Source organism: Dasypus novemcinctus, chromosome 18 (genome assembly GCF_030445035.2).
Source record: "Dasypus novemcinctus isolate mDasNov1 chromosome 18, mDasNov1.1.hap2, whole genome shotgun sequence".
Classification (NCBI taxonomy): Eukaryota; Metazoa; Chordata; class Mammalia; order Cingulata; family Dasypodidae; genus Dasypus; species Dasypus novemcinctus.
Window position 1 is genome coordinate 16,065 of NC_080690.1, and position 72,089 is coordinate 88,153.

A 72,089-nucleotide genomic window follows, 5' to 3' on the forward strand; every position below is an offset into this window, starting at 1 on the left:
CCTGATGTTCTGGGGGCAGGGCTGAAGTGTCCCCACTGAAATTAGGCCCCAAGCGTGCTGGTTTGCTTAAATTACAGAACTTTACTGGCTCAGGGGTTTAGAGGCTAGGAGTCCAAAATCAAGGTATTGGCAGTCTCTCTCTCTCTCTCTCTCTCTCTCTCTCTCTCTCTCTCTCTCTCTCTTGTCTCTCTCTCTCTCTCTCTCTCTATCTATCTATCTATCTCTGGCTTTTTCTGGTTTTAGGCTTCTGGTCCTATGTCCAAGATCCTTGCTCTCTAAAGACTTCAGCCTCTGGATGAGGAGGGGGATGATGAAGAGGAGGGAGAGGAGCTCAAGCCATTGGACAGGAATGAAATCGAGATGGAAGTGGACATGCTTGACTCTGTGGACTGAAGGCTGGGGCTGCCCCAACCAGCAGGAGCTTGTGCGAGGTCAAATGAAGAGCTCAGGACAAGCCCTGACCCCTGCTGTCAGCGCAGTAGCCAGAAAAACCCTGACAGGGCCTTCTCCAAGAGCTGGGATCTCAACGCTGGGAGCAACTCGGTCTGGCCCTGACTGACATTTTGCTTGATGCTGTCCTCCAAGCCCTGGGTGGAGGGGATATTCCTTGAAGGAAGGATGCCCTGGTTTGGTGCATCCACAAACCAGGCCACTGTCCAGCAGGCAGAACCAGTTCTCACCATCACTCTCTGGCTAAGACAGGAAGAGCTCAAGTTGAAGATGCAGCAGCTAGGAAAGGGGCAGCTCTTGGTTTGCATCTCCTTACACATGGGGCAGGGACACACAAAGTGGCCTGGTCCATGACCATTGATGGTCAAAGACTGACCTTTGTTTGAATAACATCTCTTTGGGCTTGCTTTGGCAAAGACCAGTGCTCAGCTGGAATTGTCCTTCTTCAGTCCATTTTGCCAAAAGTCTTGAGGTCTTGGTGGGGGACTTGGAGCCAAGGGAGAGTGTCCTGTTGCCTTGGGGTCAAGGGATCTTGTGGCACCATCATTTGACTATCCACTCCTCAGTGCTCCTCAATGGAAACGCTGGCGTGGTTGTAAGCAGCCTGATGCACTCACCTTCTGTCAAGTGGGAGAGAGCACCGATTGGCCCAAAGCAGTGATCCCAAGGAAACTGCAGCCCTGGAGTTCATTCTCTTCTCAGATAGAGAAGTTCCTGAAGGTCCCTTGGGACCTGGAGCAGGAAGGGGAGGAACAGAAGCTCCTGCTTCTAGGAGAAGCCCTGGCCCAGGAATCTTCCCAGACTGCGCTCCACCAGGGAAGTGGTCCGAGGCTGCCCTTGGCTCTCGGCCCTAGGACAACCCCTGGAGGTTTCTGCCAGGGTAGGGAATCCTGTTCAGGGGGTGGAGCCCTGGCTTGGAGGCCACAACCCTTCCTTACACTCGGGACTCTGCCCAGCCCTGTGCCCCGGGCCAATCGCTCCCTCTCTCTCCATGTCAGTTTCCCAGTTTTATACCAAAGAATTGGACATAAACTGTGTGAGCATGCGCTCAGAGAGGATCACCAGCTTGCCTCCCATGGACAGGGTGTGGGCGTATGACTGGCACACCTCTTGCCCACACCCCAGGAGAGTACAGGACAGGGCTCTCATCTGGGAAACTGCCCTCAGCCTCAGGCTTGGCCACTCCTCTCCTGCCCACGGCTCTCCAGGCGGCTCCCGACTGCTGGCCTGCTGCTGGGCTCCAGGCAGGGACGTCCTCCCCCAGCTGCCCCAGGGTCGGGGATTGTCACACCAGCTGCTGCCTGGCAGCCTCCCCAGCCAACACACCTCCCATCAGCAGGGCAGCACCACACTGCTGAGTGTTCACTCCTTGCTGTCCGGTTCAACTTCTGTTCTGGTGCTTGGGTAGGAGTGGCCGGGGAGGGTCTCTGGCAAGACCAAGCTCCACCCAGGGACCCACAGGTGTGAGCGGTGGGCTCCAGAGCTCTGCTCCAGCTGCAGGATCGGGGAGCGCGTGTGCCCACAGGCCCTGGCCAGCTCGGTCGACCAGGGGGACTCTGCAGACAGGGCAGTGATGCCCGTTGGTCGCTGCAGGGCACACATGGGAGATGCATCCACGGCTCTGCTCGCAGGCACCGGCCAATGCCGTGTGCCACCAGCCTTCCCCGTGCTTCCCTGGTCCCGTGGACCTTGGGGGCACCTGGAACACTGCCAGGTGGGGGGGGTCATGCTGCTAATGGGCTTGGCAGGCTTGGAGAGCCTGAAGAAGCTGGGGGTGAAGAGGGCTGGGGGGGTCTACCTGATATCTGGCCACCTCCCCATGGTCAAGGTGCCCAGGTGCTGCCCACAGAAGACAGCCAGGAGCAAGGCACCTGGAGGCAGGCAAGTGAGTGTGGCTGACGACAAGGCCAGGTGGCCCCCTCCTCTTCCTCTTCGGCCTTCTGGCCCTGTGTTTGCAGACAGGATCCCTGAACTGGATGTCCAGCCTGTCCCCAGCTGGTGTATGAGAGGACATGAGGGAGCCTAGGGAAGCAAGCCCCACTACCAGGGTGGAACGAGTATTGGAGGACAATGACTGGTTTCACAGCAACCCCCCAACAATCAGTGAATCTTTCCCTTTCAGAGGTGAGCATCCAGCACCAACAGCTCACGGTGACTGCTGGAACTAGAGCCTCTCTTATTGACAGAGAAAATGCATTCGAGACCAATATTTCCTCATGAACATGGATGATGAGAGTGTTGGACTTCCCCGATCACCCAGATGGAAGGGGGCTCTCGGCCCTCACCTAGGGCAGGCGGGAGGCTGGTGCAGGCTCCTGGGCCCTGTGCTGAGCCAGGGCTTCAACCTTTAGCTCCCGGTCATGGGGAAGCCTGGCTAGAGCCGACGGGGAGCTCAGGACAGGGCCTGTCACCCCCCAGACAGGGAGCCACTCAGCAACTGAACAGGCCATGTGGGGAATCGGGGCAAGATTATGGTCATTGGTCCCATCAGGCCGTGACTTGCACCCCCTCCCGACAGGAACTGTCCACACCCCCGTGACATCAGCAAAGCCCGAGTTGTGAACCTGTGGACGCGGCCCTCCCAGGGTCACATGAGCTCGAAGCGCTCAGAGCCAAACTCCTCCTGAGGCCAGTCAGCAGCCACACGGTGGGAAGTGTGGACCTCAGACCACACGGCCTAACTTCCCCTCGACCCGCAGACAAGGGTGCGTGGGGTCTCTGGCTGACAGGAAGGAGTGCTCTTGTCTTGGCATCGAGAGCTCCCGTGTGCTGCCGCAGGCCCCGGGCAGCAAGGAGAGCCCACGGGGAGCCCGCGCAGAGGCCGGGCCTGCAGGGATTTTCCGGGGGAAGGACGTGCACAGGGAATGGCACGGCAGTGGGAAGCACTCGTTCACAGGCAGCAGTGGTGTGGACACCGAGGAGGCCCAGCTGGAGCCGGGACGCTGCAGCTCAAACCCCCATCCCCGCCTCAGGAAAAGGAATTCTGGTGCCAGGGATGAGGATCGCAAAGCAGGAACTCCAAGGTCAAGCGTGGACCATGAGGCCCTGCGGGGCACTGAGGAGGCCGGGTCTGCCTGCCCTTGGACTGGTGCCAAGAATCCTCCTCTTTTGCTCCTCTGTCCCTTTCCATTCCACATTCTCAGCTATGTTCTCATTCTTGCTCTACCTACTGCTGCTGTCACCCTATTGTTTGCCCTTGAAAACTACAAGTTCCTATTTGGTGCACAAGCAAAGCCTCAGGCAAGAAGTGGGAAAGGTTCCTTCTTCCTCCAAAGTGGTAGAAAGGCGGCCACTGCCCTGTCCGGGGTCAGGAAATGGTCTTTGTGAATGGTCTAAAGCCCGACAGTCCTCCTGGGTGCTCTCAGCTCCCGCCAGGTGGAACACTGAAATGCACTGAAATGCTCTCTGGTGTGGATTCCTGTGTTTGCTTCAGGAACCCAGGGAAGAGCAGCTGGCTCTTTTCACTTCTCCCTTCTAAAATAAATGGATGACTCTGCAGGATTTCTCCTTTGATTGAGCACTGCGAGAGCCTGTATCTCATTTTGATTAACATAGGAAATGCAAGAACAAAATTCAACTCCCAGGCTATAGTGGAAACAAGAATTTAATAATAAAACCTTCCCATTGAACATCTACTAAGGACAAAGGTAGATACTGCCCCTCCCCTTTAGAGAGATAGTCTTTGTTGCTGTTGATTCTCAATTCAGTTCTTTGACAATCTCTCGCAGATCCTCCCTCTGACTAGCCATGTTTTGAGTGGCAGGACAGGCCCAGGGGTATGCGTGGAGTCTGGGGGTGGCCCAGACTGGCTGCTGGGGAGGGAAGTGCCTGCCTGGCCTGGCCCACGGTGGTTGGGGTCAGCAGAATGACTTGGCCAGATGGACCTGGAAGGGAAGGGGGCCCTGAGGCTGGGGGGCAGCTGGGACCAGTTACAGTTACCCCGTTCAGAACCTGGGTCCCTTCTGCCAACTCCCCCGAAGGGCTGGGAGAGCTCTCTCCTTGACCTCGGCATCCAGAGGCCTGGTCTTCCTCAGGAGAAGAAACCAATAATCGGGCAAGGGCGCCATAGCATAATACACGTTGGCACCGTCCGGAATCTGCAGCACTGGGGGGTGGGGCAGAGGGGTGGTCAGCCATGTTCTAGGGCACGGACGAACACCCACCAGAGCCGGCCTCGGCTGGGCACCCGACTTCCCCAGTCCAACTCCAGGACCACAGAGGAGCCACCTGAACGACACCCTGAGCGACCAGGGAAGACTCTGCAGAGGCACAGCTGAAAGCGGGGGACCCTTGTTCCAAAAGCGACTCTGACTCCCACCTGCCAGCCTCAAAGTGGAGCTGCTACAAGGTCATCTCCTCCCCCAACCACCCCTGCCTCCTTCCCTGCTGGGGATCGTGGCACTGAAACTGGCCTTCTCCAACCCAGCACACGCCCCTGAGCCCAGCGCTCCCTGGGCCAGACTGCCGAGCCCGCCAAGGGCAGCCCCGCACCGGGGCTCCTGAATGGGGCCTCGCACCTTCGGGCCAGGGCCATGCTGCCCCTGCCCACCCCTGCGCCCCCATCCTCTCCACTCGCCCCCGACTCACTGCCATCTCCTGAGATGATCTGTACCAGCTGCTAGTCCGTGGGCTGCTCCCCAGTCAGCACGTGCTCTTCCAGGGCCTTGCAGATCACAGCTGGAGCCCTGTCTTGGTCGGTCACCTGCGATGGGTCAACAACAGGCCTCAGGGCATGGGTCCTGGAGCCGGCTACCCACGGCGCAGCTGCCAGAGACCCCAAGGAGGCCCCTCTGCTCAGGGCTGGGTCTACAGGGGCCTCCCTGTCTTCTCTTGCTCCCCCGGGGACACTCCAGGCAGTGAGGGCTCTCTTCCAGTCAATCCTCACCCCATCTCCTACAAGAACCTGCACCTCTATCTTGAGGGTGTTTCCAAGTGAGGGTCCAAATCCCCTGCCCTGCAGGCTGAACCCCGCCCCCTGGCTCCTTGGCCTGCACGACTGCTAGGGACTCCCAGAGCCCTGGGACAAAGGGTGGCCTTGCAGCAGAGGGTGGGGACTGTGGAGTGACCTCGGGGCCTCTGTCCCTCCTCCCTCCCCATCACAGGAGACGGCTCACCTTCGGGGAGGGTCCCCGCCCTGCCCCTGACCCTCCAGGAGGCCTCCATGTAGCAGTGAACCCCCAGGCAGAACACACACATCCAGTCCAAGCCCAGATGTTTGTCCGAGAGGAGGCTAGAAGACAGCCTAGGGCCCCGCAGGATGCTCTGGGCTCCAGGAGGCAGCTGTGCTCAGCAAGGTCTAGACCACAGCTGCCTTGAGCACGAGGGCCCGGGTGCAGGCAGGGCTCAGGCCAAGGGCCACTCAGTGACAGCTTAGAACAAGCACGCCAGCTCCTGGCCACAAGAGAAGTGCAGCCCATTCGGCTGTGCACCACAGCAGCTCTGCAGCCTCTGGGCCGCAGGGCAGGGGTGGCTCCATCTGCATGTCCATCCGAGATCTGGGCCCTGCTCATGCCTTCACAGCCACCGACCTGGGTCCTCCCCTCTGGGTCACAGCAGCAGCCCCTTGCTGGCCGGTGTCTCCACGCACCGCCTCACTGTCCACTCTGAGGCCAAAGCCCTCATGCTGTCCCTGCTCTGCTCTGACCCTTCAGGGGCTCCTGAGAAAGTCACACTCCATCCAGCAGCTCCAGGGCCTGATGGGACCCGGCTCCCAATGCCTCTCTGACCCCAGCCCTTCCCCCAACCCCTTCTCCTTCAGCCCTGGTCTCCCAGCTGCTCCTCGGCCCATCAAGTGCACGTCTCCTCGGGCCTGCCTGTGTCCATTGTCCTGAGCCCTGACTGCCATCGCACACATGCTCTTCCTGCCCCTGGACATGGCCGTCTGTCCTTCCCCAGCCACTGGCAAGTCTGCTCCAGGGCGCCAGGCAGGGACCATGGCATTGTTCAGGTGCTTACTGCCTGAGCCTCCGCGGCCCAGGGGGCGGCCACACACCAGCTCACCAGGATGCTCTGGACCTTGTGGCCGCTGTCCTCGGCCAGGGTGACATGGACGAAGCAGCGGTCGCGCACGTGCTGTTTGTAGCACGGCCGTGAGTCATGGTGCTTTCAGCTGGTCCAGGTGGCCCTGGCTTGGATGGAGGAGGAAGAGGACATTCCTCACAATGCTGAAGTGATGGTGGAGCCAATCCGAGACGATGTGCAGGTTGCCTGCCCGGCGGGGACGGGAGGTCAGCAGAAGGCCGGGAGCCTCGGGGCAGCCCAGGCTGCTCGAGTGCGACGGTTTGCTCGGTCGGTAGAGGTGGGGTCTGGCTGCGGACGAGGGGTTGGTCCAGCTCTGGATGAGGGGTCTGTCCCACTTGGGACGAGGGGTCGGTCCGGCAGCAGACGAGGGATCGGTCTCACAAGGGGTTGCGCGGTTCGGCTGACGGGGTCGCCCGGCGAAGCCGGCGACGAAGGGGTTGCCCGGAGAAGCAGGTGACGAACTGGGGACAAGGGAGGCCAGGCCCTTGTCGGGGGCTCTCAGGACTGGAGGGCGCATGGCAGAAGAACTACCGCGGAGACAAGGTAAACACGCAAGTCCACTTTACTGAGGGAGAGGCAAGTTTTATAGGGGCTGGGGAAGGCTGATTGGTCGAAGCCACGCCCTGTTCTGATTGGTTGCCGGCGAAAGGTCAGTGGGCGGTACTGGACGGGGGAGGGGTGGTGGTTAGGGATTGGCTGTCGCTGTTGCTGGGGGAAGGGGCAGGGTTTAGGGATTGGTGGCTGCTGTTGCTGGGGTGGAGGGCAGACTTGAGTTTCCCGCCCACGCCTGGCTGTTGCTGCTGTTGGGGGAAGGGAAAAGGGCGGGCTGCATTTTTCCGCCCACGCCTGGCTGTTGCTGCTGTTGGGGGAGGGGAAAAGGGCAGACTGGAATTTTCCGCCCTGCGCCTGCACAGGGAGAAGGAAGAAGAAGGGTGCCGCCCCACAGGCATCGTGTGGCGCCATCCGGGAGGAGGGGCAGCCGCGGAAGCATGGCTGCCGAGAAGGGGAGACCCGAGGGCACTCTGCACCCATGCCAAGCTTCCTTCAGGGGTGGCGGTGAGTCCAACCAGCCACCCTATTATGGGGGCAGCGGCTTGGCCTGCCGCGGCTGCTCCCCTGCCAGGCCAGCAAACCACACTTCAGCCCGAGAGGTGACTGCACTCGAGAAGCTCCAGGAGGCTCTAGAAGGTCTGGATGAGTCAACGGGGCTCCACCCCTCCTGGACATGGGGAGGGTCCAGCAGGCACAGGAGGGGCGGTGGGAGGGCGAGGGCCCCAGTGAGCAGGGGTGGGCAGTCACCTTCACTTCCTGACTGTCCTGGGCCTCCGGGATGTGGTCCAGGTGGATTTCCACCACAGAGCCAGAGAAGCCAGCCACGGGCATGTGAGGAGAATCTGCTGCATCCCCGCCACTGAGGCCAGGGCCACCCTGGACCTGGACACTGGACTGGGCGGTGCTGCTGCCACTGGACTCGGCATCAGGGCCCTGGGGGCTGGATGGAAGCTCAGCTTACCTTGGGAGCCTCCCCTGGCATGCCTGCCAACCTCTGCCCTGCTAAATCTGCACACAGCTAAGTCCTAGGTCCATCAAGAGGAGCCAGTGGGCCCCAACTGCCTCTAGCTCCCGCAGCACCACCCCATTGCCCAGAGGAGGAAATGGGCCCAGGGAAGGGGGGACTCTCCCAGCCCCAGGGCTGGTTGGGAGTGGAGCTGGGATCCCGGTGCTCAGTGGCAGGCAGGCCCCCCCAGCCCACGCTCAGCCTGGACCTCCCCTGAGCCCACCCTCGCCTGCCCCGCAAGGGGAACTCACTCTCCACTCCAAGGCTCGCTGCCTTCCGGGGGCTGTTGGGCCTGGAAGCTCTCACTGGCCAACTCGGGTGGTGGCTCCCACTCACGAGACAGGAGGAGGCTACAGGACAGGTGGCGGCCGTCAGGGTCCCGGGAGCCCCAGCTCAGGCTCCCTCCCAGGGTCCGCACAGCAGTTGGCCTCCTCGGGCAGCAGGGCCTATGCGGGCCCAGGAGCCACCAGGGTGCTCCTGCCCCCAATGGAGCCTGATGTCCTCACCTGTCCTTCTGGCCGAGCTGCTCCACTGCCTCAAACCAGGCCCTGAAGTGCCCATCAGGCACAAGGCAGTCAGGAGCAGCACGCCTGCAGCTGCTGCAGCTCGGTCACCAGCTGGTATTCCTGGGGTCAGATGAAGGAGGAGGCACTGCTGAGGCCCGGGTGGGCTTGCCTGGTGGGTTTGCCCTCCCCTGCCTTCCGGGCTCTACCTGCCCTCAGGGCTGAGCTCACACAGCTCCTCCTCCAGGAAGCTGTCCTTCCACCAGGTGAACACCCACCCTCCCGAGGGGCAGGTCGGCTCTGTCTTTTCTCCTCCAACTCCCCAGCAGTCTTCCAGAAAGCTGCCTGCAGCCCGGGGGTGCCCTGCCAGGAGGCTCTCTCTTGCCCAGTCCCCCACCCCCAGCCCCACCCCTGCACTGCTGGCCGCAGCTGCTCACCTTCCTCCTTTTCTCAAAATTCACCGTGGTCCCCTGGAAGGAAGAGAGGTCACATCCGTCACAAGGGGGCTCCCAGCCATTGCCGTGCCCATCGCCCCTGAGCCCTTGTCACATGGCATGACTATGGGTTCCATGGGCACAAGGCAGCCCAGACAAGGCATGGACCCAGGTAGGCTTGTGGGCGCAGGAGTGGGGCCCGCAAGGGAAGCCCCAGAGCCTGCCCGGCCCAGCCTCTGACCACAGTGGAGAGATGCCCCCGGACCAGCCTGTGCTCACTCTGCTGCCACAAGTACACGGCACACAGCTCCAGGGTGGCCGGCAGGCTCTCAGGAGATGCAGTGTGCCCACTGCTCAGTGCTCAGGGCTCGGGCCAGCCTCTCCTCCCAAGCCTCAGGGACCCTTTCCCACGCGGCCCTGGTCCCCAGGGTCATTCACATCCTGCACGGCAAAGTCCACCATCGAAAACTGAGTGAGGAATGTCCCCAGCCATGGGACAGTGCCCTGGATGGCACCCTGTGGCATTGAGTGGGTGGGGATGAGTGCAGGAGCTTGGGTGCCCCCAACACCCCGCCCTGACCACCCCACAGGCCCAGACTCCTAGGACCACCCAACATCAGCCTGGCACATGCTCAGGCACTCAGCTGTCACCCTGAAGACCCCCGCCCAGCCTCCAAGGACCCCAGACTCCCCTGCAGTCACCTCCCAGCACCGGTGTTTCTTCCATCACAAGCCCACACCCCACCCCACCCAGTCCCCCAGCCTCGGCTCTTCCAGGCTCTTGCTCTGACTTGCTGCCACTAGTCCCCGAGGATTCCCTAGGCTCCCGGCCCTCAAGCTTCCAGGGGAACAGACATGGAAGGGAGGCTCCCCGGGCCCAGAGGCCCAGGAGGGCTGGCTGGGAGAAGGGCCCCACCCTGACTTAGAGGCCACCCACCCTGGCCCCCTGGCAGGAGCCACACCCACACCCTCTTGCTGCTGCTTCTGGGCTCTGTTGGGGTTCGCGTCCAGGGTGGCAAACTCGGGGTTCCCCTCCTGTCAGGATTGAGCAGCTCGGGGTCAGTGAGGCCCTCTGCCCTTCCCCGTTGTCCCTGGGGCCTTGGACCCCTGGACCAAGTGGGCAGGTGGAAATCAGCTGCCCCCACGTGCCGAAGGTGCCCTGGGGGCCTTGTGCAAGCGGCCTGGCCTCCCTCAGCCTGTTTGGACATCTGGGACGTGACCACAGAGATCTGACTCCTTCTCAGGAGTCCAGAGGCCTCAGGGGTGCATGCCAGTGGCACGGACGCTCTGGCCATCTCACTCCCGTCTCGGAGTCCTGGGAACACCTTTTCTCCCTTCAACCCCGCCAGCTGACCGTGAGGGCGGCACCACTGGATGCTCGTGCTTCCATTCCGCAGGAGGACACACAGGTCCAGGGAAGGATGCACTCGGGGTGCCCAGGACAGGCAGCTCCCTCTGGTCGGAGGCCTCGTCTGCTCTGACGTCGCCACACAGCCCGCCACTGCCAACAGCTGTCCGCTTCTCCCGGTCTCTGCGCGTGGATGTGCGGGGGGCCTCGTGTTGTCCCAGCCGTGGAGCTGGAGAATGGGGTGTCCCGGGAGGCCTAGTTGAGCAGATCCTGCCTGCCCCAGCCCACAGGATGGAAAATCCAAAGGCCGCCCAAGACCCGCACACAGGTGCCCCCTCCCGGGGGTCCACTCGGGATGTTCTGCCTGCAGGGGCACCCCATCCTCCAGCTGCATGGCCGGGACCACATGTCCTTGCAGTACTGGACATCAAAGTCGGGCTGCATCTTCTAGGTGGGAGCTTCTAGTTTCAGTCAGAAAGGACACACTGTGGTTTCCTGTCTCCCAAATACTTCTCCTAGCTCTCTGACACAAGCCATTTATTATGAGACGCAGTTCTGAGACCCCCACATGGATGGAGACTTCTCATCCTGCCGGTTCATCATCTCCTGGAACATCCCAGCCCCCCCCCACCATGTCCGAGCACCAACCCCGGCCTACGGCCCTGCAGCTGCCCCCCACCTGCCCACAAAACAGGCAGATCCCTCTTCATCTTCCTCCAGAAGAGACCTGACAGGATGTTTGCAAAGAAACACCCAGGGAAACACTCACAAGCCCACCTCCTGAGCCCTGGCCCCCGCCTGCTCTTCACCTGGGAGATCAGCTCGCTGCCCTGGGAGTTGTTCTCAGTGGAGAAAATTTCAGACAGTGTCTGAAAGAGGCGGAAGCTGTCCCTGGGGGAGGGCAAGAAGGAAGGAGAAAGGTGGGAGTGGGTGGGAGCATCCAGGGGACAACCCACTGTGCTGTAACCAGGTCCTGGGACCCGGACCGCCTGGGTGGGTGGTGCTGAAACTGGGCAGCTCTGAGCACTGCAGGACATGGTGGGCTTGGGAGCTGAGCTCTCAGGGGGGCAGAGCAGGGACCCCCACTCCTAGTTCATGAGCGGCTGGTGCTGACACGGGGAGCTGTCCACTGGACAGAGCGGGCTGCTGACCAGCACACCCTGGACATGCTCTCATCTGGCTCGACACTATGACTGACCATGAATGGCACCAGTGTTGATGCACAACAGCTGACCTCAGGTCCTGGCGAGACCTGGAGCAAGCCCACCCAGCCCCTGCCCGGATCCCGCTGCCTCCAGGTGCCCTGCAGGGTGATGCCCAGCCTCCCGCGGGGCCCCTGTTCCCCACCCTGGCATCCCCTGGAGAGAAGCCTGCCCACCTGGCAACTTCCACCCATGTCTTCTTCTGATGGCCAATCGCATGGCTTTCGAGAGTGGAGAGGATGGCGTGGGCTGAGGAGAAGTTGCAGAGAGTTCGGCACTCCTGGGGAGGGAGAAAGAATGGGCCGTGAGGTGTGGTCTGAGCGCCCCCTGCTCCTGCTCCAGCCCCCTTGGCTGACCTCCCCCTCTGGATGAGAGATGCCCACGGAGCCCCTGAGGGCGAGCCGGGGCCCCAGAGTGGGACCCCCATGCTCCACCTGAGGGAAGAGCCTGGGGGGGACGTGAGGAGGGAGGAGGGCTGTGCTCCAGGCAGGGCAGGGCCCGGAGGCCGAGAGCCCACCAGAGCGCAGGGGGCCCTCCAGGAGTACAGAGAGGGCCCCGGCACGCACCCTGGCCACCTCGATCCAGTGCTCTACCACCCTGGCCCTGTCTGTGGCCTTCATGCTGCGGTCCCCGAGGCAGGTGGCCATGACACAGTCGGCCACGCAGGTGACCTGGTTGATGATGGCGTGCACAGTGGGTGCCACATTCTCCTTGCCCTTTTGCTTGCGCTGCGACCAGATGGAGCCCAGGCAGTGGTAGGGCACCACCTTCTTGAACAGCTCCTGGGGAGGAGGGCAAGTCAGCCAGTCACACCCGCCCCCAGCTCAGACAGATCCCGCGGGCCCTCAGGACCCTGGCCAGGGTCGTTGTCACAGCAGTGCATGTGGAAGGGACGGCTAGCGTCCTAGGTCTCCTCTCCAGAGGCTGAAATGCGGGCATGGGCTCAAGAAACTCACCCAGGGAACAAGGCTGGCAGTGGGCCAGGGCTTGGACCCAGATCCCAGGATTTGGGATCAGGGTGGGGAAGGCTGGGGTGGCAGGTCCTGGGAGGAAGGTCCCCCCCAGCTCCACCCTGCCGAGCCCAGCTGCTCACCGCATCCATGAGCGACAGCTGCTCTGTCACCAGCTCAGGAGGGAAGGCCAGGAACTCAGGCTTCTGCTCACGCAGACCATCCCTGCAGGGCCCGAGCCAGGGGCAGGAAGGCTGTGGGGGGGCAGCCCGCCCTGCTGCTGAGCTGAGCTCTAGTCATGGCTCAGGTGCTACTGCCAGACTTGCTTACCCCTCAAGAGACGTTGCTCCTGAAGGTGCCTGAACCAGCTGGAGCTCCAGAGTGAGCACTGTAGCGACCGGTGTAGGCAGCACTGGAGGTGGCGGTGGGACTGCCTACCCTCACCAACTGGTGGTGTGGATGGTGCAGCAGGGGCTGCTCCTGCAGAAAGGGCCGGCTCTACCTCTGCAGGGGACACTGGCACTATCTCCACAGGTGGCAGTGGAGGTGGCCCCGAGGCATCTTCCAGCTCAAAAGCCGTCACGTCTGCTGCTGGAGGAGCAGGCTCTCCCTCGAGAGCAGGCAGTGCCGATCCATGGAGCGGTGGTGAGGCAGGTGGAGCTGGACGTGCCTCCAGCTCTGCAGCTCGTGCTCCTGATGGTGCTGCAGCTGCCTGCAGCTCCTGGGCAGGTGCTCCGGCTGACCGGGTCGGATGGTTTAGCTCCAGGGAGGGCATGGGCCCCATCTCTGTGGGCAGCAGCTGTGGTGGTGCTGGAGCCACCTTCAGCTCAGGAGCTGGTGCCACGGCGTGGAATGCATCAGGCTCTATTCGCACGGCAGGCACTGGTGCCACCTCGCAAGCTGGCAGTCCAGGTGGTGATGGAGCCGACTCTGGCTCTGGACCTGTGTCGGCCGCAGGGGGTGGAACTGGCGCTGGTCGCACTGGAGGCATCAGTGGCTCTGGAGCTGGCCAAGGAGCTGGACAAGAGGCAGTTTCCCCACCATGAATGGCTCCGAGTGTCATTCCAATACAGAGAAGATCCCACTACCTCGAGGGGAAGATCCTGCCCAGGAAAGTGCTCCCCACCGCAGGCTCCCAGGGGACATGCCTGGGGCTCCACCTTGCTCACAGCCCGAGGGCAGCCTCTGCTGGCTCCTGCCTCTATGGTGCAATCCCAGCCCCCAGCCCACAAGCTCATGTGCCCCCACCCCGAGGCCCCCTCACCCTCCGGCTCTGCCTCCGTGGGCTCCGCGTGTGTCATCTGCGCAAATAGAACTGCGGCACAGCACTGTAGGCCAGAGCCCAGCAGGTGTTCCTGGGCGCGAGCCACCAGCAGCTGGAGGCAGGGAGAGTCTGGAGGCTGCAGGAAGTCCTCCCAGTACTGGTCCATCCAGGTGCCCAGCAGGGAGCAGAGGGTGCTGAGGGCAGGGGGGGCCGCACGGTCAGACACCGGCCTTGCCCTCCACGTTGCCCCCAGGGATGCTCCCACTCTACACAAAGTCCATGAGGACAGCAAGGGCTCTGACTGGCCTGGCCACAGCCCAGTGCTGACACACAGTGGGCGCTTCAGCACTGGGTAAGTGCGGAGGGGGCAGGGCCCGTCTTCACACCCCGGGCCCTCGTGCCCCCCCCCAGGAGCGTCTGCCGGAGGAGCTGCCTCATCTTCCGCCTGGTGTCGTGTGTGTCTCCCCTTCCCTCGGACACTGCCGCCCCCCCGGCCCCGACGGGGATGCAGCCATCCCCACCACCCCTGCAGGAGGCAGACAGGACTGAGGTCCCCGGCAGACTGGCAGCAGGCCGCTCACCACCTCCCTTCGGGGGTCTGCGTGAGGTGGTGTTTGGGGACCTGGGGGTTGGGAAGGGGCAGAGGAGGGGTGGGCTTCTCGGGGGAATGAGCCCCCTAGCCTCCTGTGCAGACAGGGCCCCAGGACCCCACCTCAGCTTCCTTACTCCTTTGCAAGGGGAGGGGGAAGCCCTCTGGACTCAGCCTTCCAGGGGACAGAGGACGCATGGCCCCAGACCCTGCCCAGTCCTACCCCAACACCCACCACCCGACTCCCCACAATGGGGTCTGGGCACGAGAGCCCCTCGCCCTCACCCAAAGTGCACCTACGTTTTCACGTCAAGGCGTCCACGAAGCTCACCCCTCCCACCGAGGTCACCTCCATACCTAGGGGAGACCGTGAGGCTGTCACAGCTGCTTGCTGAGTGTCCCCCCTGCTGAAGATGACTCAGCCTATTGCCGGCGGCCCCCCCTCCAAAGGCACCCAGAAGGCAGCATCTTTGGTCTGCCGTGTCCACTGCATGAAGCCAGGTGCCAAAGGGAGCACGTGCACCGAGTAGACACGTGCCGGCTACCAGGGGAAGGGGGAGCCCCCAGCGGCACCTCCTCAGACCTGGGGGAGACCTGGAGCCCTCTGGCAGCCCACAGGGATCCCTGCTCTGACCACACCAAGGTCGGAGGCCCGAAAGGGCTCGCAGACCTCCATGAGAAATGAGAAAACTGGGTCCGAAGGGGGCGAGGTGGAGAGCCTCTTCTCTGGGCAGAGGGAAGTCCTGCCCAGGAGCAACACTGCACCTCCAGCCGCCCTGTCCAGGAGCCAGGCTCGGGGCGGCCCTTCCCACGGACCCTCCCAGTCTGTCCTACAATCAGCCCTGGGGGCTGGTCCTCAGGGTGCCCCCTTCCCAAGGAGGAAACTGATGCCAGTGGGTGCAGTGGCATTTCTGAAATGCCCAGCACGTGGGGGATGCAGCAGCCCAGGGGGCGGTGGGGGTGGGCACTCACCGGTGGAACAGCCGGTCCAGGACCTGCTCGGTGGAGGCAAACACGCGGTAGGTCCCCAGAAAGGTGCGGACGTAGCTGAGGTCGCCCTCCTGCAAGGCGGGCACCAGGTGCTCCACCAGGTCCTCGCAGCAGCCTGCCTTGACCGTGCGCACGATGCGGCTCTTCCCCCTTGTGAGGGCCCCCTCATTCTTCCTCTGGGGTGGGACAGAGGGGGCAGTGTGGTCAGACACAGTGCCTGGAGCCAGCTGGGTGGGGCCAGGGCCCACCTGCTACCCCGAGCCCTGAGCGACGTCCGGCCGAGGGGCTGTGTGGGCCCTTAGTGGAGAAAGGTCCTCGGCCTTCACACTGAACTGTAGGTGAGCCAACACCTGAAAGGCGAGGCCCCTGACCTGAAAGGGCAGGTGCCTGGAGGGTCCTTGGGGGAGAAAGGTCCCTGTAGGGCAGAGGGTCTGAGCAGACCCTGGGGAATTGCAGACCCTCCTGGTCAGGAGACAACCTTCTGGACTGCACTGTCCCAGGGCCAGAGGAACAAGGGGATGCCGTTGGCCACCCCGACCCCACATCAGGACAAGGAAGGGAAACGCCAGGGCCAGGGCCAGGGGCTGCATGGATGCTCCCCCCAAAGACAGCAGGTGGTCCCCTGCCGCTGCCCCTCCACGAGATCAGCTGGCCTTTCTCCAGCGAGGTCTGCATGTCCTCTGCCCGGCCGGCCCTTTCCTGGAGCCTCTGCCAGGGCCGGGAGGACCACTGCCTGGGGGCCTGCGGGTGGTGTCCAGGGCAGCAGAGCCAGCAGGGTCCCGGAACAGGACCTTCGGTTCCAGCAGGCCCGAAGACCAAAAGGCTGCTCTGAGCCACCACCCTCCTGGAAACCTGCACAGCCAAGGCAGTCCCCAGCTCCTACCCGGGAAGGTCAAGAGGGTTCTGGGAGACGGCGAGAACCCTCCTCAGCAGGAGAGCTGGACCACTCGGAGCAGATGGGCAAGGACAGTCATGGAGATACTGCCGGGGACATGGGGCCAAGGAGGGGACTCGCAAACACAGCAGCACAACGCGCATCTGTCTGCGGCATACCCACCCTCCAGCCAGCCCTAACAGGAATCCTGCACTAAAGACCCTCTCCCGCCCCTCTCCACGTGTGCAGTGACCTTCCCCCGTCTGTGGAGTGGCAGTGTGCTGGGTGACTGGTGGGGTCCCAGGTTCCTCGGGAAGCAGGATATGGGGCCACTCCGGTGGGAAAGCCCTGAAGAGCATGCAGGCAGTGGTCAGGGTGGAACACGGCCCCAGGGTGCTCCCCAGCTGCCTCGGGCCCCCCCTCAGCACCTGCTCTCACCTGGAACCAGCGCTGGCCCTTGCCAGGGCCCTGATGAACTGGCACCTTCCTCAGAGAGATGGTGTAGACCAACCCCTCCTCCAGCTCCTCGCCAACCACCTGCGTGGAGCCCAGAGGCCGGGCTGAGGGGCGTCAGCAAGGAGCCTGTCCTCCCCCGCAGAGGAAGCTAGCCCTCCATCAGACCGAGACCCAGAGCAGACTCAGGTGGGGTCTGCCATCCCCCAAGCCCGGTGGCGAGAACAGGGGAGCTCGAGGCTCAGGAAAGACACGGTCCACATGGATGTCCCCAAGCTGCCTCTTCCCACTCCCACCCCGTGACCTGGCAGGGGACAGAGAAGGCCATCCAGGTCCCCAACCCTGACAACCACTCCTGCCCTTGGTGGTCCCCTTGTCCATGCCCCCACACCCTGGGAGGAGGATGGACGTGGGGCTGCCCAGGAGGAGCACAGCAGTGGCCTGTGCTGAACCAGCTCCCCTGGACCACCCCGTGTCACTTCTGGGTGCCTCCTGGGTGCCAATGGCCAGCGGCTCCATGGCTGAGGCCTGAGCCAAAGTCGGAAGCAATGGCAAGGGGATTCATTCCCGGTTTGGTGGAGGCTGGAGCCTTGGGGTCGCGCAATGCAGCAGGGGAACATGTTGCTCTCTCGAGCATCTCCTGCCAAGTGAGCTGGGAAGGGGCTGCCTGTGGAATCTGGGTGCCTGGTTACCAGGGTTCCAAGTTCTGTCACCGAGGAAGTGAGGTCACCTCCTGAGGTCATTTCCCCTGGGCTCTTCAACTGTAAGAACCCCGCCAAAGTCCCTCTGCATGGCTGTTTGTCCATCCCCTCTCCTAGATCGCCTTGTTCCCTGGATGCCATTCTGCCAACACGTCCCCCCCACAGCTCCCTGGGAAGGCTGCGGGCACCTCGGACCCCAGCTAGGGGGAGACCCAGCTGGGTTCAGAGCCTGCTGCTCCATCCTTTCCATTTTGGGGAGCCCAGGCTAGTCACTGGGGCCCACCCCCAGTCTCCTCACCACACAGTGGGATCCATTCTAGCATCAGCTTCCCGGGACAGCGTCACATCCACGGGGGGCGGACACTGTGAGCCCCAGAGTCTGGTTTCACACAGAGCAAATGCACATACTCAGACATGGGAGAAGCAGGAAGGGGATGGACGGAACCCCGAGTCCAACTCCACACAGGGCTGGGGGGAGGGCCGCGTGGTCTGAGGAGACCCATTTGCACTCCTGGATTGTTGTCTCCATCTGGCCCATGATGAGGTGGAGATGAGACCGAAGTCAGACATGGCAGCTATGCCACCAATCCTGCCAGAGACTTCCCATTGCCTTGATTATTTCTAATTCTATCTTGTCCACTTAACCATTGGAGATAGAGGCAATTATTTAAAAAGAAAAAGCAAGCACAATTGAATAAAACTGTACAACTCTCAATTGCATGGACTGGCGATGTAGAAATTGTTTTTTATCATACAGTATGCTACACAGTCTATTTGGTTCATCATAACACAATCCTATGGTATTGGCCCTTTTGTGTCTGGCTGGCTTCACTTAAAAGAATCTCCTCCAGGGTCATTCATGTTGTCTTCTTGACAATTCATTTGTTCTTACTGCTGCATAACTTTTCCTCGGGTGAATTCACCAGCTTGTTTTTCCACTCATCTATCGATGGACACCTGGGTTGTTTCCAACCTCTGGCAATCGTGAAGAATGCCACTGAGAAAATCGATGTGCAGATGTCTGTTCATGTCACTGCTCTCGGTTCTTCTGGCTATAGAACCAGTGGTGGTACTGCAGGGTCACATGACAAGTCTATTTTCAATTTCTTGAGGGACTGCCAAACAGTCCTCCACAGTGGCTGGACCGTCCTGCATTGCCACCAGCCAACTGGGAAGAAGTGTTCCTATCTCTCCACAGCCTCTCCAGCACGTGGAGTTCTCTGTCTTTTGGAATAGGGGCCATTCTGATAGGTGGGAAATGATAAGTCCTTGTGGGTTTTGATTTGCATTGCCCTAATCAGAAATCTTGAGCATTTTTTCCATGTGTTTTTGTTTTTTGTGTGTGTGGTTTTTTTTGCCATTTGTATTTCTTCTTTGGACAAACATCTACTCAGTCTGTAGCTCATTTTTAAATTGGATTGTTTCTCCTTTTATTGTTGAGATGTAAACGTCTCATTATAGATCCTGGATATTAGACCCTATCAGACATGTGATTTCCAAATATCTTCCTCTATTGAGTCACTTGCCTTTTCACCCTTTTGACAAAGTCCTGTGAGGTGCAAAAGTGTTTAATTTTGCGGAGGTCCCTTTTATCTTTTTTTTTTTTCTCTTGTGGTCTACACTTTGGGTGTAAGGTCACAGAAACCACCACCTACTACAAGGTCTTGAAGATGCATCCCTATGTTTTCTTCTAGTAATTTTAAGGTCCTGGCTTTGATCCATTTTCAGTTGATTCATGTGTATGGAGTGAGATAGGGGTCCTCTTTCATTCTTTTGGTTATGGATATCCAGTTCCCCAGCACCATTTGTTGAAGAGCCTGTTGTGTCCCGTTAACATGGCCTTGGTAGGTTTATCAAAAACCAGTTGACAGTATAGGTGAGGGTTTATTTCTGGATTCTCAATTCTATTCTACCAATAGGTGTTTCTGTCTTTATGCCACTACCATGCTGTTTGGACCATTGTAGCTTTGTAATATGTTTTAAGGCCAGGCGGTGAAATTCCTCCCATGTCGCTCTTCTTTTTCAGAATGCTTTTGGCTTTTCGGATGCTCTTCCCCTTCCAAATGAATCCGGTAATGGCCTGTTGGAATTTTCATTGAATCTATAAATCAGTTTGGGTAAGATTGACATCTTCACAATATTTATTCTTCCAGTCCATGAGCACATAATGTCTGTGGGTTTTAATACATGCCCATTATCATATTGAAGAATTTTCCTTCTATTCCTATCTTTTGAAGTTTTTATCTAAAAAACAATGCTGGATTTCATCAAATGCCTTTTCTGCATTGATTGAGATGATGATGTGGGGTTTTTTTTCTTTGATTTGTTGGGGTGTATGACTTTGATTGATTTTCTTATGTTCAACCAGCCTTACATTACAGGAATAAATTCTACTTGGTCATGATGTATAAGTCTTTTGATATGCTTTTGGATTCTATTTACAAGTATTTTTTTTTAAGTTTTTGCATTTATGTTCATTAGAGAGATTGGTCTCTAATTTTCTTTTTTTGTGGTATCTTCATCTGGCTTTGTTATTAGGCTGATGTTTGCTTCATAAAATGTGTTGGGTAATTTTCCCTTCTCTTTAAATTTTTGGAAGAGTTTACACAGGACTGGTGTTCATTCTTTTCAAAATGATTGGTAGAATTCATCTGTGAAGCCATTCTTCTGTGGTCCTGGACTTTTTTTTGCTGGGAGACTTTTGATGATTGATTCAATCTCTTTAACTGTGATTCGTTTCTTAAGATCTTGTATTTCTCATAGCACCAGTGTAGATTGTGTGTTTCTAGGAATTTGTCCATTTCATACAGCTTGTCTGGTTCATTGGTATACAGCATCTCATAATATCCTCTTAAGATCCTTTTTATTTCTTTTTTTTTCCTCTCTTTTTTTTTTACATATTACATTAAAAAAATATGAGATCCCCATATACTCCCCACCCCCTTCACCCCACTCATCCCACATCAACAACTTCTTTCATCATAGTGGAACATTCATTGCATTTGGTGAATACATTTGTGTGTATGTGTGTCTTTATTTTTTTAATATTACATTCAAAAAATATGAGGTCCCCATATACACCCCACCCCCCTCACCCCACTCCCCCCCATAACAACAATCTCCTCCATCATGATGTGACATTCATTGCATTTGGTGAATACATCTCATGGTCAATACATCATGGTCAATGGTCCACATCATAGCCCACTCTCTCCCACAGTCCATCCAGTGGGCCATGGGAGGACATACAATGTCTGGTAACTGTCCCTGCAGCACCACCCAGGACAACTCCAAGTCCCAAAAACTCCCCCACCACCACCACCATATCTCTTCTTCCCTCTTCTTACCCTCAGCAGCTACTCTGGCCACTTTCTCCACATCAATGCTACAATTTCTTCCATTACTAATCACAATAGTTCCATAGTAAAATATCAGTAAGTCCACTCTAATCCATACTCTATTCCTCCATCCTGTGGACCCTGGGATGGTTATGTCCACTCCATCTCTATATCGAGAGGGGGCTTAGATTTCACATGGATGATGGATGCAATTCTCCTGCTTGCAGTTGTAGGCACTCTCAGTTCCCTGGTGTGGTGGTTGACCTTCTTCACCTACCTGTTAGTTGACCAGGTTAAGCCCAATAAACCAGAGGGTAGGAGCTGCAAGTCTGCTGTGGCTCAGGGCCTGGCTGTCACATGGACAGTTCAGAGATTCAGGTCTCCTGAGTGTACACTAACCCCAGCACCAACCACAGGTCTGGTAAATGTAACAGAAGGGGCATGTGTAGAAAGTCACATCAGAGTCCAACTCCATCATGCTCAGGAACACAAACTCCAAAGTAGGGCCAACTGACATGGCACTGAACTTCATCTGCCATGACCATAGACCCTGTGGGTCTCTGTAGCCTCAGGAGAACCAGTACCTGGGCTTCTATCTACTTTGGCTGTCTCTGGGACCCTGGTGAGATGTGCAGAAGCACAACCCTTTTGATAACTCCCTACTCTTTTTTGGAGACTCATAGCCATATAAACTCATTTGTCCTTTCCATTTCCCCCTTTTATTCAAGGTCAAAATGCAGTTTTTAACAACCGATATTACATCTAGGATGAGATATTCTACTGGTCTGAGTTGACACTTTTATTCAAGGTATTTTTCTAGTTACATCATCAGCTGGTGCTTGATAGTAATCCCTCGGCACCAGGGAGTCTCATTCCTGGGAGTCATGTCCCACGCTTTTTATTTCTGTAGGGTCAATAACAACTACCCCTCTTTCAATTCTGATTGTAATTATTTGCATCTTCTCTCTCTCTCTCTCTCTTTTTTTTTTTTTTTTTGGTTAGTCTAGCTAGAGGTTTGTCTCAAAGAACCACCTTTAGCTTTTGTTGATTTGCTCTATTGTTTGTTATTGTTGTTCTCAATTTCATTTATTTTTGCTCTAATCTATATTTATTTCTTTTCTCCTGCTTGCTTTGGGTTTGGTTTGCTGTTCTTTTTCTAGTTTCTCTCATTATTCAGTTCAATCTTTGAGTTTAGCTCCGTCTTTTTTAAGGCTGTAATTTTCCCACCCAAGATTGCCTTTGCTGTATCCCACAAGTTTTGGTAAGTTGCATTTTCATATTTGTTTGTCTCAAAATATTTACTGATTTCGCTTGCAATTTCTTTGATCCACTAATTATTTGAGGATGTGTTGTTCAGCCTCCACACCTTTGTGAATTTACTTTTTTCCTGTTTATGATTGATTTCCCAGTTTCATTACATTTTGATCGAGAAGGTGCTTTGACTAATTTCAATCTTTTTATATTTTTAACCCTAACCATGATCCTTACCCTAACCCTAAATCCTAACCCTAACCCTTCCTCCCCTGTGCTCACCTCTGCACCTCCTCCCCACAATGGTTATGCTGACCCAGGACACGGCCTCTGTGCTCTGAGTCCCTGGCCCAGGAGCAACTGGCCAGACCAGTGCCCGGGCTTTTTTCCACCCGCAAGGCCACATTTCAACAACATGCAAAAACAGCAGGGTTCCTGTCCACTAGGGATTATGCTATTTGGCAGCAATCCTTCTGGCCTGGCCCCACCGGTATTTATCCCCAAATCTTTACTCGGCACCTATGCTCATTCCCGTGAACCAGCTTGGCCTGGAGCCTTTTCCCATGTGGTTTTGCTCTGCAGATAGACAAGCCATGTGTGGCCCCCAAGGGGCAGGTCCAGGGGCAGAAGCTCAGTAGCCATCTGCATTCCTTCTGGGAGTCACCCCCAGGCCCGGCTCTGCCTGGGGCCACCCACAGGCCCCCACCTGCCACCCCACCTCCCCATGCAACCTCCAGGCTCCGCTTCCCACCAGTTCTGTCCCACCAGGTCCACCGCACCTGGCCCTGCTCACTGGCAGCATCGCCTGCCTCACCTGGGTGTCTGTGCACCCCGCCCACAGCAGTGGCCCCCGGGTTCCAGGGAAACGTTCTCATAAAATTTGTTGCCAGTGTGTGGCAGCTGTCGATGGCATTGCACCTGTGGCTCTGTGGGGTCAGCATGTGCTCTTTGGCACCACGAACCTTCAGAGGACACTGGGCACCACCAGCATCTACAATTACCTGGCATTTTTCATGTAGCCTTGGAAGTTGTGGGCTTAGGGGCCCGGGGTGAATCCTGGCCCCCTGTTCTCACTGGCAGAAGGTGTTGGGGTGCCGGAAACTGAGCAAGCCAGCGGGAGAGGTGCCAGGGCAGCCCTGGTCCCTGCCTGGCTCCCTACCCAGTGCAGTGCCACGGCCAGCTTGGCATCCCTGCCACCAGCACCTCCTTTCACTGAGGCACAGAGGCTGACCCCAAGAGTGTGTTGTGGGTCTTGTTTAGCTTTTTTTTGGTGGTTTTTTGTTTTTGTTTTTGCCTTTTGCAGTGAAGGAATGTGCACAAGAAGTGGGACCCGGGCTTGGGGATGAGGCCCCAGTGACAGGAGGGAGAGGATAGAGTGGTTATGGGATCCAGAACCTGAATTCCCACAGTTTTTATTTCAAGAGCCAGGAAGAGTTGACCCAACAAACTAGAGGATGCCCTGGGTAGAGAGGAGTGTGAAGAGGTTCCACCTACCAGCTTCATCCTCTAGTGTAAGGAATATTTGTCAAAGTAGGAAAGACAGTTTTAGAGAAAAGTCAGTCTCTTCTAGGAAATGGAACTGATGGCCTCTGAGAGGGAGGGGGCTAACCCAGTGTCACTAGGGCTCAGGTATAACCAGGGTCATAAGGGGTGCAGCCATCAGCCAAGGACAGGCAGCTTACCACCACCCCCAGGGGTCTGCCAGGTGCACTGTCGGTGGCTGCTCAGGAGGCCATGTGGACAAGGTGCCTGGGGAGTCAGGTGTCATCCAGAAGCCATCTGTGCTGGGAGGTTGAGCAAGGGAAGAGGTTGAGCAGTGTGCAGTAGAGCAAGGCAAGAGGTGATCAGTGTGCAGTAGAACAAGGCAAGAGGGGAGCAGTGTGCAGTGGAACAAGGCATGACGGGAGCAGTGTGCAGTAGGAGCAAGACAAAAGTGTAAAGGGAGGAGCAGATTGAGACATGCAGTGAAGAAGGACTGGCTGAGTGGTGACAGAATCTTGCCAGAGTGTGCTGTTTCAGGAACCTACAAAGTAGGAGGTGTCTGGATGTCAATCTGGAGAGACTGCAACAAAATTAGTGTTTCCTGAAGGTAAAATTGCGGATTTCTAACACTGAATTCAGAAGCTGTGGGAAGGTAAATCCCTTACCCCTAGGGCTAAGGGACACAGTGTTCCTTGAGAACTGCCGGTCATGCAGCAGAGTTCCCAAGCCCTGTGTTCCCCAAACACATGAACCCCAAGCCCACTGAACCCCCATAACCCACATTTCACAGACCCACACACCCTGAGTCAACATTCTCCTGGGCCTCTGTTTCCCAAACCCAGCACTCCTGGAAATTCAGCATTGCCCCTGCCCTAGTTGTCCAGGCTTGGACTCACTCCGGGAGTGGGAGGGTTTAGGTGGCAGATGCAGAAGGCCTCAAGGAGTGCAGTTTCAATTGTTCTGGTGTCCTCCCCCCCTTTTATTGAGTTTGGAGGAGGATACCAGCTGGCTTGGGGAAAGCCTGGGAAGAAAGGAGAGGCAAATCTATTGAGAAAGCAAGATTTACCTAAATGCCCTGGGATAGGAAACTTAGCCTGGGAGAAGGTGAAGTCAGAAAATTAATTAGCCTCCTCTGTAGCAGCCTAAGAGAGAGGGACAGTAGGACATGTTTTGCAGGCTTCCAATAGCATATTTAGGGTTCCTGGCAAGAGGTGGGTGCTCTCTGTCAAGAAATTAAGATATATTGTTTTCTGAGATGATTTGGTTCACCAGGGACCAATTTGAATCTCCTACAGCAGCCCTCACACAGCCTTATTACTAACCTGGAAGAGAGGGAAGTGAGGAAGGGAGAAAGGGGGAATGTCAGACTCCTAAGCAGTTTACTGAATTGCAAAGAAGATTCTTTGCTTGAGGTCTTGTCTGGTCTTTTTTTGTTGGTTTGTTTTCTTGTTTTTCCTTCCTCTTTATCCCCCCATGGCCCTTTTTCTCTTTTTTTCCTTTCTCTTTTTCTTGCTTGCTTTATTTTTTTCCCCCCTTTTTTTTTTTCTTTTTTTTTTTTAATATTAGATGCTTCAGGTAACATTTCTTATTTGCTGTGCTTCCTCACCTCAATTTCTTCTTTCCTGTGTGTACTGATTTTGGTTACCAATGCTATCCCCTTTCCTTTACATCTTTCTACACTCCAACATTCTTACATTCCACCTGTCTTTGTTTAACACCCAATATTTCTGACTTTTTATCTCTATACTTCTATTCTGTTTTCTAACTTTTCTTCACTCTTTATATAATTGTCCTTTCTTTTCTCTTTCACTCTCTCCTGACCACACTGGCCTTTTAATTCATACTATATTCCTCCCCATATTCATTTTACTGTCTCATTGTAGGTACTCCACTTTTTTACTGTTATAACTCTACACAGCTTACATGAGTTTCAATATCCATTCTCCTAGATCTCACAGAGTTCTTCTGCTAACATTCACTATTAATATTACTATTATATTTTTCTTTTCTTACCCCTTTTGCTTTCTCTGGCCCTAATAATTTCCTTCACAAGAACTTAGCCAATGACAAGGAAATAAAAAAAAAAACAGAGTGACAAAGAGAAGATTAACACACATAAAAAAAAAAAACTATTTAAAACCTGAGACAAAGAGGCTAATCAACTGAATTAACCCATCAAGATAAATTGATGACCAGATAGCAACAAAAAATTACAAACCATACCAACAATCAGGAAAACATGACCCAATCCAATGAACAAACTAAAAACCAGGAAGAGGAGTGGAACATATGAACTACTAATTAAAGCTCTCAAAACATACATCATGGACCAATTTAATGAAGTGAAGGAAGAGATTAAGGATATTAAGAAAACACTTGGAGAGCATACATAAGAAATTGTAATCATACACAGAAAGATAATGGATATGATGGGAAAGAACAGCACAATCCAAGAAATCAAAAACACGTTCTCAGCAAATAACAGCAGATTTGAAGAGGCAGAGGAAAGGATTAGTGATGTGGAAGACAGCACATCTGAAATCAAACAGATAGTAGACTTGATCGATAAAAACATAGGAAAAATCCAGCAAGGACTTAGGGACCTGAATGACAGTGCAAAATGTGCAAACATACACATTATAGGCATCCCAGAAGGAGAAGAGAAGGGAAAGGGGACAGAAGGGGTGTTGGAGGAAATAATGATTGAAAAGTTCCAAAACCTACTGAGGGATATGCATGTACATGTCCAGGGAGCACAATATACCCAAAACAGCATAAATCCCAACAAGCCTACTCCAAGACATATACTTGTCAAATTATCCAATGCTCAAGATGAAGAGAAAATACTAAAAGCAGCAAGAGAAAAGAGAACAATCACATACAAAGGAGGCTTCATAATATTAAGTGTTGATTTCTAATCTGAAACCATGGAGGCAAGAAGGCAGTGGTATGACATAATCAGGGTACTAAAAGAAAAGAATTTTCAACTCAGAATGCTCTATCCAGCTAAGTTAGCATTCAAAAAGGATGGACAGTTCAAAATATTCACAGATAAACAGAAACTAAGAGAGTATGCTAACAAGAAAACTGAACTTCAAGAAAGATTAAAGGGAATTCTGCAGGAGGAAAGAAAAAAACAGAAGAGACAGAGGTGGAAGAGAGTGTAAGAACAACTAAAATGACAAGAGATTTTTTAAAAAATCAAAGAACATATGACAAACACAAATCTAAAGAAAATATAGCTAATATAAGTAATTCTTTGAAAGTAATAACACTAAATGTCAATGGATTAAACTCACCTATTAAGAGACACAGATTGGAAGATTGTATAAGGAAATATGACCCATTTATATACTGTTTACAAGAAACACATCTTAGACCCAGGGATTCAAGGAGATTGAAAATGAGGGAAGTGGACTTGGCCCAATGGATAGGGCATCCACCTACCACAAGGGAGGTCCAATGTTCAAACCCTGGGCCTCCTTGACCCATGGAGCTGGCCCATGCACAGTGCTGATGCACACAAGGAGTGCCATGCCATGCAGGGGTGTTCCCACATAGGGAAGACCCATGTGCAAGGAGCACACCCTGTAAGGAGAGCCACCCAGCATGAAAGAAAGTGCAGCCTGCCCAAGAATGGTGCCACACACACAGAGAGCTGACACAAGATGACACAACAAAAAGAGATGCAGATTCCTGGTGCCACTGATAAGGATAGAAGCAGTCATGGAAGAATGCACAGTGAATGGACACAGACAGTAGACAATGGGGGGGAGGGAGAGAAATAAATAAAAAATAAATCTTTAAAAAAAAAAGAAAATAAATGGCTGGAAAACAATCTTATAGGCAAACAATAACCAAAAAAGGACAGGTGTAGCCATATTATTATCAGACAAAAGTGACTTTAAATGCAAAACTATTGTGAGAGACAAAGATGGACACTACATATTAGTAAAAGGGGTAATTTTTCAAGAAGAAAAAACAATTGTAAACACTAATCCTCCTAACCAGAGCACCTCCAAATACATGAGGCAAACACTAGAAAAACTAAGTGAAGGAATAGATGCCTTTACAATTATAGAGGGGGACTTTAACACAACACTATCACCTTTGGAAAGAACATCTCAAAAGAAAATCAATAAAGAAACAAAGACTTTGAACAATATATTAGAGCAGCTGGACCTAATAGACATATACAGAACATTACACCCAAATACAGCAGGATATACTTTCTTCTCAAGTGCACATGGATGATTCTCCAAGATAAACTACATGCTAGGCCACAGAGTCTCAGTGAATTCAGAAAGATTGAAATCATACCAAATAATTTGTCTGGCCACAGTGGAATGAAGCTGGAAATCTTCAAGGGCCAGAGACCCAGATTTAGCACCAAGAAGTTAAAGAACACACTCTTAGAAAAACTGGCTCAAGGAAGAAATCTCAACAGAAATAAATAATTACCTTGAAACTAATGAAAATGATAACACAGCATATCAAAACTTACGGGAGGCAGCAAAAGCTGTACTGAGAGGGAAATTCATACCCATAAACTCATACATCAAAAAAGAAAGCAAAAATTGAAGAACTAACTGCAAAATTGGAAGAATTAGTTAAAAAACAATGAACTAACCCCAAGGAAAGATGAAAGAGAGAAATAACAAAGATCAAAGCAGAACTAAATGAAATAGAAAATAAGGAAGCACTTGAAAAAGTAAACAAAACCAAAAGCTGATTCTTTGAGAAGATCAATAAAATTGACAAACCTTTAACAAGATTAACAAAGAAAAAAAGAGAAGAAGCAAATACACAAAATAAAAAATGAGAAAGGGGATATTACCACTCACCCCACTGAAATAAAGACTATCATAAGAAGATATTTGAAAAACTATATTCCTACAAGAAGGACAATTTTGAGGGAATGGACAAATCCCTAGAAACACATAAGCAGCCTACATTGATGAAAAAAGAAATTGATGATCTCAATAAAACAATCACAAGTAAAGTGATAGAATCAGTCATTAAAAATCTCCCAACTAAGAAGAGCCCTGGGCCAGATGGCTTCACAGGTGAATTCTACCAAACATTCTAGAAAGAACTAACACCACTCTTGCCTAAATTCTTCCAAAAAAAATTGAAACAGAAGAAACATTGCCTAACTCATTCTATGATGCCAACACTACTCTAATACCAAAGGCAAACAAAGACACCACAAGAAAGGAAAATTACAGACCAATCTCTCTAATGAACCTAAATGCAAATATCCTGAACAAAATACTTGCTAATCATATTCAACAACACATTAAATGAATATACACCATAACCAAGTGGGATTCATTCCTGGTATGCAAGGAGGGTTCAACATAAGAAAATCAATCAATGTAATACACCACATAAACAGATTGAAGTGAAAAAAATCACATGCTCTATAGATGCACAAAAAGCATTTGACAAAATATAGCACCGTTTCTTGATTTAAAAAAAACACTGCAGAAGATCAGAATAGATGGAAACTTTCTGAACATGACAAAGGGTACATATGAAAAACTCACAGCTAACATCATCTACAATAGTGAAATCCTAAAATCGTTCCCTCTAAGATCAGGAACAAGACAAGGATGCCCACTATCACCCCTTTTATTTAATATTGTGTTAGAAGTACTTGCTATTTGTGCTTACTATGTGGTCCATACTTTATAATAAAATAATAAAATAAAATAAAATAAAGAAGTACTTGCTAGAGCATTGAGGCAAGAACCAGATATAAAAGGCATCCAAATTGGAAAGGAAGAAGTCAAAATTTCACTGTTTGCAGATGACATGATCCTATACATAGAAAGCCCTGAGAAGTCTACAATAAAGCTTCTAGAATTTATAAATGAGTTCAGTAAAGTCGCAGGTTATATGCACAAAAATCGTGAACATTTCTGTACACCAATAATGAGCAATCTGAGGAGGAAATCAAGAAACATATACCATTTGCAATAGTAAATTAAAAAATCAAATACCTAGGAATAAATTTACCTAAAGATGTAAAAGACTTATACACAGAAAACTGCACAACACTGTTCAAGGAAATCGAAGAAAACCTGTTCATGGATAGGAAGGCTAAATATTATTAAGATGTCTTTCCTACCAAAACTGATCTACACATTCAATGCAATCTCAATAAAAATCAACACAGTATTTTTTAATGAACTAGAAAAACTAACTATGAAATTTATTTGACTCACACCACCAGACTTGAAAACATACTGCAAAGCTACAGTAGTGAAAACAGCAGGGTTTTGGCACAAGGATAGACACACTGACCAATGGAACCGAATTGAGAGTTTTAATATAGATCCTCATATATACACTCATCTGATCTTTGACAAGGCCACCAAGCCCACTCAACTGGGAGAGAATGGCTTCTTCAACAAAAGGTGCCTAGAGAATTGGCTATCCATATGCAAAAGAAGGAAAGTTACCACCGCACACCTTATACAAAAATCAACTCAAGATGGATCAATGACCTAAATGTAAGAGCCAAGACCATAAAGACCTTGAAAAGCAATGTAGGGAAGCATCTACAGGACCTCGTAATAGGAAATGGCTTCATGAACATCACACACAAAGCATGAGCAGCAAAAGAACAAATAGATAAATGGGGCTTCCTCAAAATTAAAGCCTTTTGCACCTCAAAGGAATTTGTCAAGAAAGTGAAGAGAGCCTACCCAATGGGAGAAAATATTTGGTAACCATATATCTGATAGGAGACTAATATCCTGCATATATAAAGAACTCCTATATCTCAAAATTAAAAAGAAAAACAACTCATTTAAGAAATGGGCAAGAGATTTGAACAGATGCTTCTCCAAAGAAGAAATACAAATGGGTAAAAGCACATGAAAAAATGCTCAAAATCACTAACTTTTAGGGAAATGCAAATCAAAACTACAGTGAGATACCATCTTACTCCCATAGGACTGGCAGCTATCAAAAAAACAGAAGACAAGTGTTGGAAAGGATGCGGAAGAATGGGAACACTCATCCACTGCTGGTGGGAATGCAGAAGGATCCATCCATTCTGCAGGACAGTTTGGAGATTTCTCAAAAAGTTAGTTATAGATTTGCCATATGGCCCAACAATTCCACTGCTGGATATATACCCAGAAGAACTGAAAACGAGGACACAAACCAATATATGTACACCAATGTTCATAGCAGCATTATTCACTATTGCCAAAAGTTGGAATCAACCCAAATGCCCATCAACAGGTGAATGGATGAATAAAATGTGGTATATACATATGTAATACTACTCAGCTATAAGAAAGACTACAGTACAAACACATGTGATAACATGGATGAATCTTTTTTTTTCTATTTCAGTACATTTTTATTTTTTCAACTATGGTTTTACAATAACTATTGTATTTTTTTCCCAAATTCTACTCAATTTATTCATTTTTTAAAAAATATTACATTCAAAAAATATGAGGTCCCCATTCACCCCACCGCCCCCACCCCACCACTCCCCCCACAGTAACACTCTCCCCCATCATCATGAGACATCCATTGCATCTGGTGAGTATATCTCTGGGCATCGCTGCACCCCATGGCCTGTGGTCCACACCGTAGCCCACACTCTCCCACGTTCCATCCAGTGGGCCATGGGAGGACATACAATGTCCAGCAATTGTCCCTGGAGCACCACCCAGGACAACTCCAAGTCCTGAAAATGCCTCCACATCTCATCTCTTCCTCCCATTCCCCACACCCAGCAGCCACCATGGCCACTTTTTCCACACCAATGCCACATTTTCTCGATTATTAACCACAATAGTTCATGAATTGGATATCATTAAGTCCACTCTAATCCTTACTGTATTCCTCCTTCTTGTGGACCTTGGCTTGGTTGTGTCCACTCCACATCTATGTCAAGAGGGGGCTTAGAAGAATATCCCTGTCTACATAAAATAACATGACTTTAAAATGCTATTTGACCTAATGTAAGGGGGAAATGGAAAGGAGAAATGAGTTTATATGGCTACGAGTCTCTAAAAAAGAGTCTGGAGGCTGGCAGAAGGATTGCCCTTATGCACAACTGAGCAGAGTCTGAGAGACAGATAAAGCAGATACAACCCCCAGATATTGGTTCCTTTGAGGGCTAAAGAGACCCATGGGAGTTATGGTCATGGCCGATGGGGTTAACTACCAGGTCAGATGGCCCCTCTTTGGAAATGGTGTTTATGTGTGATGAATCTGGACTCAGATGGGATCTCTCTTCATAAGACTTCCATGCTAATGTGCTGGAGGTGCAGTTAGTGTTGGGGTTTAAGATATATTTAGGGGATTTGAATCTCTGGACTGACAATGTGATAGCCAGGTCCTGAGCCTCAACAGACTCCAGCACCTACAATCTGATTTATTGGACTTACCACACTCAGCTAAGATGGAGGTGAAGAAGGACAACCACCACACCATGGAGCCTAGAGTGCTTACAACTGAAAGTGGGAGGATTGCATCCAGCATCCATGTGGAATCTGAGCCTCCTCTTGACATAGAGGTGCAATGGACACAACCAATCCAATGTCCACATAGAAGAGGTGGCATTGGATTGGGAAAAGTGGACATGGTGGCCGATGGGTATGGGGAAATACAGGAAGAGATGAGAGGTGGAGGCATCTTTGGGACATGGAGCTGCCCTGGATGGTGCTTCAGGGGCAATCGCCGGACATTGTAAATCCTCCCAGGGCCCACTGGATGGAATGGGGGAGAGTATGGGCCATGATGTGGACCATTGACCATGAGGTGCAGAGGTGCCCAAAGATGTACTTACCAAATGCAAAGGATGTGTCATGATGATGGGAACGAGTGTTGCTGGGGGGGGAGAGGTGGGGTGGGGGGGTGGGGTTGAATGGGACCTCATATATATATTTTTTTAATGTAATATTATTACAAAGTCAATAAAAAAATCATTAAGTGAAAAAAAAAAAAAAAGAGGGGGCTTAGATTCCACATGGATGCTGGATGCAATTCTCCTGCTTTCAGTTGTAGGCACTCTAGGCTCCATGGTGTGGTGGTTGACATTCTTCAACTCCGTGTTAGCTGAGTGGGGTAAGTCCAATAAATCAGAGTGTAGGAGCTGAAGTCTGTTGAGGCTCAGGGCCTGGCTATCATATTGTCAGTCCAGAGATTCAAATCCCCTAGATATATCTTAAACCCCAGCACCAACTACAATTCCAGTAAAGTAGCATGAAAGGCTTGTGAAAAGAGATCCCATCTGAGTCCAGCTTCATCACGCAGAAACACCAGTTAACATGGATGAATCTTGAGGACCTTATGTTGAGTGAAGCAAGCCAGGCATTGAAGGAAAAATACTACATAAACCCTCTGATATGAAATAAGTAAACTGAGCTGTCTCTGGGAGCTAGAGACTGGAAGATAGGCTTAAAGGAATTTGGGAGGGAGAGGAAGGTTGCAAGGTGACATCTTCATGGGTGAAATCTATGATAAGCTGGAGGCAAGTATTTCTACAGGGAACAGATAAAATGGGGTCATAGGGATACCTTTGGATGGGGCTTTGCATGCTTGAGGGGGGCTAGAGTTGTGAAGATGGGTCAGATGGCCAAAGAAATTGGGGGGAAGGTGGAGGGAAACATTTGAATATCGGAGATTGTCATGTATGTGGTTGACACTATAATGTTGAGAAAACTCTTTAGAATATATAATAAGGAAGGATTGCCTGTTTAAGATTTTTAAGGGGAGGAATCTGACACAAGGGCAGGATTCTAGGGAGTGTGTGAGTGCTGAGTTTGTCATAGTGTGTTGTATCAGTGGGTGGAGACCCATACAATAAGTATGAAGGTGTACCCACATCCTGGGGAGGACTGATGTTCTCAAACAGGGGGAATTGTGTCTCTTGAGAGTATTGGTGGCTTCCAGGGGGTTAGGGCAGGCTAGTATGTCAAGCCCTCAACATTGTTGCAAGTATCTGAATATGGTCCTTCAAGTAAGGAAGATTGGTTGTCACTGTGGGCCTTGAGGGGAGGGGGAGAGAAGTATAGAATAGATTGCATTGGGGTAACTAGGGGGCAATGGAAGTATTCCACAAGAGCATGCAATGATGGATATAAGCCACGTTAAATTTCACCGAAAGTGTATAAAATTCTATAGGCTAAAATGTAAACCATAATATAAAACATAAGGTAACTAAAAATTTAGAAAATTGTACAGTCTAAAATATAAACCATAATGTAAACTAAAATAGAACCATGTTTGAAAGCTATGTTTCAATATCTATACATCAGCTGCAGTAAATATAACATGAACATGTAAAAAAGATCATTTCTGGGGAAGGGGGGAAAAGATTTTATGTTGGTTATATGGGAGACCCCTATATTGTATATTTGAATTACTGTGTGATCTAAAACTTCTGTGAAGACAAAATTTTAAATTAGGGAAAAAAAGAGAGAAAAGATGTAGACACTGAGGAAGAAATTAAAGAAATTGCCTTGCCACTGTTCATACAGGGCAACAACTATCACAGTGATGAAAGACAAAATGTTAAAAACAAAGCTTTATAACATTTTTCATTTTTTAATGCCCCAATTTATTTTTACTTTGTTTAGTTTTTCTAAATTAGTATTTTTCTATTTCTAATCTTAAAACCCATCACTATACTCCATTTTCCTATCAATGGAATTTGGCAACATATTAGACTTCATTTTTTAAGAAGTTTTGGACCACAGAGAGGTTCAACTATGGCAGGAGAGGAACACTGGCATGGGGAGTTATTGATGGGGAGTACATGGTTGGGAGGGAGTTCTCCAGGGCATGTTTATAAGGTACATAAAAATGTTTGAATATATGTTGAATATTTTCATAGTAATTACAGTTACAAACAACAACTGAAGTAATGCTGAGTTCCTAGCCACAGGAACTCTACCACATTCCCCAATGGAACAGCAACAATCTTCCAATTACAAAGGCAAAGACCAACAAAGAAGGATGGTCCAACAATAAGCCCTTCATACTGATGACTATGCTTATGAGCCTGTGTGCCTGAAATATGAACAGGCCTAGAGCTGCAGGGTATCTAAGAGTTACCTCCTGAGAGCCTCCATGTTGCTCAAATGTGGCCACTTTCTAAGCCAAACTCAACATGTAAATGCATTACCTTCCCCCCAGTGTGGGACATGACTCCTGGGGATGAGTCTCCCTGGTGCCGAAGGATTACTACCAAATACCAGATGGTGATGTAACTAGAAAGAGACCTTAAATAAAAGGGTCAACTCAGACCAGCAGAATATCTCAGCCTACATGTAAGATCATGTGTTAAAAACTGCTTTTTGACCTTGAATAAAAGGGGAAAATGGCAAAGACAAAAGTGTTTATATGGCTATGAGTCTTAAAAAAGAGTAGGGAGGTCATCAGAGGGGTTGTGCTTATGTGCACCTCAACAGGACCCCAGAGACAGTCAAAGTGGATACAACCCCAGGTACTGGTTCTCCTGAGGGCTATGGAGACCCACAGGTACTATGGTCATGGCATTCAGTGCCATGTCAGTTGGCCCTACTTTGGGGTTTGTTTCTGAGTGTGGTGGATTTGGCCTCAGATGTGACCTTTCTACACATCTCTTTAGTCACTTTAATTGACCCTGTGGTTGGCGCTGGGTTAGGGTATACTCAGGAGACTTGAATCTCTAGACTATCCGTGTGCCAGCTGGGCTCTGAGCCTCAGCAGACTTGCAACTCTTACCCTCTGGTTCACTGGACCTACCCAGGCCAGCTAACAGGGAGGTGAAGAAGGTCAACCACCACACCAGGGAACTGAGAGTGCCTACAACTGCAAGCAAGAGAATTGCATCCATCATCCATGTGAAATCTAAGCCCTCTCATGATATGGAGGTGGAGTGGACATCACCATCCCAGGGCCCACAGAATGGAGGAATAGAGTATGGATTAGAGTGGACTTACTGATATTCTACTATGGAACTATTGTGAATGGTAATGGAAGAAATTGTAGCATTGATGTGGAGAAAGTGGCCATGGTAGCTGCTGAGGACAGGAGAGGGAAGAAGAAATGTGATATAGGGGCATTTTTGGAATGTGGAGTTGTCCTGGGTGGTATTGCAGGGACAGATGCTGGGCATTGTATGTCCAGTCATGGCCCACCATGTGGACTGGGGGAGAGTGTGAACTACAATGTAAACTATTGCTGATGTGGTGCAGCAGTGCTCCAAAATGTATCCACCAAATGCAATGAAAGACCACAATGATGAAAGAAGTAGTTGATGTGGGATGAGTGGGAGAAGGAGGTGTGTGTGTGTGTGGGGGGCGGTATATGGGAACCTCTTATATTTATTAAATGTAACATTTTAAAAATAATAAAGAGATTGTGGGGGGGGGGAAGGCAAGTGGACAGCAGAGTGCAGTGAGGAGAAAAACCAGAAGGGGGCATTGTGCAGGAGATCAAGACAAGAGTGGAGCAGTGTGCAGAAGGAGCAAGAGGAAAGCAGTATGCAGTAGAAGCAAGGCAAGAGAGGAGCAAGAGAGCAAAGCAAGAGAACTGTGTGCAGTACAGCATGTCAAGAGTGGAACAGTGTGCAGTAGGAGCAAAGCAGGAAGGTAACAGTGTGCAGTAGAAACAAGGCAAGTGGAGAACAGAATGCAGTGAGGAGCAAAGCCAGAAAGGTGCACTGTGCAGTAGATGAAGACAAGAGGGAAGCAGGGTGCAGAAGGAGCAAGACAAGAGAGGAACACTGTGCAAAAGAGTAAGGCAAGAGGAGAGCTGTGTGCAGTACAGCATGTCAAGACAGAAAGTGTGCAATATAGTGAAGCAAAAAGGGACCAGTGTTGAGTAGGAGCAAGGCAAGAGGGGAGCAGTGTACAGTAGGAGCAAGGCAAGAGGGGAGCAGTGTGCAATAGGAGCAAGGCAGTAGGGGAGCAGTGTTCAGTGAGGAGAAAGGCCAGAAGGGTGCAGTATGCAGTAGATCAAGACAGAGGGGAGCAGTGTGCAGAAGGAGCAAGAGGGTAGCAGTGTGTGGTGAGGAGCAAAGCAAGAGGGTGCAGTGTGCAGTGCAGAGCAAGGCAAGAGTGGAGCTCTGTGCAGGAGAGCAAGGCAAGAGGAGAAAGTTGTCCAGTACAGCAAGGCAAGAGGGGAGCTGTGTACAGTAGGAACAAGAGGGGAGATGTGTGCTGTGAGGAGCAAGGCAGGAGGGGAGCAGTGTGCCGTAGGTGCAAGAAGGGAGCAGGATGAAGTAAAGCAAAGCAAGAGAAGCAGTGTGCAGTGAGGAGCAAGGCAAGAGGGGAGCAGTATGGAGTAGGAGCAAGGGAGGAGCAGTGTGCAGTGAGAAAAAAGAGAGGAGCAATATGTAGTAGGAGTAAGGCAAGATGGGAGCAGTGGGAAGTAGGGGCAAGAGGGTAGCAGTGTGCAGTAAGGAGCAAGTCAAGAGGGTGCAGTATGCAGTAGAGCAAGACAAGAGGGGAACAGTATGCAGTAGGAGCAAGAGGGGACTAGTGTGAATTGAGGGGCAAGGTGAGAGGGGAACAGTGTGCAGCTGAGCAAGGCTAGAGGGGAGGAGTGTGCAGTAGGAACAATGCAAGATGAGGGAAGTGTGCAGTAGCAGCAAGGCAGGAAAGGAACAGTGTGCACTAGGAGCAAGTGGAGAGCAGAGTGCAGTGAGGAGCAAAGCCAGAAGGGTACATTGTACAGTAGATCAAGACAAGAGGGAAGCAGCGTGCAGTGAGGAAAAAGAGAGGAGCAGTGTGTAGGGAGGATCAAGTCAAGAGGGGAACAGTGTGCAGTAGTAGCAAGAGTGGAGCAGTGGGCAGTGAGGAGCAAGGCAAAAAGGTACAGTGTGAAGTAGAGCAATGTAGGTAGAAGCAGTGTGCAGTAGGAGCAAGGCAAGATGAGAGTACAGTGCAGTAGAAGCAATGCAAGAGGGAAGCAGTGTGCAGTAGTTGCAAAAGGGAGCAGTGTGCATTGAGCAGCAAAGCAAGAGGGGAACAGTGTGCAGTAGGGACAAGAGGGAAGCACTGTGCAGTGAGGAGCCAGGCAGGAGGGAAGCATTGCACAATAGTAGCAGGAGGGGAGCAGTGTGCCGTAAGAGCAAGGAGAGAGGGAAGCAGTGTGCAGTAGGAGTAAGAGGGGAGATGTATGCTGTGAGGAGCAAGGCAGGAGGGGAGAAGTGTGCTGTAGAATCAAGAGGGGAGCAGTGTACAGTAGAGCAAAGCAAGAGGGAGCAGTGTGCAGTGAGGAGCAAGGCAGGAGGGGAGCAGTGTGCAGGGAAGAGAAAGTCAAGAGGGGAACGGTGTGCAGTAGTAGAAAGAGGGGAGCAGTGGGCAGGAAGAGCAAGGCAAGAAGATGCAGTGTGCAACGAGAAGCAAGGCAAGTGGGGAGCAGTAAGAAGAAGAGGAGAGCAAGAGGGAAGCAGTGTGCAGGCAGAGCAAGACAGAAGGGGAACCGTGTGCAGTAGGAGCATGAGGGGATCAGATTGCAGTAAGAGCAAGGCAGGAGGGGAGTATTGTGCAGTAAAGCAAAGAAAGAGGGAGCAGGGGAAACGGACTTGGCCCAGTGGTTAGGGCGTCCGTCTACCACATGGGAGGTCCATGGTTCAAACCCCGGGCCTCCTTGACCCGTGTGGAGCTGGCCCATGCACAGTGCTGATGTGCGCAAGGAGTGCCGCGCCATGCAGGCGTGTCCCCCGTGTAGGGGAGCCCCACGCGCAAGGAGTGCACCCGTAAGGAGAGCCACCCAGCACGAAAGAAAGTGCAGCCTGCCCAAGAATGGCACCGCCCACACTTCCCGCACTGATGACAACAGAAGCGGACAAAGAAACAAGATGCAGCAAATAGACACAGAGAACAGACAACCGGGGGAGGGGGGGGGCAATTAAATAAATAAATAAATCTTTTTTAAAAAAACTCTTTAAAAAAAAAGAAAGAGGGAGCAGTGGGCAGTAGGAGCAATGCAAAAGGGGAGCAAACTGCAGTAAGAAGCAAGGGAAGAGGGGAGAACTGTGCAGTGAGGAGCAAAGCAAGAAGGGAGCAGTGTGAAGTGAGGAGCAAGGCAAGAAGGGAGCAGTGTGAAGTGAGGAGCAAGGCAAGAGGGAAGCAGAGTGTGGTGAAGAGCAAGGCAAGAGGAAAGCAGTGTGCAGTAGGAAAAATAGGGGAACAGTGTTCAGAGAGGAGCAAGGCAGGAGGGGAGCAGTGTGCAGTGAAGATCAAGGGAAGAGGGGAGCAGTGTGCAAGAGAGCAAGGCAAGAGGGGAACAGTGTGCAGTAGAGCAAGTCAAGAGGGGAACAGTGTGCAGTAGAGCAAGGCAAGGGGGAAGCAGTATGCAGTAGGAGAAAGGTTACATGAGAGCAGACTGCTGTGAGGAGCAAGGCAAGAGTGGGCCAGTGTAAAGGGAGGAGCAAGACAAGAAGGGAGTAGTGTGCAAAGAGAAGAAAGGAAGAAGGGGTGTAGAATGCAATAGGAGCAAAGCAGAAGGGGAACAGTATGCAGTGAGGAGCAAGGCCATAAGAGTGCAGTGTGCAGTAGACCAAGACAATAGGGGAGCAATGTGCAGAAAGAGCAAGAGAGGAGTAGTGTGTAGTAGGGGTGAGAAAGGATCAGTGTGCAGTGAGGAGCAGGGCAAGAAGAGAACAGTATGGAGTGAGGAGCAAGGCAAGAGGGGAGCAGTGTGCAGTGTGGAACAAGAAAAGTGGGGAACAGATTGCAGTCAGAGCAAGGCAAGAGGGGAGCACTGTGAAGTAGGGGCAAGAGAGGAGCAGTGTGCATTGAGGATTAGGGCAAGAAGGGAGCAGTGTGCAGCACAGAAAGGCAAGAGGGGAACAGTATGTAGTGAAGAGCAAGGCAAGAGGGGAGTAGTGAGCAGTAGAACAAGGCAAGAGGGGAGCAGGGTGCAATGAGGGGTCAGGCAAGAGGAGAGAAGTGTGCAATGAGGAACAAAGCAAGAGGAGAGCTGTGTAAAGAAGAGCAAAGCAAGAGAGGAGCAGTGTGCAGTAGGAGCAAGAGGGAAGGAGTGTGCAGTAAGAGCAATGCAAGAGGGGAGCATTATGGAGTAGGAGCAGGAGTGGAGCAGTGTGCAGTAGGAGCAAGGCAAGAGGGGAACAGTGTGCAGTAGGAGCAAGGCAAGAGGAGAGCAGTGTGTCATGAGGAGAAAGGCCAAAGTGGAGCAGTGTTCAGTAGAGCAAGGCAAGAGGGCATGAGTGTGCAGTGAGCGGCAATGCAAGAGGGGAGCAGTGTGTTGTAGAGCTAAGCAAGAGGGGAGCATGGTGCAGTGAGGGGCAATGCAAGAGGGGAGCAGTGTGAAGTGAATAGCAAGGCAAGAGGGGAGCAGTGGCTCAGGACCCCTGCAGCTCTAGGCCTTGTTCATATTTCAGGCACACAGGCTCATAAGCATAAAGTTACCCCCTGAGAGCCTCCATGTTGCTCAAATGTGGCCACTGTCTAAGCCAAACTCAGCATACAAATGCATTACCTTCCCCCCATCATGGGACATGACTCCCAGAGATGAGCCTCCCTGGTGCCAAGGATTCACTAACAATCACTAACTGGTGATGCATCTAGAAAGAGACCTTGAGACCAGCAGAATACCTCAGCCTACATGTAAGATCATGTGTTAAAAACTGCTTTTTGACTTTGAACGAAAGGGGAAAATGGCAAAGACAATGAGTTTATATGGCTAATAGTCTTCAAAAAAGAGTTGGGAGGTCATCAGAGGCATCACGCTTACACACACCTCAGTAGGATCCCAGAGACAGCCAAAGTAGATACAACCCCAGGTACTGGTGCTCCTAAGGGCTACAGAGACACACAGGTTCTATGGTCATGGCAGAAGGCTCTGGAGTTCAGTGCCATGCCAGTGGACCCTACTTTGGAATTTGTGCTCCTGAGAATGATGGAGTTGTACTCAGATGTGACCTTTCTACACACGCCTTTTCTGTCACTTTTACTGAACCTGTGGTTGGTGCTAGGTTTGGTGTATACTCAGGAGACTTGAATCTCTGGACTATCCATGTGCCAGCTGGGCTCTGAGCTTCAGCAGAGTTGCAACTCCTACTCTCTGGTTCATTGGACTTACCCAGGTGAGCTAACTGGGAGGTGAAAATGGTCAACCACCACACCAGAGAACTGAGAGCGCCTACAACTGCAAGCAAGAGAATCGCATCCATCATCTCAGTGGGATCTAAGCCCCCTCTCAATATAGAGGCAGAATGGACATCGCCATCCCTGAGTCCACAGGATGGAGGAATAAAATATGTATTAGAGTTGACTTACTGATATTCTACTATAGAACTATTGTGACTAGTAATGGAAGAAATTGTAGCATTGTTGTGGAGAAAGTGGCTATGGTAGTTGCTGAGGGCAGGGACAGGGAAAAGAGATGTGATGTGGGAGCATTTTCAGGACTTGGAGTTGTCCTAAATGATATTGCAGGGACAGATGCTGAACATTATAGAACCTGCCATAACCCACTGAATGCACTGGGGGAAAGTGTAAGCTACAATGTAAACTATAATCCATGTGATGCAGCAGTGCTCCAAAATGTATTCACCAAATGCAATGAATGTGACACAATGAAGAAAGAGGTTGTTGATGTGGAAGGAGTGGGGTGGAGGGCATATGGGAACCTCCTTTTTTTTATGTAACGTTTTTGTGATCTATGTATCTTCAAAAAAAAAAAACAAAAATAATGGGGTGGTGGGGTGGGGAGTGGGGTATATGAGAACATCTTATGTTTTTTAATGTAACATTTTTTGTGATCTATTAACTTTTTAAAAAGAATTTAAAAATAAAAAACAAAAAAGAGGGGAGCAGTGTGCAGTATTAGGAAGGCAAGGCAGTGTTCCAAAATGTATTCACCAAATGCAATGAATGTACCACAATGAAAAGATGTTGTTGAGGTGAAAGTAAGTCAAGGGGGAGCAGTGGGCAGTAGGAGAAAGGCAAGAGGAGAGCAGTGTGCGGTAGAAGCAAGGAAAGAGGAGAAAAATGTGCAGTGAGGAGCCAGGCAAGAGTGGAAGAGCTGGGGTTGGTGTACTCAGGAGACTTGAATCTCTGGACTGGCCATGTGCCAGCTGGGTCCTGAGCCTCAGTAGAGTTGCAACACCTACTCTCAGGTTCATCGAACTTACCAGGTCAGCTGGCAGGGAGGTGTAGATGGTCAACCACTGCAGCGGGGAGCCAAAAGTGTCTATGACTCCAAGCAGAATTGCATCCATCAACCATGTGGGATCTAAGCCTCTTGATATACAGGTGGCATGACATCACCATCCCAGCATCCACAGGATGGAATAAAATATGGATTAGAGTGGACTTACTGGTATTCTACTATAGAACTATTGTGACTAGTAATGCTCCCCTGGGCCTCTGTTGTTCTTCGCTCCCTCAGAACATTTCAGAATCTTTAAGCGCCTTCTTAAGTAAGAACACCTTAAGCCCCTCAGCAGATGGGGAGCAGCGAGACACACATAGAGGTGCAGGTGCCGTGCTGAGGATCCTGGAGCCCACTGGGCTGGGTCAGGGCTGCTGTCATGGGTTGGGAGCATCTGGGAGATGGTCATCCGGATGCTGGGCACTGGGGGGTTCCTGGCAGGACCTGTGACCTGCCTGGAGCCCTCAGGAATTCCAGAGTCGTGACTTCCAGCCATGAGAAATCCAGGCCAAAGCCATGAGGGAGGGAATATCGTGGATCCCTGTGGGCCTCCCCGGGTTCCTAAATCCAGTCACCGTCCTCATCAGGCCACTGAGAAGACACTGGTGCATCATTCCACCAAGCGTCCAGGGCTGGACCACAGGTGAAGGCATATGCATGACCCTGTGATAGCGCCTTCTTGATATCCTGTGCTCTTGGGGACAAAGCGGTGCCCTTGCGATGTTACAAGGACAAATTACCCCACTCTGGAGGGCAAGGAGAACCAGGAACGAGCATCAGGCCCAGGTCCATCACAAGGAGATGTCCCAGGAAGCAGGACAAGAGTCTACGGGCCTGAGGGAATAAGAGGATCTGACATCACCTGGAGAGTGTGTTTTGGGGTAAGAGCTGAAGAATTACTAAGGAATGAGTTCCAGGTTGCCTCCGAATGAGGAAGGAGGGGGAGAGTGCCCATCAGCAGGAGGGAAGGAGGGAAGTCTCCATGGAAGGCGAGAAATGGCCACACACACACACACACACACATATACACACACACTCCCCTCCTGGGCTGAGTCAGAGGAAGTGGCCGGCACCTGCCCACTGCCTGTTGCCCCCGGCTCCCCATGAGTGGCCCAGGGATGGTGACCCAGGCAAAGCTGTATACTGGACCCAGCCTGCCTGGATCCCCTCCCCTCAGAAGGACCCTCCCCCACGCCCTCAGGCTCCACTGAGCCCCACCCACCAGCAGCCCCTCCACACTCAGCTGTGCCCTGACAGCCTCTGCTCCTCACATGGTTTCTGCTCCAACCCCGGACCAGTAAGGGGACTTTAGGAATGCTTCCTCTTGGGGACACCTGCACAGGTTCTCGGCAGGGATGCCTGGCACTCAGGGGACATACAGTTTGGGACTCCCACGTTGTCCTGCCTGGCAGGTTACATTCTCCATGAAGGACTTGAAAACATTTCCTCTGGCTAAGGAGAGCCTCCCCAGGCCCAGCCCATCCTTGGGTGTGCTCCTGCCCATGGAGTGGCACCTCAAAGGCTCCGAGGAAGGAGAAGCAGAGGTGGCTCAAGTGATAAGGCCTCTGCTTACCATATGGGAGGATCCAGGCTTGCTCCCTGGGGCCTCCTATTGAAAAAGAAGAAGACAAATCATGCCTGCACTGTGAACCAGTGTCCAAGTGAGTGCCCGTGGTGAGCCAGTGCCCACGTGGTGACGTGGTGAGTCACCATGTGAGTGCCCGCATGGTGAGCCGGTGCCCACGGGGTGATCCAGCGCCTGCGCAAATGAGTCACACAGCAAGATGATCATGCAACAAAAGAGAAATGAAGGGAAGAGTCAAAGCAAAGCTCAGATGAAACCAGGAACTGAGGTGGTGCAATTGACAGGGAACCTCTCTCCACATCAGAGGATCAAATCCCTCTGAATCCTAGAGGAAAAAGATGAGAAGACAAGACATGCTTATGAGCTTGTGTGCCTGAAATTTGAACTGGGCCTGGAGCAGCAGGGTGCCTAGGGTTGCCTCCTGAGAGCCTCCATGTTGCTTAAATGTGGCCACTCTCAAAGCCAAACTCAGTGTGTAAATGCTTTACCTTCCCCCTACTATGGGGCATGGCTCCCAGGGATGGGCTTCCCTGGTGCCGAGGGATTACTATCAATCAATAACTGGTGTTGCAACTAGAAGAAGATCTTTAATAAAAGGGGGAAATGATACGGACAAATGAGTTTATATGGCTAAGAGTCTTCAAAAAAGAGTCAGGAGGTCATCAGAGGGGTCACACTTATGCATGCCACAGCAGGATCCCAGAGACAGTCAAAGTAGATACAATCCCAGGTGCTGGTTCTCCTGAGGGCTACAGAGACACACAGGTTCTATGGTCATGCCAGTTGGCTCTGGGGTTCAGCGCCTTGTCAATGGGACCTACATTGGAGTTTGTGTTCCTGAGTATGATAGAGTTGTATTCAGATGTGAACTTTCTGCACATGCCTCTTCTGTCACTTTTGCTGAGCCTGTGGTTGGCGCAGGGTTGGTGTATACTGAGGAGACTTCAATCTCTGGACTGGCCATATGCCAGCTGGGCCCTGAGCTTCAACAGCATTGCAGCTCCTACTCTCCGGTTTGTTGGACTTGCACCGTTGGCTAACAGGGAAATGAGGACAGTCAACCACCCACACCAGGGAACCAAGGGTGGAACCAACCAGGAGAACCGCATCCATTAACCATGTGGGACATAAACCCCCTCGCAACGTGGAGGTAGAGTGGACAACACCAACCCAGGGTCTATGGGATGGAGGAATGGAGTATGGAGTATGGATTGGACTGAACTTACTGGTATTCTACTATAGAACTATTGTGACTGGTAATGGAAGAAACTGTAGCATTGATGTGGAGAAAGTGGCTATGGTAGTTGCTGAGGGCAGGGACAGGGAAGAAGAGATGAGATGTGGGGGTGTTTTCGGGACTTGGAGTTGTTCCAAATGATATTTCAGGGACAGATGCTGGACATTGTGCGTCCTGCCATGGCCCACTGGATGTACTGGGGGAGAGTGTAAACTGCAGTGTGGACTGTAGTTCATGCGGTGCGGCAGTGCTCCAGGATGTGTTCACCAAATGAAATCAAAGTGCCACAATGATGAGGGGGTTTGTCTTACATTTTTTAATGTAACATTATTTTGTGATCTATGTATCTTTCAAAAAAAAAAAAAGAATTAAAAAAGAGAGTACACAGCAAATGGACACAAGATACCAAAAACAGCAGGGTGGGGGAAGGGGAAAATAAATCTTTTTTTAAAGTCTCCTAGGAAGGCTCACCTGCCCAGCCATGTCCCCACAGGACCCTTTCAGAGCCACAAGATGCGCTTCCAGGGCCGGCCGGGGCTGGGGGAGGGGTGGGGTCCGGCCTGCGGGACACGCGGGAGCCTTCAGCCATAACCAGGGCAACAGCAAGGACCCCGCGCCCGGCGGCACTGCCCTCCCCCGGGCCCAGGCGGCACTGGGGGTTCACCACGGGCCCGGGGGGAACCCGGGAGTCCTCTGGCCAGTCCTGTGACCTGTGGGGGGGATTTCCTCCTCAAGGCCGCTGAGGTGATTTGAGCCAAGCCTCATCTCAGGCCTCACTCCCGCAGCCGGCACGGCTCTCTCCAATCTGAAGCCCAGCACTCCACCTCTGCCTCCTCCCAGCCCTCACCGTGGGGCCGGGAAGCGGGCCGCGCTGTCCCTGTCCCGGGCAGTGCCACCTGGCAGCCCAGGCGCACCAGGCTCGTGTCGGCACGGCGCACGTGGGACCCGCGGGCGGCCGGCGCGGACGATCCCCCGGGCGGCCACGCGGAGGCGCCAGAGCGCGGGCGGGCGAGGCCTGCAGGGACCGAGGCGGAGCTTGGCCGGCGGCGGGGGCGGGGGCGGGGGCGGGGGCGGGGCCGAGCTTGGCACCCGGGGCGGGGGCGGGGGCGGGGCCGAGCTTGGCACCCGGGGCGGGGGCGGGGACGGGGGCGGGGGCGGGGGCGGGGGCGGGGGCGGGGCTTGGCTCCCAGAGGCGGCGGCGGCGGCGGCGGCGGCGGCGGCGGCGGCGGCGGCGGCGGCGGCGGCGGCGGCGGCGGCGGCGGCGGGGAGGTGCCGACCCCCTCGTCCTCCTGGGCCACCCTGGTCGGAAGGGCCGGGCCGGGCCTGGGGCGGCTGCCCGGGGTCGGGCACAGCGTTTTCGGCTCCGCCGTGCCCACCGCTTCCCGCCGGGAAGGCCGCCGTCGAGTCAGGGCGCGGCCCCCGGCCCCCGGCAGCCCCACGTCCCCAGGGGCCGCTGCTTCGCGGCTGGAACAGCCTCGCGGGCTGAGGCGGCCTCGGGGCGCCTCGGGGGCTCGAGGCGGGACGGCGGCGCTTGCGGCCTGCGCGGCGCAGTTGGGAGCCGAGAGGGACGCCCTGGAGAAGGTTCTGGAGGCTCACGTGGGCGGGGAGCCGGCGGGGGGCCTGGGGCCGACGAGGGGGCGCCACGCCGAGGCCCTGCGGCCGGCTGGAGCCGAAAGGTGCCCCCCTGGCGGAGGCGGGGGATTGGGGTGACGTTCACCCAACCACTGAGCCCCGCCGCGGGCGGACAGGACAGTCCAGCCACAGCCGGGGAACTCCCAGGACATCCCCACGGGGGGAGAGGGGCCAGCCCGTTACTGGGGGAGCGGGTGGGGGCGTCCCCGGAAGCGCGGGCGCTGGGCCCCGGTGAGGCCGAGGGGCGCCCGGTGCTCGGGTGGGGTTGGTGGGGTGGGTGAAAGGGACAGTACGACAAGGTGAAATAAACATTCCTGCACTTAAGAGTAGTGCCCCGAAACACATAACTTAGCTATGTAAAAATTATTTAAAATCTATGTTGATGGGCATGCAACATACAAAGACTTAATATAGGACAGTACGAACACAAAGAACAGGCAGAGTACTATGGAAATACAATTTAATACTGAGATGAGGTTGGTACTAGTCTAACTAAATTGTTTTAGTTTAAGATGTTATTGTTAATTACAAAGATAACAAATAATAAAAATATAGAGCAGAGGAAAGGCGAAGGAAATCAGAATGATACACTATGAAAGCCAATAGAAGCAAAAAAGAAGGCAATATAGGAGTCTCTAAGGAAGAAAAGAATACATGACATACAGAAATCAAATAGTTAAATTGCAGATGCAATTTCTTCTATTACTGTTGTAACTGGCAAAGAATTAAATCCAACTATTAAAAGGAAGAAATTGGTAGATTGGATGAAAAGTCTGATCCTGCTAAATGCTGGCTACAAAAAATACCAGTTTAGATATAGACACTAAAAGAGGTTTTAAAAAAAAAGACAAAGGAAAAATTAATTCATGTAAATGGTAATAAAAAAAAAACCACAGTTGATATTTTCAGAAAATACAGTCTTAAGGTGTAAAATATATATATTGATGAAAGGTTCAATAAACCAATATGTAATGGTGATAACCATATATACAACCAATAACAACAGAATACATGTATACAATACAAATAGAAATTTTTCCAGTGTATACCATATGTTAGATTGCATATAAAATAAAAATCTAAATTAAAATATAGGAATCATACAAGGGATCTTCTCAAACAACAATGGCAGGAGGGAAATGGAAAGTTTACAAGTACGTGGAAATAAATTACATTATTAAACAACCAATGAATTGTAAGAAGAAATCTCAAGAGACTAGCGAAATATCTGGAGATATTGAAATATAAACCATGGCAGAAAGAAATTAAAGACAACCTAAACAAACAGATATATATCCAGTGTTCATGAATTGAAACTTAATATTATTGATATATCAATACCACCTAAAAGGATCCACAACTTCAATGTAATGCCTATCAAAATTGCAATATCGGGAAGTGGACGTGGCTCAACTGATAAAGCATCCATCTACCATATGGAGGGTCCAGGGTTCAATCCCCAGGACCTTCTGAGCCGTGTGTTGAGCTGGCCCATGCACAGTGCTGTCACATGCAAGGAGTGCTGCGCCATGCAGGGGTCCCCCTCATAGAGGTGCCCCACGTGCAAGGAGCGTACCCCACAAGGAGAGCTGCCCCATGTGAAAAAAAGCACAGCCTGCCCAGGAATGGTGCTGCACACACAGAGAGCTGACATAGTAAGATGATGCAACGAAAAAGAGACCCAGTTTCCCAGTGCCACTGGAAATGCAAGCAGATGCTGAAGAACACACAGCAAATGGACACAGACAGCAGACAATGGGAGGAAAAGGGAGAGAAATAAATAAAATAATTTTTCTAAATTGCTGTATCATTAGCAAATATGGTAAAGCTGATCAGTTGATTATCAAATTCATAAGGCACTATAAGGGGCACTGTATAAGCAAAACAATCTTGAAAGAAGGTCAAAGTTAGAGAATTCACATTTCAGTGTATGGATTTTTGACAAATGTCCAAATCCATTCAATGAGGAAACAATCTCTTCAAAATATGGTACCGGGACAAGAAATCCATATGCAAAGCATGAATGGAACACCTACTCATCATATACAAAAATTAATTCAAACCAAGTTAAAGACCTAAATATAAGAGCTAATACCATGCAAACCTTATAAGAAAATATCAGCAACTAGCTTCAGGGCCTTGAAGTCAGCAGGGATTTTTATGTTTTACACCAACGCACAACCCAAAAAGAAAAAAATTGCTAAAATGGAATTCATCAAACATAATTTCTGAGAACAAAGGACATTAGCAATAAAATGAAAACCTACCAAATGGAAGAAAATATTTGGAAAACATTTTTCTCATAATAGTATAATATACAGAATATATAAAGAATTACTAAAATTCAACAAAAAGACAAACATCCCAACTAAAAAACTTTTAAAAATTACATTACTTATACTTTTCCAATGCATCACTGTATTCTTACCATCTTGTAATTGTGACATAATTTGTCGTAGTTGATAAAAGAGCGTTCTCGTATTTATACTATTAACCACAATGCTCATCCACCTCCGGGTTCCCTGTTATTCATTCCCTAGATTGTTCTCCAGCTTTCTTTCAATTGACATTTACAGCCACAGTAAATGTCCTTTCAGCCACAGTAATTTATGGACTACACTTAAAAGTAATTTTGTAATATTCTTGGATTAATGTCAAAGAAGGTTCTGTATCAATGCTAAGGGTCAAAAATAGATATGGGTTTTTGTTTTTTGTTTTTTTTTTTTGGAACTAAGGAAAACATTAGGTTTACTGAGGCAATGACTGTACAACTCTGTAATGAAAGCGAGAGCCACGGAGTATACAGTTTGGATAGAACATACAAGTCATGGGGCAGTCTAACACAATGACCTGTGTTGGAAGATGGGCTGTCGTTAATAGTACAAAGAGGAAAGTGTTCTCTAGTGTAGTACAGCAAATGTACAACACTAATACATGGTGCTAATAATTATGGGCTGTATGGGAAAATATAACAGATGTTTGTTATGGATCATAGTTAGTGGTAAAAGTCTGATCATGTTCTTTCATAATCTGTAACAAATGTAAAGTATTGGTGGAGGGGTGTGTGATGTCTTGGAATTCTGCACATTATGCATGACTGTTTTATAAGCTCACAACTTCTCTAATAAAATAAAAAGTAATGTAGTACCTTGGATGGGATCACCTGAGAGAGGAAAAGTTTATTAAGACTAAGAAAATGCAAATAAAGTATGGGTTTTGCTAATAATACCATGGCAATATTTGCTCACTAGTTGTGACTACTGTACCGTTTAAATGTAGGATGTTAAAAATCGATTAACTGGGGGTGATATATACAGAAATTCTTTGGAATATCCTTGTAATTTTCCCCTAACTCTAAAACTGTTATTTTAAAAAATCATTATTGAAAAGAAAAACAACAACAGTGTGGGGGGGGGGAGCAGGAAAGGGAAGAGCTCAAGAAGTTGGGGAGACAAGAGAAGAACCCAAATAAAAAGCAAAATAATATTTCCCTCTACACTAAGCCCGAAAGTCAACCACAAACTAAGTGTTTCAATTTACATGAATTTAAATTAGCACATATAAGGATTAATAGAATTTTAGCTATTACATATTTTCAATTTTGCACTTTCCAATAATATTTTTCTTTTCATTTTAATCTAAACAACAAATTAGAGCAAGACAAGACATATCTTCTAGTCCACCACTATTCTGACCCAGCACAGCCTCCTTTTTCTGTGCTCCCCATTTCAGGGAGGGCCAGAAACTGTAAGTCACCATGACTCTGCCTCTTTCCTCACTTCTGTCTAAGCATCAGGACCTGTAGATTGCACCTAGATTTTTATTCCTGTTTCTATTTCTATTTCTACTTCTATTTCTATTCCTATTCCTATTTCTAGATCCCTCCCCCTCCATTTCAGGCACCATTACTTCTGATTTAATCTCACTATAATGCCTCCTGAGAAAACTAAGGCACAATGAGTGAAGGGATTCTATTTGGGAAGAGGTGAAAGTCTTACTAATAAAATTTAGTGAGGATACTGAAATAATGTGAAAGTGATTAATCTCATTAGATTGTACGCTTGGGAGTGTTTGAGATGGGAAGTTTATGTTGTATATATGTTCTCATGAGTAAAAAAAAAAGTGTGGCTAAAGAGACAATGACAATTATACGTAATACACGATCCTGGATGGGATCTAGCAAGGAAGGGAAAAGTCTCAGAGGAAAATTATTGGGACATTTGAAAAAAAAAAAATAGAATATAGACTTTGAACTTTATATCACTGTTAAATTTCTTGAACTTCATAACTATTATTTAAGGTGGTTGTGTAAGTACAAATCCTTCTTCTTACGAAATGTACATTGAATTATTGAGTGTTCAAGGAGCATGGTGTATACAATGTACACTCAAGTGTCCAGAAGATAGATGGATGAATGGACAGATAAGGATAGATGATAGATAGATAGATAGATAGATAGATAGATAGATAGATAGATAGATAGATAGATAGATAGATAATAGGGAATGATGGGGCAAATGTGGCAAAATGTTACAATTGGTGGATCTGGGCAAGTAGAGGTAAGGCTATGCTGGAGTTCTCTGTATGGGGTTTGTGTTATTTTTGTAACTATCCTCCAACTTTTTTTATTAGTGACATGTGGCATATTTATTAATATAATAAAGCTAATGGCTGAAGACAACATTTTGGGACTTTTTTCAAAAGCACATTATTAAGGTAGAAAAACTATAACAGGAAGTGATCCAAGAGTGCTCCTACAAAGTAAAATGAACAACAAACTCCCTCCAACAAGAACATTAATAGTCCTGTAGTTTTTTAATGCTCTGTGAAATATTTGAAAGATTCTTGTCATCATACTGCCAAAACCATACAACAGCAAGTTACCAACTGTACAAAATTACTGGAAATTTCTTGACACTTTATTGTAGGACAACAAAATAAACTCACTAACCTTTGATAAACCCAGTAAAATATAAAATCTACATTTTTCTCATAGTAATTCTTAGATTTGATATTGTTCTTCCATTTAATGTCGCAAATAACACCATTTAGAATATTGCTTTGTTGTACAGACCAAGTATTTGACTGACTCATATTCTTAATATATAATAAAGTGGCCATATATTGCTATCAATTGTGTTTTTTGTAATGTCTATACCATAATTGTGTCTTGTATTCTGTAAGCATTCCCATAAATGTGTTTATATACAGAAAAAAAAATCTTGTCCAGTTTTTAGCATCATTATTTGCAAAAGTCAGAGTTGGAAGCAATTCAAATATCCATCACCTGTTGAATAAATAAAATGGTATATAGATACTATAGAATAATATGCAGCTGTAAAAAGGAATGTAATTCCAATAAGAGCTGAAATGTGGATGAACTATGAAAACATTATGCTATTACTATTATAAACTAAATATATTGTGTAAATGCATGGAGTTAATAATTTTAATATAGGTCACCAGAAAAAAAGAATGAGGTTAGAGTATGGAAAGCTGAGGTATAATCTGTGCATAATTGGTAAAAAGGTTGGTTGTAAATCTTTAGAAATGAATAGAGATGGGTAAAACATATCATACTCCTTGTAACTTGCAGGGCTATTGCATGGATATGACAGTGGTTTAAAGAGAAAATATAGGATCATGTATATTACTAGAAGGAAAGCTAAAAAACTAACATGGTACTCTATATGACAATGAAACCTCATGTAAAACTTGAATATGGGTGATACTGTATATATAAGACTGTTTTTACAAAATGTAAATACAAATATACTAGAAAGAAGGAAAAATAGCAGCTATGTGTGGCAGGGGAAGTATAGAGAGATAGAGAGATGATGAGTTTTCTTTGTCTTTATTATTATTATTGGAATAATGAAAATGCTCTAAGAATGATTGAAGTGACAAATGCACAAATATTTGATTACACTGAATACCATTGATTATACACTCTGGATGGATTTATGCTGTATTAATATGTGCCAATAAAATTGGTTTTAATGAAAAGAATGATAGGGACAGAAGAAATGTTACAGAATAAACCGTGATAAGCAGCTTCCATCAGTCAACATTAGAAAATGTTATGAGGCATCATATGCCCTCAGGTCCTGGGCCCTGAAAAGGGCTTTAGGTTGCGCTCTCACAGGAAATTCCCCCTGCCTGGAAAGTAATGGCATTGAAGTGACTAAAGATTCCTGGAGGCTCGTGTGTGGATTGCCAGGTGAAGGGATATCAGTCACACAGACCTTCCCAAAAGCCCAGACCTTCCATGGAAATGGTCCAGTGTTCGCAGGAGGGGAAAAGCTCTCTGATTAAAAGACCCTGCCTGGGAGCACTCCCACCTGAGCAAGGCATCCAAGCTTTGACCAGCACCAGACAAGGAGAAGCCTGCAACCCTATTCTTCCCCACATCCAGCCACCCACTCATTTGCTGCTCCTCTTGCACCCCTGACCCTCTTAGGCAAGCTCATCAGGACCCCAGAGGAAGAAAGTGGCTCTAACCTTAAACCTAAGTCCTAACCCAGAAAAAGAACCTGATCCTGAATCTTGAACCTTGACCTCTAACAATAATTTAAAGCCTTATTCCTAACCTCTGACACAACCCCAAACCCCTTTAATACAGAAAAATCATCCTGGATGAGTGTCTTATCTTATGCATTGAGTCCCTTTGACATATTAGGTAGGTCATATTTTTGGGTTCTGGAGGCTGTGTTGGAGCAGAACCACCACCAGCATGGCTAGGAATAGACAGAGAAGGAATAACATGGAAGACTAGCTGACTCTTAAATTTCTGCATGATGGAAACAAACTGGTAAACCATTCAGCTGTATACATGATACCAGTCAAGGGAAATGAAAGACTGCAAAAATAAATCAAAATAATAATATTAATATAATGTAGTGAAAAAGGGGTGATCACCTCAATTGACTTTGAAAAAGCATTTTAAAGATTCCAACATGCTTTCTTAATAAAATCATTCACAACACTGGGTAGAGAAGAGAACTTCCTCACTTGATAAAGGGAATTTATGAAAACACAATAGTTAAAATTAGATGTGATGGTAAAAGAATAAAAGACTATCTTCCATAATCAGAAACAAAACAATAAGAGTGCCTGCTTTCACCTTCCCTTTCAACATTGTACTGGAAGTTCTAGCCAGAGCCATTAAGCAACAAAAATAAATAAAAGACATCTATACTGGAGAGCAGTAAGTAAAATTCTCACCATTCAAAGAAAACATGATCTTATATGAACTTTGAACTCAAGTCCACTATTATCTTCAAGAAAATAGAGAATATACAACACAAATGCATGGCCCTACAACTAAACAATTAGAAAAGCCTGAAAATTTTGAATCAGACAAGCCCATAAAATGTGAGTCCCCATCGACTGGGACACATGTCACTCTTGCAAAGAAAAAAACAGTGAGTCAAAGAGAGCACAGCCATTAAGGGAAAAGACAGGACTCGAACACCCATTGAGTACCCTCCATGGAAGTAATTACTCAGTGCCCTCAATTACTTTTTTTAAAAATTTTTATTCCACCTGCCCCTGCCCAGGATGGCTCCCTTGTCTCTCTGCTTGTTGTCTGTTCATCTTCCTTAGGATGCACCAGACACCAAAACCTGGACCTTCCATATGGGAGAGTGCCCAAATGCTTCATTGCAACTCGTTGTGGCTCATTGCAGCTCTTTGCAGCTCCTTGCAGCTTGTCTTCTTTAGGAGGCACCAGAAACGGAACACAGGACCTCCTATGTGGAAGGCGGGCACCCAGTTCCTTGAGCCGCATGCGCTCCCCGCTAGGTTATTTCTGCATTCAAAGGAAAACATTGCTTTACAAGTCAAAGGGCTCCACATTTCCCAATGATGAGGGGCAACTCATTACATGCTAACTACCAATTCATTCCCTGACCACCTTCCTGGGAGTCATCAAACCTTACCTTTGATAATTTACACCATAATTTACTGTTTAAAACACTTGACATTTCCATAGGACCTCTCAAGGCCAAACTTAACTTTCTTTTCAGTCCTACTTCATGGGACTATATTGGGCTATCAACATCAGCTGCACCCCCAAAGGACTCATTTCACAAGTCCCCAATCTCATCTCCATCACACACATTCTCTTTAACACCTTTACATGATTTCCCAGAAATCCTCTGTCCTCTCAGACCTCACCAGCCTAGCATCAACCTGAGGAACTAAACAGCCTATTATGCAATTGTCCCCCTTCTTGGGGGTAAAAATTCCACTAATATTGGACATATATGGGGTACAGAAACACTTATACCCATGCACATACACACAAAATACCAGCTAGGACATTTCTGGGGCTCATAGGATATTGCAGAACATGGATAACTTATTTTCCTATGATTGTTTCACCTCATTATGCTATATGGCTAAGGCATCAGTCTCTGAGCATTAATTTGGGGTTCACAAACTAAACAGGTATGTGAATGTAGTAAATGTTCACCTTTATCACCCCTCACCCTTAGATTTCCTACCTACAACTTACTTCCTCATTGGTGGACATGAACAAGATGGACCCGTTCTTGGTGCATTGTCCTACAAGCCAAATGGACACCAGAAGCCACTAGGATATTATAGCATAACCCTGGAACTAAGGCCTCTCTGTCTTGCTTGTGAGCAGTAGCTGCTAATGCCAAGTTGGTTAAACCACCTCTGACTTAGTTATAGTTCACTCATTCAATGTCAATGTCCACCATGCTGTGCAAACCTCACCACTTACTGAAAACACACAATTTTCACCTCTCAATTTATCTTTTATGAATACCTTATTCCTCCACCACACAATACAACTCACCTCTGTCAAACCCTAACCCTGTTACCTCATTCCCTGATGAAGTGACCCCTCATGACTGAAAACTCCAGGGACTAACTTGTCCTAGACCACATTCATCCACCAATTAACTGTACATCATGTCTATAACATCCACAGGCAGGAAAAACCTTTCAAAGGTGGCTATGGCATTAATGATCAACACAATTCTCTTAAATATCAAGCTCTACAAAGTGTCAAATCCACTCAAGTAGCAGAATTAATTGCTGTCACTTGGCATGATTAAAAAGTGGAAGTGTAAAGGGCTAATGCTGATACTAAAAGTCTCTATACTTCTAAAGTTGTGCATGATTTGGGGATGTTACAGACACAAGAGGTTCCATGACAGTAGTAGGGTCTCCAATTAAACATGGACAGCAAATAGCAGGGCTCATAGAGGACCTTTGATTATCACTCTTGGACACTGTCATTAAGGCTGAAGGTCACAGAACTAAAAATTCAGATGAAAAACTGAATTAACTGGCTGAAAAATATGTTACACTAACTGCTTCTTCCACAGATTCTCAAGGTCAAATTCAGGTGATATTTAACCATGGACTGTACTCCCCTTCCTGTTCTCCCCTGTACAGGCCCAAACCCATGGTGGGATTTTTATACTTCATTACATGATATCCATTCCAATTTATTTACTCTGTCTCCAAAAGATAAGCCATACACAAAAGGACAAATATTGTATGATTGCTATCATATGAAATACATAAAATAAACAAATTAATAGAGACATGAGGCAGAGTAATGGTTACTGGGTGGGGAGGTCATTGGAGTTATTGCTAAAAGGGGCATGTATTTTGGTTGGGAGTCTAAAAAGAGTCTGGAAATAGTGGCCAAAGTTACATAATATTATCAAAGTACATAATGTCACAGTATTATCCACTTATATAAAAATGATTTTTTGGTATGTATATTTTTCCACAATTGAAAGAAAAAAATCAAACAAGGTAATAACCACATTAAGAGAAAGAAAGAAAAAAAACACATGATCCCCTTAATTGACTCAGAAAATGCTTTTGAAAATTTTCAGGACACATTCATGATATAAAACATTCACAAAGCTAGGAATATACAGGAACTTCCTCAACATGATAAAAAGAATTGATGAAAAACCCACAGATAAAATTAAAGTAAATGCTAAAGACAGAGAGATTTTTCCATAAGATTGAAAAAACAAGACTTCATCAAAATTAAAAACTTTTGAGCATGAAAATACATTATCAAGAAAGTAGAAAGAAAACCTATCAAAAAGTAAATAAATACTTGTAAATCATATATATGATGAGAGTTTAATATCCCAAACATAAAAAGTTAATAAAAGTGGAGCCAGGGCAAGATGGCATCTGAGTGAGTGCACCTCATAATCTCTCCTGCAAAGAAGTAGCTGAGTAGGGTCGGAGTCCTGATGGACCAGGCTGTTTTGGGTGTTTGCAGGGCAGGAGGTGTCTGGACATTGATTTGGTGGGACAATGACAGGAGATTCTTGCAAGAGGTAGAATTTTGGGTCTCTTGCACAGAGGTCAGGGGTTGTGGGTGGGACCCTTCCCCCTGAGGCTAGTGGCCCGGCTGCAGTGATTCCTGAAGGCTTTGCTGTGCTGGGGAGTTCCCAAGCCCTGAGTGGGCTGTTTCAGGGGCTTGCAGGGCGGGAGGTGTCTGGAAGTCGATTTGGTGAGACAGTGACGGAGGAGATTCTTGTGGGAGGTGGAATTTTGGGCTTCTGACATGGAGGTCAGAGGTTGTGTGTGGGACTCCTCCCCCTAGGGCTGGTGCCTGGCTGCAGGGATCCCTGAAGGCTTTGTTGTGCGGCGTTGTTCCCAGGCCCCACGTTAACTGGATGTGTGGTTCCCAGGTCTGTGTCCCCAAACCCTGGTGGCCCATGCTCCAGAGACTCACACACCTTGAGTCTGCAATATCACAGACTTCCCATCCCTGAATCCGCTGTGCCCTGAGGTCTGTCTGAGGTCCTTGATTACCCTAGCGCTCTGCATTTTTTTTGTTTTTGTTTTTTTTTCTCCTTGAGCTTGGAGGAGAGTACCAGCTGATTTGGGGAGAGTCTGGGAAGAAAGGAGAGGCGAATCTGCTGAGAATGCCCAATTTACCTAAACGTCCTGGGATAGGAAACTTGGTCTGGGAGAAGGTGGAGTCAGAAAATAATTAGACCCCCCTACCATACCTAAGGGGGAGGGATTGTAGGAGGTGCTATCCAAGCTTCCAATAGCATATTTGGGGTTACTGGTGAGGTGTAGGTGCTCTCATGCTGGAAATAAAGAGTCATTGTCTTCTGTGTTGAGTTGGTTCAACAAGGACCTACTTGACTCTCCTACCGGACCTCTCAGGCAGCTTTCCTGCTGCCCTGGAAGAGAGAGAAGTGAGGAAAGGAGAAAGGGGGAAGGTCAGATCCTTAAGCATATTATTTAACCACAAAGAGGATTCCTAGCTTGAAACATTGGTTCCTTTTTTTTGTTTTGTTTTGTTGTTTTTGGTTTTTTTATGTCATGGTTACTAATATTGCATTGGCTCCTGGTCTTTTCTCCCATTTTATCCCCCAAGGTCCTTTCTCATGTATTTAGTGGTGTTTTTTTTTTTCTCTCTTTTTCTTTTTCTTGCTTGTTTCCCGCCCTTTTCTTTGCCCCCCTTTTCTCTTCTCTTTTTTTTTTTTCTTTTCTCTCTTTCTCTTCTTTTTTATTTTCTTTTCTTTATATAATAGGTGCTGGAGGGAGTGCTTCACACTTGCTGTGTTTCTTCATCCTCCATTTCCTCTTTTCTGTGTATATTGATTTTGGCCACCTACACTATCCCCTTTCCCCTACATCTTTCTATCCTTCATCATCTACTGTTTCTCTTACATTCCACCTCCCTTTCTTTGGCCCCCAAATTGTCTGACTTTTTATTTCTAATACCTTTGCTCTGTTTTCTGTCTTTTATCCACTCTTGATATTATTGTCTTTCTTTTCTCTTTCCCTCTCTCATGAAAGCACTGGCCTTTTATTTCATACTATATTCCTCCCCATATACAGTAGACTGTCTCATTATAGGTACTCTATTGCTATAACTCTACACAACTTACATGAGTCTAATATCCATTCTTCTAGATCTCACATTGTTGCTCTGTTAAAATTTATTACCAATACTACTTTATACATTTTCTTTTCTTAACTCATTTTGCTTTCCCTGGCCCTAATATTTTCCTTCAAAGTGAACTTAACCAGCAACAAGAAAATAGAGTAAGAAGAACAAAGTGACAAAGAGAAGACATAACACTTACACATGAACAACAACTAATTAATCCCCAAGACTAAACAAAGAAACTAAGGAACTGATTAAACCCATCAAGATAAAATGATGACCAGACAACAACAAAAACTACAAACCAAACCAATAATCAAGAAAACATGGCTGAATCCAATGAACGAACTAAAAACCAGGAAGGGGAGCAGAACATTGGACAAGTAATTAAAGATTTCAAAACATATATTAGAGACCAACTTAATGAAGTAAAGGAAGAGATTAACAATATGAAGGAAACACTTGGAGAGGAAATTGCAGACATATGCAAAAAGATAACAGATATGATGGTGATGAACATCACAGTTCAAGAAATCAAAAATACTAGCAGTAGACTTGGCCCAGTGGTTAGGGCATCCGTCTACCACATGGGAGGTCCACGGTTCAAACTCCAGGCCTCCTTGACCCATGTGAGCTGACCCATGTGCAGTGCTGATGAGCGCAAGGAGTGCCGTGCCACATAGGGGTGTCTCCGTATAGGGGAGCCCCACGCACAAGGAGTGCACCCCATAAGGAAAGCCGCCCAGCACAAAAGAAAGTGCAGCCTGCCCAGGAATGGTGCCACACACATGGAGAGCTGACACAGGATGACGCAACAAAAAGAAACACAGATTCCCGTGCTGCTGACAACAACAAAAGCGGACAAAGAAGATGCAGCAAATAGACACAGAGAACAGACAACCGGGGTGGGGGGGGAGAGGAAATAAATAAATAAATAAATAAATCTTTTTAAAAAATACAGTCTCAGCAAATAGTAGCAGATTAGAAGAGGCAGAGGAGAGAATTAGCGACGTGGAAAACAGTACATCTGAAATCAAACAGATAGTAGAACTGATTGATAAAAAGATAGAAAAAATCCAGCTGGGACTTAGGGACCTGAATGACAATGCAAAATGCACAAACATATGTATTGTAGGCATCCTAGAAGGAGAAGAGAAGGGAAAGGGGACAGAAGGGGTATTGGAGGAAATAATGGCTGAAAACTTACCAAGCCTTCTGAGAGAGATGAATGTACATGTCCAGGAAGCACAATGCACCCCAAACACCATAAATCCCAACAGGCCTACCCCAAGACATATACTTGCCAAATTATCCAATGCTCAAGACAAGGAGAAAATTCTAAAAGCAGCAAGAGAAAAGAGAACCATTACATACAAGGGAGGCTCCATAGAATGAAGTGCTGATTTCTCATCTGAAACCATGGAGGCAAGAAGGCAGTGGTATGATATAGTCAAGGTACTAAAAGAAAAAATTTTCCAACTGAGAATACTCTACCAGGCTAAGCTAGCATTCAAAAATGATGGAGAGTTCAAAATATTCACAGATAAACAGAAATTAAAAGAGTATGCCAACAAGAATCCTGCCCTTCAAGAACTACTAAAGGGAGTTCTGCAGGAAGAAAGAAAAAAACAGGAGAGGCAGAGTTGGAGGAGAGTGTAAGAGCAACAAAAAAGACAAAAAGAGAAGGAAATAAATGAATAAAATATGACAAACACAAGTCCAAACAAAATATGGCTAACATAAATAATTCCTTGAAAGTAATAACACTGAAGTCAACGGATTAAACTCACCTGTCAAAAGACTCAGACTGGAAGATTGGATAAAGAAATATGACCCATCTATATGCTGTCTACAAGAAACACATCTTAGACCCCGGGATTCAAGGAGGTTGAAAGTGAATGGCTGGAAAACAATCTTACAATCAAACAATAACCAAAAAAAGGCAGGAGTAGCTATATTAATATCAGACAAAATAGACTTTAATTGCAAAACAATTGTGAGAGACAAAAGATGGATACTACATATTAGTGAAAGGGATAATCTTTCAAGAAAAATGAACAATCATAAAAATTTATGCTCCTAACAAGGGCACCTCCAAATATGTGAGGCAAACGCTGGAAAAACTAAGTGAAAAAATTATACTACAATTATACTGGGGGACTTTAACACAACACTATCAACTTTGGACAGAACATCTCAAAAGAGAATCAATAAAGAAACAAAAACTTTGAACACTATATTAGAGGAGCTGGAACTAATAGGCATATACAGATCCTTACATCTGAATACAGCAGGATATACATTTTTTTCAAGTGCACATGGATCATTCTCCAAGATAGACCATATGCTAGGCCACAAAGAAAGGTTTGATGAATTCAGAAAGATCAAAATCATACAAAATAATATCTCTGACCACAGTGGAATGAAGCTGGAAATCTGCAAGGGCCAGAGGCCCAGATTTCACACCAAGATATGGAAATTAAACAGCACACTCTTAGATAAACAGTGGGTCAAAAAGAAAATCTCAAAAGAAATTAATAACTACCTTGAAACTAATGAAAATGATAACACAACATACCAAAATTTATGGGACGCAGAAAAAGCAGTACTGAGAGGGAAATTTATAGCCATAAATTCATACATCAAAAAAGAAGAGCAAAAATTGAAGAACTAACTGCACATTTGGAGGAATTAGTAAAAAAAAAAAAAAAAAAACAAAGTAACCCCAAAGGAAGAAGAAAGAACAAAGATCAAAGCAGAACTAAATGAAATAGAAAATAAAAAAGTACTTGAAAAGATAAACAAAACCAAGAGCTAGTTCTTTGAGAAGATCAATAAAATTGACAAACCCTTAGCTAGATTAACAAAGAAAAAAAGAGAGAAGATGCAAATACACAAAATAAGAAAGGATATATCACCACTGACCCCACAGAAATAAAGACTATCATAACAGGATACTTTGAAAAACTATATTCCAACAAAAATGACAATTCAGAGGAAATGGATAAATTCCTAGAAACATATAAGCAGCCTATATTGATGAAAGAAGAAATTGACAATCTCAACAAACCAATCACAAGCAAAGAGATAGAATCGGTCATTAAAAACCTCCCAACTAAGAAAAGCCCTGAGCCAGACAGCTTCACAGGTAAATTCTACAAAACATTCCAGAAAGAACTAACGCCAATCTTGCTGAAACTCTTCCAAAAAATCGAAACAGAAGGAACATTACCTAACTCATTCTATGATGCCAACATTACCCTAGTACCAAAGCCAAACAAAGACACCACAAGAAAGGAAAATTACAGACCAATTTCTCTAATGAACCTAGATGCAAAAGTCCTCAACAAAATACTTGCTAACCATATTCAACAACACATTAAACGAATTATACACCATGACCAAATGGGATTCATTCTGGGTATGCAAGGATGGCTCAACATAAGAAAATCAATCAATGTAATATGCCATATAAACAGATCAAAGGGAAAAAAATCACATGATTATACCTATAGATGCAGAAAAAGAATTTGACAAAATATAGCACCCTTTCTTGATAAAAACACTGCAAAAGATGGGAATACAAGGAAATTTTCTGAACATGGTAAAGAGTATATATGAAAAACCCACAGCCAACATTGTTTACAATGGTGAAATCCTAAAATCTTTCCCTCTAAGATCAGGAACAAGACAAGGATGCTCACTATCACCTCTTCTATTTAATATTGTCTTAGAAGTACTTGCTCGAGCACTGAGGCAAGAACCAGATATAAAACGCATTCAAATTGGAAAGGAGGAAGTCAAAATTTCATTATTTGCAGATGGCATGATCCTACAAATAGAAAACCCTGAGAGGTCTACAACAAAGCTTCTAGAACTCATAAATGAGTTTAGTAAAGTCCCAGGTTATAAGATCAATGTGCAAAAATCAGTAGCATTTCTGTACACCAATAATGAGCAAGATCAGGAGGAATTCAAGAAACAAATACCATTTACAATAGTAAATAAAAACATCAAATACCTAGGAATAAATTTAACTAAAGATGTAAAAAATTTAAACACAGAGAACTACACAATACTGTTCAAGGAAATCAAAGAAGACCTAAATAAATGGAAAAATATTCCCTGTTCATGGATAGGAAGACTAAATATTATTAAGATGTCTATCCTACCAAAACTGATCTACACATTCAATGCAATCCCAATAAAAATCAACACAGCATTCTTTAAGGAACTAGAAAAACTAGCTATGAAATTTATTTGGAAAGGAAAGAGGCCCCAAATAGCCAAAGACATATTGAAAAAGAAAAATGAAATTGGAGGAATCACACTACCTGACTTCAAAACATACTACAAAGCTACAGTAGTGAAAGAGCATGATATTGGCACAAGGAGAGACACACAGACCAATGGAGCTGAATTGAGAGTTCTGATATAGATCCTCATATATATAGTCATATAATATTCGATAAAGCCACCAAACTCTCTCAACTGGGAGAGAATGGCCTATTCAACAAATGGTGCCTGGAGAACTGGATATCCACGTGTAAAAGAATGAAAGAGGATTACCAACTCACACCTTATACAAAAATCAACTCAAGATGGATCAAAGACCTAAATGTAAGAGCCAAGGCCATAAAGACTTTGGAAAGCAGTGTAGGGAAGCATCTACAGGACCTTGTAATAGGAAATGGCTTCATGAACTTCATACCAAAAGCACGAGCAGCAAAAGAACAAATAGGTAAATGGAACTTCCTCAAAATTAAAGCGTTCAACACCTCAAAGGAGTTTGTCAAGAAAGTGAAAAGAGAGTTTACACAGTGGGAGAAAATATTTGATAACCATATATCTGTTAGGAGACTTATAACCTGCATATATAAAGAACTCCTATACTTCAAAAATAAAAAGACAAACAACCCATTTAAAAAATGGGAAAAAGATTTAAACATACACTTTTCCAAAGAAGGAATACAAATGGCTAAAAAGCACATGAAAAAATGCTCAAAATCTCTAGCTATTAGGAAAATGCAAATCAAAACTACAATGAGATACCATCTTACTCCCATAAGATTGGCAGCTATGAAAAAAACAGAAGACTACAAATGCTGGAGAGGATGTGGAAGAATGGGAACACTCATCCACTGCTGGTGGGAATGCAGAAGGATCCAGCCATTCTGGAGGACAGTTTGGCAGTTTCTCAAAAAACTAGCTATAGATTTGCCATATGACCCAGCAATTCCACTGCTGGGTATATACCCAGTAGAACTGAAAACAAGGACACAAACTGATATATGCACACCAATGTTCATAGCAGCATTGTTCACTATTGCCAAAAGCTGAAGTCAACCCAAATGCCCATCAACAGATGAATGGATAAGCAAAATGTGGTATATACATGCAATGGAATACTACTCAGCTTTAAGAACAAATACACTACAAACACGTGATAACATGGTGAATCTTGAGAACCTTATGTTGAGTGAAGCAACCCAGGCATTGAAGGACAAATACTACATGACCTCAATGATATGAAATAAGTAAACCAAGGTGCCTCAGAGAGCTAGAGACTGGATGATAAGCTTAAATGAAATTGGGGGGAGGGTAGAGGAAGGATGTAAGCTGACACCTACATGGGTGAAATCTATGATAAGCTGGAGGTAAGTATTTCTACAAGGAAGGGATAAAATGGGGGAATAGGGTTACCTTTGGGTGGTGCTTTGTGGGCTTGAGGGGGGCTAGGGATGGGAGGATGGGTAATATTGCCCGAGAAACTGGGGGGAGGGTGGGGAAACATACAAACATAGGAGATTGTCAGGTATTTGGTTGAGAGTATAATGCTGAGAAAACTTTTTCAAAAATATAATAAGGAAGGTTACCTGTTTAAGATGCTTAAAGGGGATAATCTGACACAGGACAGGCTCCTAGGGAGTGTGTGAGTGCTCATTTTGCCATAGTGGGTTATATCATTGGATAGAGACCCATACAATGAGAGTGAAGGTATACCCATGTCCTGGGGGGAGACTGATGTTCTCAAATAGAGGAAATTGTATCTCTCGAGAGAAACAGTGGCTCCCAATGCATTAGGGCAGTTGAGCATGTCAAGCCCTCAACACTGTTGCAAGTATCTCTGAACATGACCCTTCAAGCAATGAAGATTGACTGTCACTGTGGGCCCTAAGGGGAGGGGGAGAGAGGTATTAAATAGAAGGAATCAGTGTAACTATGTGGGCAATAGAAGTGTTCCACAAGATTACACAAGGATGGATATAGGACATGTTAAATTACACCAAAAATATATAGGGGCTGACAGGCTAAAATGTAATTCATAATGTAAAACATAAGATAACTAAAATTTTAGAAAATTGTATAGTCTAGAAATTAGAAAATATAAACCACAATGTAAACCCAAATGTTACCTTGTTTGAAAGCTATTGTCTCAATATCTGTACATCAGTTTCAATAAATATAGTATGAATATGTAAAAAGATTATTGCTGTGGAAGGGAAAAGGGTTTTATGTTGGATATGTGGTAGTACTGTATATTGTATATATGAATTACTGTCATCTAAAACTTTTGTGAAGATAAACTTAATAACTAGGAAAAAGAAAAAGAAAAAGAAAGGACGTAGTCACTGAGGGAAAGATGGAAGAAGTTGCCTTGCCAATCTGCATACAGGGCAACACTTATTGCAGGGATGGAAGGCAAAACATCAAAAACAAAGCTTTTGTGTTTTTTAATTTTTTGATACCCCAATTTATTTTTACCTTAATTTTTCTAAATTAATATGTATTCTATATCTAACCTTTAAACTCATCACTATATTCCATTTTACTATTAAGGGAACCTGGCAATATATTGGGCTTCACTTTTCAGGAGGTTTTGGATCACAGTAGAGGTTCAACAATGGCAGGGGAGGAATACTGGTGTGGGATGTTATTGACAGGGGACACATGGTTGGCAGGGATTTCTCCAGGGCATATATCCAGGGTACATAAAAATGTTTGGATATTTTCATAGTGGTTACAATTAAAAACAACTGAGGGAGTGCTGAGTTCCTAGCCAGGGGAGCTCTATCACAGTCCCTAAAGGAAGAGCAATAATCCCCCAAGTGCAATGACAAAGACCAAAAAAGAAGGAAGGTCCAACAATGAACCCTTGATCCTAATGACTATGCTTATAAGCCTGTGTGCCTGAAATAAGAACAAGGCCTAGAGCTGCAGGGTGCCTAAGAGATACCTCCTGAGAGCCTCCATGTTGCTCAAATGTGGCCAGTCTTGAAGCCAAACTCAGCATGTAAATGTATTGCCTTCTGTCCAGTGTGGGACATGACTCCTGGGGATGAGCCTCCCTGGTGCCGAGGGATTACTACCAAGTACCAGCTGATGATGTACCTAGAAAATGACCATGAATAAAAGGATCAACATGAACCAGAATATCTGAGTTTACATATAATACCAGGAGTTAAAAATGCTTTTTGACCTGAGCAAAAGGGGGAAATGAAAAGGACAAATGAGTTTATATGGCTATGAGTCTTAAAAAGAGCCAGGAGGTTATCAGAGGGGTTGTTCTTATACACACCTGAGCAGAGTCCCAGAGACGGATAAAGTAGATACAACCCCAGGTATTGGTTCTCCTGAGGGCTACAAAGACCCACAGGTTCTATGGTCATGGCAGATGGAGTTCAGTGCCATGTTAGCTGGCCCTACTTTGGAGTTTGTATTTCTGTGTGATGGAGCTGGACTCAGATGTGATCTTTGTCCACAAGCTTCTCTTTTACTGGAGCTGTAGTTGGTGCTGGGGTTTAATGTAATGAATATCTGGACTGACCATGTGATAGACAGGCCCTGAGCCTCAACAGACTTGCAACTCCTACACTCTGGTTTATGGGACTTACCCCACTCAGCTAACATGGAGGTGAAGAAGGTCAACCACCACACCAGGGAGCCAAGAGTGCCTACAACTGAAAGCAGCAAAATTGCATCCAGCATCCATGTGGAATCTAAGCCCCCTCTTGATATAGATGTGGAGGGGACACAACCATTCTAAGGCCCACAGGATAGAGGAATAGAGTATGGATTAGAGTGGACTTACTGATATTCTATTCATGAACTATTGTGATTAGTAATTGAAGAAAATATGGCATTGGTGTGGAGAAAGTGGCCATGGTGGCTGCTGGGGGTAGGGAGTGGGAGGAAGAGATGTGATGTGGGGGCATTTTTGGGGGTTGGAGTTGTCCTGGGTGGTGCTGCAGGGACAGTTACCAGACATTGTATGTCCTCCCATGACCCACTGGGTGGACTGTGGGAGAGTGTGGGCTATGGTGTGGACCATTGACTATGAGGTGCAGTGGTGCTCAGAGATGTATTCACCAAATGCAATGAATGTCTCATGATGATGGAGAAGGTTGTTGTTATGGGGGGAGGAGTGGGGTGAGGGGAGGTATATGGGGACCTCATTTTTTTTAATGTAACATTAAAAAAACAAAGACAAAAAATTTTTAAAGGTAATCACAAAAGGACAAATATCACAATGAAACTATGGGCAGATGATTGAATGGACATTTTCCAATTAAATATACCAATGAGAAAAAAGCACATGAGAAGTTGTTAAACATCATTAGCCATTAGAGAAATACAAATAAAAAAGGAAGCGCTACCACTCTTTTAAAATGGAAAATAAGTTTTGAAGCAGATGTAGAGTAATCAAAATCCTCATGCATTGCTGGTAGAAATTGAAAGTGGTGGCTCCACTATGGAATCCTGTGGACTCGCTGGCAGTGATTAGCGGCCCACGAGGTCCGGGCAGCCTTCCACGGCTCGGCGGGAAGCCCCTAGGCCAGTGCGTAGGCCTAGGTTCTCCAGGCGTGGGGGACGCGCGGTAAAAACCACGGAGACAGCCTGAGCGCAGGAACAAGTCTGCTTTATTGCGGAAATACACTTGGTTATATAGGGTTGGGTAGAGGGAGGGGCAGGAGCTGGGGCGGGTTAACTACGGGGCGGTAGTGGATAGGCAGAGTTGTGCAGGCGGCTATGAGGTAGGCAGTAGCCAGGGAAGAAGGCAGATTATATATTGGCAACGTGGGTGGGACTGGCGGGAAGGACAGCAACGGCTGGAGGAAGGAGATAACAAAGGCTGGGGGAAGGGATGCAGCAACAATTGCTCCTTCTGTTTTTTAAGGGAGAGTAGATGAAAACAGAGTATCTCTGGGGAGGACGAGGGGTGAGGGGGCAGAATTGACTGGCTAAGGGCAAATGACATAGCATTTGATCAGGATGCATGTATAGCCCTTAGAGTCGGTACGTGCTAGTGCTAAATGAAATATCTAACCTGATGTTGCTTTTTTGGGGTGGATAGCACTGTGGCTAACTTAACTGCAAAATTTCTCTGACGTATAGCAATAAAGGGGGGCGGGGGGTGCACCCAAGCCCTTTACGCCGAGGGAAACAAACCCGTGCCGGCGGCTACGGTCAGGGAGTTCTACAGTAAGCAGCTTACAGGCAGGAAGTACGGTGGGAAGGGGGGTGAGGACATGGTCGAGATTGAGGAATGGAATCAGAAGCAACGAGACGTTGGTAATGAATTTGGACAAATGAGGAGAATACACTGTCAGCATGATCTTTGGCAAGGCGGATGATTCGTCGAATGGCCCAGGGACCGACGGTGAGGCCCAGGACAATGAGCAGAACTGGGGTTAGTAACGGGAGGAGATAGGGGAGGAGGGGCTGCAGGAAGCCCCAGGAACCAGCAGTTTGGGCTCGTTCAAGTCGGCGTTGGTTGAGACCTTTTTCAAGTTCTTTTAAGCTAGAGTCTACTAAGCCGGTATAGTTAGCATAAACGCAGCATTCTTCTCCTAGAGCAGCACATAGGCCACCTTCTTTAAGGAGGAGGAGGTCAAGGCCTCGGCGGTTTTGCAGGACAACTTCAGAGAGAGAATTAAGAGAGTCTTTAAGGTATTTGACTGCATCACGGAGGTAGATGATATCAGAGTCTACTGCTTGTCTGAGGTTTTGGAGGGCAGATGCTTGTGTGGCTAGAGCTGCAACACCAGTGGCAGCTCCAGCTGCAGCTAGGAGGGAAGTGACAGTGAGTACAGCAGTAATAGGTTCACGTTTGTGGAGGTAAATAGCTTCTTGCGTGTGATCAAAGTCTTCAAAGAAATGTAGAGGAGTGTGATAAATGACTCGAGGTGTGAGGAGGATAAGAGCACATGTTTCTTTGGTCTTGTTAAGTGTAGCAACAGATAAGCATGGAGTAAGTCCGGTGGAAGAGCAAAGCCATAGGGTAGTGTTTAGAGGAATTAAGTATTTGGTAGAGATATTTGGGGAGGTATAGTTGGCACAGGCTGTAAGGCTGGGAGTGCGAGAAAAACGGGGGTGAATGCATAAACCTTTGGAAGAGATGTGCGTAAAAGTGAGTGGGACATGAGTAGATTGATTCCAATTGCAGGAAGAGGGGGAATCGTCGGTGGAGGAAGTAAAGAGTGGTGAAGGAATAGCAAGTGGATCATAAAGGGGGAGGCTGGGGGAAAGACACAACCAGCAAGAGCGAGTGAGGTTGGGGTGGGAGGCGTTGAGAGAGAAATAGGAGGCGTTTAGGAGTTTGAAGTAGGGACTAGAGGAGATGAGAGGATGTGGTTGCAAATCTGAAGCAGGGGGGGAAGTGGGCCTAGTAGAAGGAACGAAGGCGGTCGAGGTGGAAGAGATTTTGAGGGGAGTAGATGAGGACGGAAGAAGGTGAGCAGTGGGTGGGGGAGGAGGGTTAAGGATGTGGTTGGGACCAATAGCAGAGAGTGGGACGGAGACAGGTCTTTTCATTATAATAAAAAAGGCACCAGGGTCATACTCGGTCATATACAGACGGATCCCCCAAGTGCGGCCTGTGAACCACTGATCTGAATTAGGGTCTTTGACAGAAAGTGTGACGCGGTCCCATCGATTTCCATACTTGAGAGTGAGATATGGGTCTTTGTCTTTTGGGGTTGTAGACAGGCCATAGGCTATGGTTTCACAGCCCCAGGATGGGCAGTAGTAATGTGTCGGATCATGACAGCTTCTCACTGAAGGGGGGCATATATAGTAACCGGAAAGAGTTTTCCCGTAGGGGCCAGTAAGGCCACTGCTAGGGGTGCCTGAGCACTTGGGTCGGGGTGGCAACTTATTACTGATGTATCCCATGTTAAATGTATTTATAACAGAGCTTGAGATTTTAGTATCTGTGTGATCGTATCCAGCTAGCCGGCAAACGTGCAGCGTGAAGGAGGGGGCTCCAGCAGTCACGTTGAAGGCGAGAAGTTTTTCAAACTGCCAGAGGCTGAGGGTCCAATTGAAGGGCTGGTGATTCAGGTTGGCGGTAGCAGAGGAGGCTAGAGATAGCATGAGGATAAGGAGATGAATGAGACGGGGGAGGGTGGAGGGGCAGGAGGCGGGGGTCTGGATAGAGCGGGCTTGTCTGAGGAGTTGAAGAATTTGGCGTTCGATGGGGTCATCATCTTCAAGAGAAAGTCGGCTTAGGCGGCGGGCAAAGAAGTGTTGTCGACGTCGTTCGCGGCGAGAGAGAGCTGGTGTGGTCCCCATGGGTGACAGTGTTGGGGTAGTAGGCTCAGATGAATGTACTTGGGGGCGCATAGTGGTCATGGGAGAAGGACTACAAGAGAGATGAGGATAGCAATTAGAAGCAACCAGGCAATAGCGAGGAGAAGACGTTGACGAAGGTTCCAGTCTGTTGGGGCTGTGGCTGTGAGACAGACAGCTGAAAAGATTGTTAGAAAAATGAAAATTGCAAGAAAAAAGCAAAGTAAGAGTGGGTGGGAGGGGAGCTTGAGGAGCATTTGCACGGTGAGTTCCCTTTATTGATAGGTTATAAGGCACGTTTTGGTGAAGGTCAGGCACTTGTCAACGGCGGGTTGCGGAGGTAGCAGAGGCTTCTCTTGTGCAGAGTTGGGTCTTTGGAAAGATCTGGAATGACAAAAAGGAAAAAAGAGCCCCCATAGAGGAGGGGCAATCAGCAGAAAGAAACTTAGAGAGAGCACTTATTGGAATAGAAACATTTTTAGGAGGGGGCTTGGCCGATGTCTCAATCATTGCCATTAGCATTGTGTTCTGGTATCAAAGGACGTGGGATGTCTTCGGGGTCTGGCGCTAGTGGGCGCAGGATATCATCTAGGTCAAGCTGCTGTGTTGCAGGCCGGATGTACCTTCCTGGGACCCAAAGAGGCTGTCGTTCTGTTTCTGGGAAAATACAGGCGAACCCTCTTCCTTGTGCTAGCAGAGGGGCAGGTTCTTCTTGCCAGCGATTGGAAGCTGGGTCTTTCCAGTAGACCACAGGAGTTTGGGAAGGCGGCCACATAGGTCCCCAATGCTTATGCGTGGGAGAGAGTCCTTGACTATCAAAAGTTAGGAGATTGTGATGGATGAGACAAGCTGTTACAACATCTGCTGGAGCTTTGTGGGGGGAAGAGGCTTTCTCTTTTTGAATGAGTAGCTTGAGCTGTTGATGAGTGCGTTCGACAATTCCTTGTCCTTGTGGGTTATACGGAATGCCGAAGTGATGTGTGATGTGATACATTTGCACAAAGTTGGCAAAGGAAGCACTGCGGTATGCTGGCCCGTTATCTGTTTTGAGGTCCCACGGGACTCCCATGAACAGAATGGCTTGGCGAAGAGCCTTGATGCAATGTTTGGCACTCTCCCCTGCGAGGGGCACCACGTAGCACAGATGGGAAAAGGTGTCAATGGCTACGTGAAGATACTTGAAGCGGCCGAAGGCGCTGACATGAGTGACATCTAGTTGCCACCGCGAGTTAGGTCGGAGGCCGCAGGGTTGACACCTCGGGGTTGCAGGGGCCCCAGAGGGAGGAGAGGGGCGCACACGCGGCACGAGCGCACTAGGTGCTTGCAGGTTTCAGCGGGTAATTCTGGATAGAGCTTGCGAATTGTCCGCGCTGAGTAATGAAACCGCGAGTGCAGCAACTTAGCGTGGTTGATGGGGTCTCCAAGCAGATTTTCATCCACAACATAATCTTTGCAGGCTAAAGGAAATACTCTAAAGCTTGACACCGCCGCATCGGCAAGGTTGTTGCCGTGGGCAAGGGGCCCCGGAAGGTTGGAATGACTTCGCAAATGTGTGATGAACCAGGGCTGCTGTCTCGTTTCAAGTAAGCGCTGCATGAAGGCAAGCGCTCGGTCAATGTTTGAATCGCCTGGCAAAAAGGTGGCAAGTGGCAGGCTGCGACAAACTTGTAGTGTGTATAGGCTGTCTGTAAAGATATTGAGAGGCTGGCTTGGGTGGAGATTGAGGACCGCTGCGACCGCTAGGAGCTCGCCTACTTGAACAGAAAAGTCATTGGCGAATACTAAGTGCTGGGGCTCAGGTTTTCCAGGAGTGTAGATAACGGCTGCAAACGCTGTTTTTGAGGCGTCTGTGAAGGCAGTGATGGCTGATGGAATGGGGTTCCGCGCAGGCAACGGGCGGAACGGGTTAGAGAATGCTAACTGAGACACCCCTTGCAGCAAACGGTGATGAGGGTAGTGATTATCAAAGGAGCCGCGAAAGAGCTCTACTAAGCTCTGCATCTGGGTATTGTTCATAATAAGGGAAGAAACTTCTTTGGCATCAAGAGGCCAAATAATAGTGTGCGGTGGGATACCATACGTTTGTATGGAAAGGAAGACTAAGTCAGTGGCCAACGCAATCCAGGCTCTTAGGAAAGGGCAGATTTTTGGGAGTTTGCTCTTTGACGTGTGCAGAAAAAGAAGAGGACCATCTTGCCACAGGAGACCTTTCGGGGTGACCGGCGTCGGTAGAACCAGGGCAAAGATTGGAAGATCTGGAGAGAATCGCTCGAGGCGGCATTGCTGAAGCGCATCACTGACTTGTTGGACGGCTTCTTGCGCAGCGCGGGTGATGGTGATCTTTTGCCGGACTGCAGCAGGTGGGCTATCTTTGGTTTGCAGAAGCTCGAAGAGAGGCTGCATTTGTGCTGTCGTGATGGGAAGAGCTGATCGAAGCCAATTGATTTGCCCACAAAGTTGCTGAAGTTCAGTCTGTGTCATAGTGGGAGAGATGTGCAGCTGAGGGCTTGACGGTTGTATGAAGTGATGGAAATGAAAGCCCAAGAATTGAAAAGGAGGTTTGAGGTTTATTTTGTCTGACTGTACGGT

The 72,089-nt window shown here is 48.3% G+C and overlaps 1 protein-coding gene across 1 annotated transcript; it reads right to left on the reverse strand.

Moving 5' to 3' along the window:
* Positions 1-5,068: 5,068 nt before the first annotated feature.
* LOC131274234 (ral guanine nucleotide dissociation stimulator-like) lies at positions 5,069-59,165 on the reverse strand. The gene is given in 22 exon segments (XM_071209518.1): positions 5,069-5,152; positions 6,406-6,522; positions 6,611-6,759; positions 7,605-7,963; positions 8,281-8,379; positions 8,536-8,607; positions 8,609-8,655; positions 8,970-9,002; positions 9,405-9,482; positions 9,933-10,001; positions 11,124-11,205; positions 11,693-11,796; positions 12,083-12,298; positions 12,610-12,764; positions 12,905-13,408; positions 13,731-13,924; positions 14,620-14,676; positions 15,292-15,485; positions 16,622-16,743; positions 44,849-45,087; positions 45,225-46,061; positions 59,137-59,165. Coding segments are annotated over 22 exon segments (3,840 nt in total).
* Between the last annotated feature and the right edge of the window lie 12,924 nt (positions 59,166-72,089).